General features: G+C 36.9%; 2 protein-coding genes across 3 annotated transcripts; both read right to left on the bottom strand.

Annotated features, from left to right (window-relative positions):
• Positions 1-27,534: 27,534 nt before the first annotated feature.
• LOC121375092 (pancreatic lipase-related protein 2-like) lies at positions 27,535-41,382 on the bottom strand. Its single transcript, XM_041502325.1, has 8 exons — positions 40,774-41,382; positions 38,979-39,210; positions 35,782-36,015; positions 34,582-34,685; positions 33,936-34,065; positions 32,901-33,015; positions 32,046-32,231; positions 27,535-27,698 (listed from the first exon to the last, which is right to left on the bottom strand). The coding sequence occupies exons 1-8, from the start codon at positions 41,272-41,274 to the stop codon at positions 27,614-27,616; spliced, it is 1,587 nt and encodes a 528-aa protein (XP_041358259.1). The 5' UTR covers positions 41,275-41,382; the 3' UTR covers positions 27,535-27,613.
• An 11,146-nt stretch (positions 41,383-52,528) lies between these two features.
• Positions 52,529-69,927, bottom strand: LOC121375091 (HMG domain-containing protein 4-like). Of its 2 annotated transcripts, none has more exons than XM_041502323.1 (9): positions 69,793-69,927; positions 68,196-68,263; positions 64,174-65,389; positions 62,470-62,621; positions 60,647-60,728; positions 57,647-57,711; positions 56,936-57,139; positions 55,649-55,741; positions 52,529-54,950 (listed from the first exon to the last, which is right to left on the bottom strand). In XM_041502323.1, exons 2-9 carry the CDS (start codon positions 68,241-68,243, stop codon positions 54,783-54,785), a joined length of 2,028 nt encoding a protein of 675 aa, XP_041358257.1. In that variant the 5' UTR covers positions 68,244-68,263; positions 69,793-69,927; the 3' UTR covers positions 52,529-54,782. The 2 variants fall into 2 exon arrangements, with proteins under 2 accessions (XP_041358257.1, XP_041358258.1); XM_041502324.1 differs by having other exon boundaries at positions 62,515-62,621.
• Between the last annotated feature and the right edge of the window lie 391 nt (positions 69,928-70,318).

Below are 70,318 nucleotides of genomic sequence, written 5' to 3'. Positions count from 1 at the left end.
AAACAAAACTCAAATTATTTCCAAAAAACATTTTTGTAGGATGGGACAGACTATAGGCTATTTTTATTTCAGAAAGTCGTCACTAAGAGCGGAGCACCTATGGAATTTGGAGTGTGTGTGTGTGTGTGTGTGTGTGTGTTAGAAATATTGCATTTATCCACATAACCATGATAACATGGGTCAACTGGTGCGTAGCCAGAGAGGAAAAAACGACGAGGAAACCCCAGACCTGTAAAATAAATATCAGTGTCATGGGGAAAATAAAATAAAACGGGGGAAATGCATGCTGGCTACGCCATTGGTCAGTTGCGGCCATATAGCCTATATATAAAACGTTTACGAGTATATTAAGAGAATGAAACCAGGTTGCTAAACCGAATAGCAGCAATGGCGATTATTTGACAAAGTAATCGATTACGATTACGATTAGTTTAGAAAGTCACGATTACGATTACAAAATAACTGAAAGTAATCCATTACGATTGTGAATACATCGTTTAGCAATCATGATTACAATCATGATTACATTTCCACAAATCTACACAAATAATGAAATGATGTTACCACCATGAAGTTATGCACTTTATTTTATAGCCATACCGATTTCATTCATTGAAAGACATAATGGATAATTTTGGATTATTTATTAAATTATTTCAAACATTTATAAACGTATGTATACTGCAGGGAGGGAATCAGTTTCCAAAACCAGATTTATTATTCTTAAATTTGGATTATTGACGAAAAGGTACCTATAACCATAACCATAGGTGTAATTATTCTATCAATGCATAATGTATATATTTTGTTATATTATTGAAATAAGCAATAATTAGTAATTGCAATACCATCCACAAATTAAAATAAATTTTTAATTTTTAAAAATCTATAAATGAAGAAATAAAGAACGAAGGAAAAGAACAAACAAGTAAATAAATAAATTGATATCTGCATACATATACATGTGCACAAGTTGCTCATTGCATTTAATTGTTGACATTCTAAAAATGACTATTATTAATGAATCGATTTGCAGTCATGCTTGCTTTGTGCCATATTATAAGGATCCAGTTGTATTGGTGAAAATTATAAGTATCTTGGTCTGGGTGTGGGTTTTTTGGTATCATTAGAAGCGCCGCGTTTCTTAGAACATCTATTAAAATCAGCTTTAGGGAATTTTAAGCTATTTTAAAGGAAAATAAACTAAGGTTTATCGTGATAGACTACTTCCAACTGGGTGTTTGCATAATTAGTTACGTTATTTGTGGTTGTGTCTGCTACAGGGTGAGGATGACTGCCCATGGAATCAAGCCACTAACAAAAGAAAAGAAAGTTTGCCATGGTACCATTGGTGGACTTTCACAATATATTATTCATTTTTTTACGGCAATGAATTAGGACACAAAACTGGGGCATGGTGCAGCGCCCTTTTATATATTGCTAGCTAGAACACTGTATTCATTCAAGTGGTTTTATAGTAAACGTAAACACGATATATACCATTATGTGAATGTGTGTCTTCATCCCCTGGGTAAAATTCATTTGATAATCCAGACGTTATGATCCCGTTTCTCAAGGCAAATAATAGTTATATTATGAGAGTAGTAGACAATGGGAGATCGGTTCTACTGACTGACCAGTACTGCTTCTAACTATATGAACAGAACAGAACATAACTTTATTACACTCAGGGCGTTATGCAACAGCGTAAGAGGAACATACATATTCTGATTTTGACAAGATGGTTAACAGGAGGGTACAAATAATAGGAATACATTGCTTGGTACATATATGAATACAAATACAAATACAGTACATGACATTACATTATAAAGATATGTGTATTAATAATATAAATACATGATATTACATTATAGAGATATGTGTATAAACAATATAGATGAAACTGCACTGTTACTGGAGTTGATGCTAAACACATCTAAGTTTAGTAAATAATTATGAGTAATCATGAAAGTAATCGCTGATTACGATTACATTAGCAATGTAATCGATTACAATTGTGATTACATGACATTCTCAAACAATGTAATCGATTACGAAACTAAAGGTAGTGCCCCCCTCTAACTTCTTGCTTAAATCTGCTCTGAAAACTACTTCCTCTTCAGATACCAAGCAGGGAAAAGGAGGGAAATGCAAACTCAAATCTGCCAGGGGTCTAAATTTTAGGCCCTCTGCTGAAAATATTGCTAGTAGCCCCAGTTCGCTACGTCCTACCCCCCCCCCCCCCCCCCCAGAATCCCAAGAAAAGACCTGCCACAGATTATGAATTCGTAGACCCAGAAGAGCCATTTATTTCTGACACTGGAATTACCCCCGGCAGAATCTACACATTGGTCACTAATAACTATAGTGTGGGTAAAAAACAAAAACTAGACGTAGACGAAGGTAGCCCTGTGGGTTCTGCGATGGATGAGAGGGATATGGATTTCCTTAAAGGAATACGGAGAATATGGTTAGATGGGAAGGACCCAATATGTTTGATTACTGTTATTTCCAACATTACTTTGGGGAAACCAAAAATAGTCGATGTTTGGACTGGTTTGATGAAACCGTGGACTACACTAGGCTTGATAATGGGCAGTGTTTCATTAAGACTAACGAGGACATTTTTCAGGAAATTGGAGACAGGTTTGGTATTTTTTCAAAGAAGGGGGTTGCCATTCCATGTGTTGTCTCATTGACAAAACTAACCAAAGAGCCCACAAACAGTACTCCAGATAAACATATTTTTGTTGGCGATGGGGTCATACTTGATATGTTACCGGGGCTAGGGAATGTGGAACAAAGCACATTTAGTGCTACTAGACACAGACACCTCTCTGCCAGCCAGGTCAAAACCCTTGGAAGTGGGGACTCGTCGGTTCTTCCGGCTGGCCCTCTACAGACTTGGAAGAAGAGTTGGCTGACCTTGATGTTCACCAACATATCTTTAAGGTGGTTAAACCTAAGAGAAAGGTCAGGGATTGTGGGTTAGTCACTCAACCCATAGGGGAGGAACCGGTAAAAAGCCCCCAGGGACCCGATGAAATTCTGGACCATCTCAGAATGATCGTTAAAACTGCACTTACTGGCGCAGACAGTGAGAAAGTCCACAAAAAACTGGTATCGGAAAACCCTGCATTCAGAATTAAAAATGTAAGAATTTGGGGTAACGGGTATCTTGATATCCTAGTAGATGAACAGACAGACAGAAGATGTGTCTACTTAGATGACCACATATATGACATTTTACCCTTTGTCATTAGACCGTCTAAATGCTTTCAGTGTCAAGGCTGGGGACATACAATCAAACATTGCAGACACAAAAAGGGTCTACCAGTTTGCTTTCGATGTGGTCAAAAACATCCCAAACGTCCCAGAAACAACCCCTGCACTGGTGCCCGTTTCTGCGTTAACTGCGGAGGGAACCACTGTACTCATGACACGATGTCCAGACCGTCTTAAAGCGTTCAAAACTTTGGCCCAAAGAACTCGGCAAAAGGTAGCTCCCAAATCGCCTTCCAGTAAGAATACGTATCCCAAACTCCCGTCTAAGGTTTGGGATGTCCAGGGACAGATTTCTTATGCCGATAAGGTTAGAGTTCATGTGACAGCGGGTCACAGTTCTGCGGCACCTCCCAATGATGGGATCACGGGTCTTCAGCTAGTCAAGACATTCACAGGACTGTTTCTAAATGGCGGAATCCACCCCAAACCACTCTCTAACTTTTCTAATCACGATGTCTCCCGAGCCCTTAAAGGAGCATGTGATTTACTTAAATATCACGCTTGAATTGATATTTCTGCCTCGAGTGTTGAAACCAGAACTCACAACTGGTATCAGAACACATTTCCTGTAAATCCAAACCAAGAAGATGAGGTTGGAGTGGATGGGGATAAGCCTAGGTACATTAAAACTGATCAGGAAATATTCCTGATCACCCAAAGAGGTAAACTGGATAAAATAAAATAAAAATTAATTTTTGATTTTTTATTCGTAGTTTGATACATCCTGCCATCATTATGGGGGACACTTCTGCTCATACTATTATCCTGTTCAATTATTTAGACCCAAAGTCTTTTGCAAATGTTACGTTTATTTCCTATTCGATATTTGTTTTCTTTGCATTTACATGAAAACAAACCCAAACCCCGACAGGTTTTATATACAAATCATCATATAAAATGCACGAAGTTGACTTAATTCCACTTTTTAAAAATCTGTGTCGTTTGAATGCACGTTATTTCGCCTATAAATAACTAAGGTCATTGCATATCAAAACATTGGGATCTGAGGCTACGTGAAGGCCATTATAGCTTGTTTCACTAAATCAAGGTTATTATTGTTTTGCAGTGTGTAACAGCATTGTCTAATCTTTCCGTTAAACATAGATGTAAACAAACAGAACATGTAACCCTTTCTTGTAGGTGCATTATATTTAATAAATTTAGCTAATGTATTATGTATTTTTATTTTATTATATCAATTATATATTAGCATACCATACCTAACCTAACACAACTGAGGTGTAGCACAGTAATAAACATAAATCACCTGACACACCGCAGGAATGTGCTTTCCAAATTTATAAATAAATTTAATGCAGGGCCGGACCCAGAAGACCGGGGGGGGGGGGGGGGGGGGGATAAAATGTCAAAGGCCACCAACATCAAATAATAATAAAAATGTTATTTAATTTGCCTCTAAATTGGGAACTCATACGTGTGTGTGTATATATATATATATATATATATATATATATATATATATATATATATATAGTATTTAGGGTGGTGCTAGGGGCTGGAGTTTGGGGGTGGGGTGTTACATTTGTAATGCGAAAAACCAAAGGGCTATTGTTCGGACTCGTATGGGTTCAACCACTTTTTCATCCCGCAGACACAGCCTTGAATGTTCAAAATACGATAGCATTGCTTGGTCAATAACATCATTATTTCGATCTATGACTGCACGTGCTATTGTAGCAATGTGTAAACCACGTAAAATACAAGTTAGGTAGGGTATATAAATTCATTGAAAATGTATTAGTTGACATTCTTGTTATTGTTATTTGAGGAAAAATATGGGTAAATCGAAAAACACTTCAGTTGATGTAAAATCGTGTATTAAGAACGTTTTCGATTATTTTGAAGATGAATATCAGCGCGGTAGACCTAGGTATGCTTCTTATCGAATTGTCGATCGAGTTTCCGCTGCACTTAAAGTTTCGGTTTCAACAGTAAAAAGAACTGTGAAAAATCTAAGCTCTACGAATCCAAGCACAGAAATCACTGTTAAAAAACACGACCGAAAACAGAAAGATGTTATTAGACGACGAGTATACAGATTTTATAGAGAGGGCGAATTACCTACATTACATAAGATTAACGTGGCTTTAAGGGAGGAATGTGGAATCAACATATCCATATCAACTTTACGAAGAACACTCCATGACCTCGATTTTAAATACCAACATACGTCTACAACCGGAAAAGTGATTTTTGAGGACGGCAATATATCAGACAGGAGACTGTCCTATCTCCATGAAATATCCAGTTTACGAGAACAGGGGTATTTAATAGTGTATCAAGATGAGACCTGGGTGAATGTCAACCACACAACATCCCACCACTGGACAGATATCCACCCGGGCACAAGTACCGCCAATCACCTGCCGAAATCAGACGCTGCTGATCGAGTTCCTAAACTATGTTCGGTGACTGGGAAGGGAAAAAGACTTATTATTTGTCATGCTGGCTGTGATAAATATGGATTGATAGATGGCTGTGAATTGATCTTTGAGGCTAAAAAAACAGACGGAGACTATCATGGTGAGATGAATCATGACAATTTTATCAAATGGTTTGAAGAACAACTTATGCCTTCTCTACCAGAACCTTCTGTTATCGTCATGGATAACGCAAGCTACCACAACAAATTAACTGAGATTACACGATGTCCTGCACTAAACGCTAAAGGAAGAAATTCAGTCGTGGCTACGAAACAAAAATATACCTTTTGAGAGTAACATGACAAAGCCAGTTCTTTATGAACTTGTGAAAAGTAACAAATGTGCAAAGCAATTTGTTACTGATGATATTGCTGAACGCCATGGGCACTTGTGTCTAAGACTGCCGCCAAGACATTCTGAACTCAATCCGATAGAACTGATCTGGAGTCAAGTCAAAGGGCACATAGCTCGTCATAATGATGGTAAAATGACCACGGTGCGGAGAGAACTTGCACATGCATTGAACTCTGTCACACCTACACACTTCTCTGACGCAGTTAAACATGTAATAAAGATCGAAGAAGATTTTAGAAAACAAAATAGTTTTATAAGAAATAAAATACCCCTGTGATAGTCCCCCTTAACGAAGATAGTGATGAAGAAATGAGTTCGTCGACTGATTAAGTTATTTCTTCATACCCATCAGGAGTATTACTTTAATGTATGCATGAACTCTTTAACACCAAAAACAATTTATTTCCATATCATTCACTATCAAACAACCTAACAACCTATAAACTAATCGACTAGAAATGCATATAGACTACACATACATACGAGAGAAATGTTTATTTAACGACACACTCAACGCATTTGATGTACGTTTATGTGGCGTCAGACAAAACGGTTAAGGAGCATTATGACAGTGAGAAAGAAACTCGCTACCGCCACATGGGCCACTGTTTTTGATAAGCAATAAGGGACGTTTTATATGCACCATCCCATAGACAGGATAGCACATACCACAGCTTTTATACATCAGTTGTGGTGCACAGGCTGGAACTAGACACAACCCAATGTGTCCACCATGTGGGATCGATCAGTCGACCTACCATGAGCGAACGCTTTACCTCTGAGCTACGTCCCGCTCCATATACAAACGAAGCCTTAAGTGGGGTTGGGGTTGTGCAGAGGGTCACACCTCCACCAATCGCATGCATACCATATTCTTCTCTCTCTCTCCCTATAACCATATAACCATAGATTAAAATATGTTGAGTGCGTCGTTACATAAATGACGTCTCTCTCTCTCTCTCTCTCTCTCTCTCTCTCTCTCTCTCTCTCTCTCTCTCTCTCTCCCTTCAGCGCGCGCGCTTGTGTATTCCACAATATAATTATAATATTTGATACATATTTTTTTTTCAAACTGAGGTTTTGTCACTTGAACTCCCCACCTGAATCCGCGCCTGCTTCATGTTTACAGATATTTTCTTAAATATAGGTCATACTACGATTTGTGCGGAAAGGACGATAGAACCGAACATTAGTTTGAAACGCACTATAGAATGATGCTTTTGATATGCAAATGACCTTAGTTATTTATAGGCGAAATAACGTGCATTCAAACGACACAGAGATTTTTAAAAAGTGGAATTAAGTCAACTTCGTGCATTTTATATGATGATTTGTATATAAAACCTGTCGGGGTTTGGGTTTGTTTTTATGTAAATGCAAAGAAAACAAATATCGAATAGGAAATAAACGTAACATTTGCAAAAAACTTTGGGTCTAAATAATTGAACAGGATAATAGTAATAGTCCACGTCCAAATGGACAAACTAATACTACAAGTGGTGGACTTATCATTCTTCAGTGGAATGCAAAGGGCCTTCATTCGTCAGGTCATGGTCAGGAATTGGTAAGCTTTATCAAACAAAACAGCCCAGCTCCTGACATTATTTGTGTCCAGGAAACATGGATTGACCCATCAAAAAAAGGCAAAAAAACATCCACTAGCAATTTTAAAATTCCTGGTTATACAGGTGAATTTTATAATAATAATTTTACTGCTAGAGGAGGCCTGGCCACCTATGTTAAAAATAACCTGTCATATAAAGTTCTCCCTCACACGAATCACTCTCCATGCATACAAGCTCTGGGGCTTAGAATTCTTGGAAAAGATAATAGTATTGACATTGTTAATATATATGTAAGCCCTGGAACAGCACAGGCATCTCTGGTCGTAAACGACTATATGGAACTTACTAAACAGCTGGGTAATGATATGATTTTAGTTGGTGATTTCAACTCCTACAGCACCCTCTGGGGATCCAGATGTACCTCCACTCAGGGTTCCATAGTGGAGGAATTCCTGGATCTAAAAGATCTAGTATGTCTCAACGATGATTCACCAACATTTCTGTCAGATATTCATGGCACATTTTCTTGTATTGATCTATCATTGGTCAGTTCAAAGATGGCTAGTAAATGTGAATGGTATATTACAAATAATTTAAATAGTGACCATTACCCAATATTTATTAAATATAACACAATTTCAGAGTGGTCAGATATGCCTAGACATATCTCCAAATGGAAATTGGATAAAGCCAATTGGAAGGGATTTTATGATAGCTGTTTCAACTTGAACCACGGCTCCCTTTTCTCAAATAATATTGATCTTTTTAATAAAAATATTACCGAAGCCATAGATACTAAGCCAAACGGTGTATACCCGTGACAAAAGGATTTTCTTCATCCAAAAATGTCCCATGGTGGAACAATGATCTGTCTGAATCCATTAAATTGAGAAATAATTTGAGACGTAAATTTCAAAAAGATAAATCTAATGAAGAATAATTGTTTAGATATTTTTTAAAAGCTAAATGTGCAGTTGCAGCTAAAGTCCTCGAAGCCAAGAAGTCGTCTTGGGAAGCCTTTTGTTCTACTATCACAACTTCCACATCTTCTAGTGAGGTTTGGTCAAAAATAAAAAGAATACAGGGGGAAAAGTCTTCTACTATCAAAGTTTTAAGTAAAAATAAAACAAATATGAGCAGCCAAGGAAAAGCTGATCTCTTGGCAGATACGTTTCGATTCAATAGTAGTAATGATAACTTTTCCCCTCTCTTCAAAACAAATAAGGAGGAATTGGAACAGGTAAATAGCCTTCCACGAAATGCAAACTATTCCGATGACAGTTTAAATTTCAATTCACCCTTCACTATGGACGAATTTATTAGAGCCTTCCAATATAAAAAGGGTACAGCAACAGGACCCGATAAATGTTCTTATGTTGTTTTGTTTTTTTAAATATGCCCATTAAAACATTGGACAGCTTTTTAATGCTATTCAATCAAATTTGGAAACAAGGCTATATCCCGGCCGAATGGAAAAAGGCCGATGTATTTAGTCTTCCCAAATATGGGAAGGACCTTTCCGATCCCACAAATTATCGACCTATTTCTTTGACCTCGAACCTGTGTAAAACTATGGAGGCCATGGTAAATAACAGGTTAACCCATTACCTTGAATCGAATAATTTAATTACTAATCTTCAAAGTGGCTTTCGTAAAAACCACAGCACCGTTGACCACCTTGTTCGTCTCCAAACCCATTTAAATCAGGCTTTTGCCAAAGGGAACAAGGTGGTTGGTGTCTTCGTTGATATAGAAAAGGCGTATGACATGACATGGCAACATGGCATATTGCTTAAACTCTATAAATTAGGAATTCGAGGACAAATGTTTAATTTTATTGAAAATTTTTTTCACAATATGTCGTTTAGAGTTAATGTTAATGGATATTTTCCCCAAGAACTATCCTTGGATAACGGCATTCCACAAGGCTCAGTTATTGCCCTCACCCTTTTCATTAATGATCTGAGTTCTTATATGCTTAATAATGTCGAAACAAACAAAACTAAAAGTCCCCTTAACCTAGGCCTTTTTGCCGATGATACGGCCTTTTGGAGAGCCGGTCGCATGGTTAGCACACTTAAACGTTTTATCCAAAAGGATATTAATAATTTACAGTCTTGGGCAGATCAATGGGGGGTGAAAATCTCTTTCAAAAAAACTGTTTGTATACTCTTTCATAATAAACTAGTTCCTTTCCGGGAAAAATTAAACTTAAATCTAAATGGGACAGTTATTGCCCAAGTCAATAAAATAAAATTCCTCGGTATTACATTTGACTATAATCTTAGATTTAAGTCCCATATTACTGAAATAATTTCTAAATCTAATCATTTTATTAATATTTTAAAAGTGCTTTCTGGGACCGATTGGGGTTCCGACTGCAAAACCTTGCTTAAAATTTATAATGCCCACATCTTATCTAGACTGCAATATGGGGCACAAGCCTTTTGTTGTGCTCCCAGACCCCTATTACAAGGGTTGGATAGGATCCAAAACCAAGCACTGAGAATTATTGCCAAAGTTCCTAAATGCACCCCTATAGACAGTTTATATACCGAATTAGGAGTACCTCCCCTTGAAATTAGAAGACAATGCCCATGTCTTAAATATTGGTTAAACAAAAAAAGTCTTACACCTGACAGTCCTGTCTCACAACTTACTCCAGACAATTTAAACCCTATAGGTCTAAAATCAAAATCAACACAAAATCTGGGTGACTCTTTTGTTACTTTTGTGTCTAAAATAGCCGATGAGGCTGGTATATTGGAGACCCCTATAGTCAATGTTAAATGCCAAAGTACCAATCCCTGGGAACTAATTCAACCAAATATTCCTTTTCTTTTTATCAAAAAATGAAGTAGACAAAACTGATATACCACTTTTTAAAAAAGTAATTTTCCAAGCATCCCGCTATGATAATTATAATAATTACACTCATATATATACAGATGGATCGAAAGATCCCACGTCGGGCAATACCGGAATGGCCTTTGTGGTTAATGGTGATGGTAATTCTCAAATAGACTCGCACATCAGATTACCTGACAATGTATCTGTATTTACAACAGAATTAGCTGCCATCCAGCAAGCCCTAGTTTGGATCAAATCAAATACACCTGGCAATTATGTAATATTTACAGATAGTCTTAGTAGTCTTCAGGCTTTAAAAAGTGGTAAAAACGCAAGACAAGATCTTACTAACGCTATACTTATACTTATTACCGATTTGACCAAACTGGGATTCAGTGTTGTATTAGAATGGGTACCAGCTCATGTTGGAATCCCGGGAAACGAAGCTGCGGACCGTTTGGCCAAACAATCCCTACTAGAAACTAAAATATCCCATTTGGTAAAGTTAGGGGTTACTGAACTCTTTTCCATAGCTAAACCTATTTTTCAGCTATGGCAAAGTGACTGGGATCATAAAACAAGGCCCTGGCATTATGCCCGTAAACCTGAAGTTGATACAATTGGTCCCGTCTTCAATAATGTTAAAACTACTGGTACTTTAACTAGACTTAGAGTGGGACAATCGGTGGGTCTAAAGGACACTATGCATATGTTGGGATTAACTAAATCTGATAAATGTGATAAATGCCATGTTGTTGAAAATGTTGGTCACTATTTATTCAAATGCGACCTTTATCGAGAACACCGTGAGGCTTTAGAGAAAACGTTTTCCGATATAAATATATCTTTTAATCCTATTAATCTTTTAAATCCTGATAAAGTTAACAGTCATATTATTTTTAAAGCATTATTAAAATATGTTTCAGATACAGGGATTAAAATCTAAACTATGTATATTGAAAATTAACTGTTCGCATTGGTCCCCTTACCTCGCCTGTTGAGGCCCCTCTTCTATCACCACCACCACCACCACCCACCACCCCCATGTGTGTGTTGGGGTGGGGGTTTTTGTGGGGGGTTTTCTCACCTCTCTCCTCTTATACAGTGTTAATCACTGGACTGTTTTGAGAGGGGCCCATTACCATTTTTCTTTTGAGGACTTCCGGGGTCCCTATCCATGACACCCCCCCCCCCCCCCCCCCCCGCCGATTTACTCTCAGTGGGCTTGGGCTTGCCTCTTTTTGGGTTATCGCGACTCCCTCCCTCCACTTTTACCAAATCCAGGATCCGCTCCTCCCCTTTTTGCCGCCACTGGCGATTGTACTTTAGTAAGTTGGGCAGTGTGTCTAAATGTCTTTCTCGATGATAGATTTGTTACCCAGAACTAGGAATAACCACTCCTGGAAAGGACCACTGCAGTATTCATAATTCATATAGCCCTACTGGGGTATCGTTAAGCATTCCTTCCTTCATTCATATACCCCTAGACATTTTTTTTTTCTTTCTCCCCCTTCTTTATAATAATTGTATATGTGTATATGCTGTATGTGTGTGTGTGTGTGTGTGTGTGTGTTATGTTCTGTGTTTTATGCTGTGTTTTATACGTTTAATTTATCAAGGGTTACACTGCGTCTAATCTCTCTGGCAGGAGTAATACGCTGTATATTAGCAATCCTTATACGTTTTAACTTTTTGACTTTTGTTCTTAACCATATGTGATTAATAAAAACAAAATTATTTTAGATATTTTAATAATTAGTTGACCCCTATTGGAACTACATCTCGTATGGATTGGTATCCTTATTGGGATTCCAGAGGGGGTTCAACATTAATATTGCCCACAATTTTACTTTACTTTTATACGACTGGACACTAAAATATAATCAACTTTTTCCCTTTCTACTTACATTAACACCTTGTAATTTACTACTATGACATGTTTATATAAAAAAAAAACAATATATATATTTTTTTATTTTTTTATTTTTTTTATTATTATTATTGTTTTATTGTTATTTTATTTTAAATGGATGTTAATAGTTAGGTGATAGCTCTTTTGACTTAAGTTAAGTCACAGCACCAATCACATAGTTTTATGCGGGTTCATGTTATTGATATCATTCATCAATCTCCACTTTCCAATTCTTAACATTTCCATTATGGTGGAGGTGGTGGATGGGACGGCCTAGGGAAATGAATTAAAAATGGGGCAGACCTTCCCGTCTACTCTCCTCCGACATAAATACCAGATTAACCAGACATATTTTATTGTCAATATTCTACTTTTTACGTAATCATTTGTAGAAACCCTTTTTAACCCTTAGTATAAACACTTTTTAACTTCCTTGTAAATAAAGTTTATTTAACCATTAATTAGTATTTTTATCTAATCATTTGTATAAACGTTTTTAATTTTTTTTTATTATTATTATTATTATTTTTTTTTTTTACTAACTCTCCCCCCACCCCTCTCGTTGTGAGCACAGTTTCTGGCCCTGGTCAGAAATCGTGCTCGCAACGAGCGTGCTTGAACATTAAATTGATATAAGCACGTTAATTCCCGACATCTGACCTGACAGTCATTTGTGGGCATACATACATACATACATACAATCGGAAAGAGTAGCCCATGAAGTGGCGACAGCGGGTTTCCTCTCAAAATCTGTGTGGTCCTTAACCATATGTCTGACGCCATATAACAGTAAATAAAATGTGTTGAGTGCATCGTTAAATAAAACATTTCTTTCTTTATTTCCTTCCCTGGTTGGAACTTGGGGGAAATATTGGTTCCATAGAGGTGAATTAATCTTACAACCCATCGCATCTCATGCGAGCGCTGTTTCAGCCATATCCCGCCACAGATAGGGTCGACATCTTGAAGAAACTTTATACACAACTCTACCTTTAAAAGACCACAGAAGACGTGTACAAATTAGTCCTTTGTACCAAATAAGATGTGTGTGTTTTTTCGCACTAACATTGGCAACACACATTTGTTCTTCCTGTTGATCAAATTCTTGAGACTGACTTCAAAGACAGTTTCTATACTAAATTGTCTAGTGTAGGGTGCTGTTCTGGTGGAGTGGATACAGTATTGCCACAGACGTATAACAACAAAGAGGCTGATACGAGAACAATCCTTTTCTGCAAGAAGGAATTGAGAAAAAAAACGGATTTCGAACGCATTTTCTGTTGTGCCGTATTCACAACTTTACGCATGAAATTCACTTGCATTGTTTGAGTTTTTTAAAAATGAAATGGCCGATAACTGTGTTAATATGACAGGTTTTTTGGAAATTGCCATACATGAATAAATTCCCATGCTTGAGCAATTTAAAATACATGATTGAACCAGCGACTGCTTAGATGTAAATAAGTGTTAAAAGTTTATATTCTTGGGGGGAAAAAAACGTACTGTTGAAGCCATACTATCATCCAAAGCTGTTCTCTTTCAGTACTCCATGCGTTCAATATACAAAGGGAAAGGAATGTTTTATTTAACGACGCACTCAACACATTTTATTTTACGGTTATATGGCGTCAGACATATGGTTAAGGACCACACAGAGTTTGAGAGGAAACCCGCTGTCGCCACTACATGGGCTACTCTTCCGATTAGCAGCAAGGGATCTTTTATTTGCGCTTCCCACAGGCAGGATAACACAAACCATGGCCTTTGTTGAACCAGTTATGGATCACTGGTCGGTGCAAGTGGTTTACACCTACCCATTGATCCTTGCGGAGCACTCACTCAGGGTTTGGAGTCGGTATGTGGATTAAAAATCCCATGCCTCGACTGGGATTCGAACCCAGTACCTACCAGCCTGTAGACCGATGGCCTAACCACGACGCCACCGAGGCCGGTATATACAAAGGGAGACATAGTTGGAGGTATTTAAAAAAAACCTCCTGAACAACCACCAACAAGTAACTGGAATTGATGTAGAATAAGCATGGTGACTGAATATCCTTCTAGCCGGTTCTGCTAGAGGCATAAGTATCATGTTGGCAATGTTTTCATTGTGGCTGCATAAAAATTGTTTCCAGTGTAATGCAGAAAGGCGGTATTTTTTTAAACAATATTTATTGACGGATGTGTTAATGCTGGGGATTGACTAAAAGGCGATGCGTATATTAAGGTTTCTCCCTACATTTGTCAATTACAATTTTTACATGGCAAACAATACACAACTGATTTAAAACAACAAGTAGACGGAAGATTGTAGGTAGTGTGTGTGTGTGTGTGAGAGAGAGAGAGAGAGAGAGAGAGAGAGAGAGAGAGAGAGAGAGAGAGAGAGAGAGAGAGAGAGAGAGAGAGAGAGAGAGAGAGCGCGAGCGAGAGAGAGAGAGAGAGATTTGTCGAAACGTTTGCTTGCAACTATAAACTGTTGAATAATTTTGAACATCTCAGCATTTTCTTGATCTTCAAAATTTGAGTTTCCAAGTAAAAATGTTTTGTGGTTTAGATTGGAATAGGCAGAGAAAATATCTAGCCTACGTTGTCTGTCATATATTGGACATTGAATGAATGAATGAATGAATGAATGAATGAATGTTTAACGACACCCCAGCACAAAAAATACATTGGCTATTGGGTGTCAAACTATGGTAATGCAAACAAATAAAGTGATGATCAATATCAATACAAAAATTCAAGATTTAAATAAAAACAGTGTAAAGAACTGTGCAAAAATACAAATATTACAGATAGATACTGACTTTTACTCAAAATTTCAATTGTATCTCGAAGAAAACAAGGGGATTTGTGCTGTATTGGCCATTCTCAAAGAGAATGTTACACCCCTGCACCACGGTGAGGTTACAGCACGCGCAGGGGTGGACATTGGAATAAGAAACGTTAAGAATTCTCAATAGGGTGGCCACAAGCACAGATTGGATTGCCTGAGATAAAACGTGTACATTTATGTTCATTGAGGTCGCTAATACTTAAGCGAAGACGACGGTGTAATATTTCAGATCGCCTCTTACACGTGTAGAAATATGATGGAATTTTAATTTTAAATGTTTTTTAAAGCAACTTATGTATAAATAATTTCTAGTATTCATTGGTAGTTTGTTCCATAATTTAACTCCTAAAGGGAAGAAAGAATCAGAAAATTATTTTGTTCGACTTCTATATCCCTGTAAGTGATCGCCATCACGCAACGGGTATCGAACATGTTCTGCAACTGTTTTAGGCAATTGTTCGGACAAATAAGCTGGAGTCATACCATAACAGAGTCGATACATCATACATAATTTGTGGCATTTTCTTCTCTGATAAAGGTATGAAGCCAATTTCTCTATATAATGATTAATGAGACGTTCCACGAACAGCACCACAAATTGTGCGAAGAGCATCTAGGTGAATAGTTTGAAGCTGCTGAGATCGATGCGAAGGATAAAAGTGCTAGATTTCCTAGATAGCCTATATTTGGGTCATTCTACAAAAAGTGTCATTATTATGTCCCTGCACAATTTCTTTTTTATTTAGATATAGAAAACTAAATTTGTTGTCTTTAAGGATACCTTATTAATAATATCATCCTGTCATTGCAATTTTATCTCTCTGGTAATCAGCTTTGATAAAGATTTTATTCGAGATTAGTGTAAAATGTCATTGGTGTTACTTGTCCCTAGCATAACACTATACACCACATGCACTGTTAAAATATATAACAGGAGACATAACACTGAATACCTTTAATGTAATATGTACTGATGGCCGGCTTACTCATTAAAGAAGGAATATTTTTCGTATTCAAAAGATGGTGGGCGATATAAGCTTGTCCCTGGAGTTTTATGTCATTGGTGTTACTGTATATACTTATGAAAAAACAAAAACTAAATGCTCTCTGGATGAAACATTCCACGGGTAGATATCGGCCATCAAACTTATTTGTCACAAAATTAGGTAGGAATTGATACAGCATTTTTGGAGAAGCAGTAAAAAATGTGGAAGTTTATACATGACATTTTATTATATTGAATTGAATTGTATGGGTGGAATATTCTTTTGGAGTTAATTTTCAAATGTATAATATGGTGAACCGTTGTCTAGTGTTTGGATGTATCAAAGCAGCAATTTTTCAGAACTTTAAACAAACCGACAATAACAGGGTTTGCATGGAAGTGATTCTTAAACAGAACCCGTGCGTAATGGAAAGGACCATCACGATAGGATAGGAGCTGCAGTGACCACTTCATCCCTGGGGATTACGACAATCATTTAAGGTGGTCGATAAATATGACACCTATATATAACAAATATAACCCACAAAAGTGGCTCTTTGAAAAATTTTAAGTCATGCGCCGTTCCTGCAGTGGCCTACAGGAACCCACCCCGCCCCCATCAAACGTTTTTTTTTTATAAACTATTAAATTTTATAAAATCATATATACATAGTGTGGGTTCCTCTCCACCCCCACCCCCCCCCCCCCCCCCCCCCCCCCCCAATCCCAATATAAAATCCTGCCTACGCCAGTGGAGGGTACCAAGCCTAGAATGATAAAAAAAATATGGGGCTTGTATTTCATAATTAAATACAAACATTTTTTGCGTGCGTGCGTGCGTGCGTGTGTGTGTGTATATATATATATATATATATATATATATATATATATACACACACACACACACACACAAAGTACGTATATACACGCACGCAAGCACGCACGCACGCACGCACACACACACACACACACAGAGTGGACTCTGTCTAAACCGGCATTATGTGTAAATCGGCAGAGTTTTAAAATCCCCTTCTAGCTACCGTTAATAGGAAACAAAAAATCTGTCGACACCGGATGCCTTCTATTCCTGACTTCGGATGCAAATTCAAGAACAAAAGAACCTTTCATGTAGTAATTAGCTCTGTCTACACCGGCGCACGATCTTGCCCCGATACTGTCGACACCGGCATGTGATCATACCTACTGTCTGCCAGTGGTCACCTTTTAACAATGACGCCAGTTCCCCGGTAATTAGGACACCACAGAAAGTGTTATGAAATAATCGCGCCTCTTTGAATGCTTAATAAACAATTAACAACACCTGTAGTAACGGATGTAGGTAACAAAATAAATCGTATTATTATTTGTATGTGTTCATACCTGCATTGCATCATACCGATCTGTCTAAGACAATAAATTCAGATCCCTATTTTATGTGATATTAATCAATAAAATAATGTTATTTATTCTGCTTGTTGTTTTAAATGCGTTCTGATCTGAACACATATTTTTTATTACAGTCGAATGTTAAAGGAACATACCCTAGTTTCAGCCCATGAAAAGTAACACTAAGTTGAGTTAATCTACATACCTGTAACACATTTGGATAAAGATACCATTGAGTGAAACATGAGTCTGTGACTTTGAAATGGTGAATTACCCTCTAAAAATTCACTAAAACTCTACTCCATAACTGTCACCTCTCAGACGCACGTGCCCCTGCGCGTGCTGTAACCTCACCGTGGTGCAGGGGTGTAACATTTTCTTTGAGAATGGCCAATACAGCACAAAATTGAAGTTTTGAGTAAAATTCAGTATCCGTAAAATTCTGTGATATTTGTGTTTTTGCACAGTTCTTTACACTGTTTCTGTTTATGTCTTGAATTTTTATATTGATGTTGAATTTTTATATTGATGTTGATCATCACTTTATTTATTTGCATTACCATAGTTTGACACCCAATAGCCGATGTATTTTCGTGCTGGGGTGTCGTTAAACATTCATTCATTCATTCATTCAGACGCACGTGCGTTTTTACAAATATGAGAAATATGAGGATGACCAAAAACACTTCGAATGCACGCAAATGGATAATCTAAACAATAAAATCTAAGGAAAGTATGATTTTAGTTATCAGAAACGGGTCTAATAGTAAAAAAATATGCCTTAGTGTTTCAAAACTAGGGTATGTCCCTTTAATATCCTACTTCTAAAAGTCGGGACTGAACTTGTGTCCTGCTTTTCACAGGTAGGTAGGTAACTAGGTTAACGTGCTTATATACCACTTCCTCACCAATCGAGGTATCATTAGAGTAGATGTACAAATGTGTTAAGATTCAAAATGTCCAAACTAGCGTCTGTTTTTCGAACAATCATTCTCTGCTGTCAGCATGTTGACCTACTAACAGAACGCCAGATGCTACGTCACAGGTCTGATGTGGGTCAAATCGACTGAGCAGTGAGGTTTTCCCCCAAGCGTTTTACAAAAAGTCACTGTATTAATAACTGAGATGGTATTTTTGTTTTTTATTTTTAATACTGTAATGTTTATGTATTTGTTTTATATACTGTGTATTAATAATGTGCCATGATTGTGGACCTTTAACCCTTAAAACCGAAAGTCTGACATCATTACCTTTGCTTTAGATGATGTAGGGTGCAAACAATCTACAATGTTCACATGCTGGGAGTCATATATAGGTGGCCATCTTAGAGTTAAATGGTGACGCAGTGTCATGATTAACAGGATAGCTGAAAATGAATTCCCCGATTCCTAAGATCCAGTAATAGACCTAAAAAAAATTCCTAGGTGGTGCAAAAACCACAATAAGAATAATTGTGAGTACCAAGTTGTGATGATTTGTGCTCTGCCGCTCGACTATTAGATTTTACACCCGGGTTAGACCCCTATTAAAGTTCAAGTCGGTGTAACTAACTAGTAATACCACAATTTTGAAGTACAGTCAAACTTGTCTTAAGCGGCCTGTCACGGAGATCCTATAATACCCGTAACTGAATAAAACACGATTATCCAAATATCTCTCCTGAGTGGCTCGTCTCTAGGTATGATCAGAGATACGATCTTAAATAAAGTATATGTAATATAGCACGTTTAGTTCACTAGAAAACACAACAAAACACAATACACTTTGGAATCTGTATTAACCTTAAGCTGACAAATATATTTGCCGCAGTTAATGGTTTACAACAACAATAATAATAACAACCCAGAACTAATCACTTAATTAGTTAATCACTAGGTATCTAGTTTACACAATATTCTAATCACTTCACCGTGATACAACACCCACACGTGTGATAATTGAGAAACGCTTCTAGGATGACCGGCTAAGCTTTAATTACCAAATACTCGTATAAATAGTATTAGAACAGTAAGTCTACAATTTACTTCGTCATATGACCGAAGACACTGTCTAAAGAATATTGGTATAATACAGTATTAAAATATTTAAAGTCACATCAATCACATCAAGGTTATACAACAGAGCAGAAATATATATTTACCAAGTCCAAACGGACGCGATCCCCGGTAGCCTTCCGATATGTTTCTCCCCAATATCTCATGTCATGTCATGTCATAGGGTTGAACGTGCACATTCAGAGCAAGCTGTTGTAGCGCACGCCTGTCGTGGGCGCAAGTGCTTGCGGAGCAAGCTCTGTCGTCCAAGACAGAAACTTGGGGGGGGGGGGGGGGGGGGAGCACCAGCAGTCCGACCGGGATCGGTAGCAGGCGGGGGTGGGTGGTGGTGCTATGGAATTTGGAATGGAGCAGTTAATATGCCAAAGAGAAAAGGTGCGCAGTTTTGATTTGAAGGAATTTTGGCGCGAATTTTGAATGGTCAGTCTAAACTGTAAAGGGTAGTAGAGCTAGTATAAGTTTTGACTTTAGTATATGGAGAGTAGCTCGTTAATTAGACCTGGGTGTTGCTGTGGTGTCTCCCTAGGTTGCCCATCGGGCCCTGAGAAAGGACCTGACCGCTTCTGGTCGTGGCATGACAACCCAGGGGAGACTCGTGCAATGTGGTAACACCGATAGGTAGGCGGCCGTTTCAGGGGGTCCAGATCGTTGTGTCGGTCTTGCAGCCGTTGTCATTCCTCCATCTCCAAATCACCAAGTACACACCAGCACCACCAGGGGTTTGGGTAGGGTAGGCTGATATTCTTTTGTTCAGCCATTCCCTGGGTGCAGTGCAATTTTTGTACTCGGAGCTGATATTCTTTTGTTCAGCTCCTTATTAGAGTACGTGCTGGGCCATTAACTGGGTGCGGGTGCATTGTTATGATTAGGCAATGCACCCTGTATACTGTTGCACAGCATGTTGTTTTGTATGTGTTCCCTATTATGGTGTTTAGGTTGTTCCTATTGTCCTAGCATCCTAATCGAGTGTAATGCAACTAACGTCTTTTCAGAGCCACCACTCCCCCCCCCCCCCCCCAGCCTTGGATTATAATGAAATACAAGGCCAGAGGGGGGGGGGGGGGGGGGGTGTTATTCTAGCTTATCTATCTAATTTGAAGGGGGTTGTCCCTTATAGTGTAGTATATTGGTTAAAAAAGCAGTGCTTTAACATATATACATAGTTCGTAAAAAAAATAAAGAGGGTTCCATTTATTGGCAAAGAAATATATAAGTGCATTATATACAGGTAAAGTCCTTGTCCGTGACGCACACTGTGGCTAACTGAAAAAAGAAAACAGCAATATTATATTAAATTCTTATCTGGTTAAACCGTGTGGTCATTTTCTAAAGGTATGTTGGTTAGGGGGGATCCAAACTTAGCCAATGGGCTGTCGTTATTATGGTGTCCTAATTGGCGTCTTATCTGGTTTCTGATTGGTTATTAGCTGTTAATCACAGTTGGGTATAAAGATAGCTATGTTCGCATAACTCATTAATGAATTAATCATAGTGGGCCTCCCGCCTGTTTGATCGCCTGATTGCCGGTGGCGCGGTGCTCCCCGCTTTACGAATCCTTTATCCTCCAGGGCCTAATTAATAAAATAAAAATATATATATATATATAAATATTATTAGTAATTAATTAATTATATTATATAATTATTTAGATTTGCCCGATCGAAATTTCAATTAATTGCACCTACTAATTATATATTAAAACAATAGAAGGATATAAGGCTTTTAATTATGGTGCTATTATAAATATGTGAGTAATAATATGTAAATATGATAGATCCCTAACTGTAATTGATATAATTATTTAAGTTTGTAAGTGGTCATACCACAACATTTAAAATTACCCCATGCATTTTTTTAACCACCCCTCCCCCCCCCCCCCCCCTCCCGCCCCGGAATCGACAACTGGCGATGTCAGAGGCTGAGTCCGGGGTGGGCGTGCCTGAACCCTCGTGGATAGGGGCACGTAAATATAGTTACCCATACCCATACCCATGAATTAATCATGGTTCGAGTTGCTATTTTTGGCAGTAGTTATGTAAGGAGATTGGAGCAACAAACCGGTGGCGATTTGAAAGTAGATGCGGAATGCTGTTTTTATGGACGGGGTGGTGTGCGGTCAGACCGCATACCAGAGGATTTGCTAACAGAGGCCCTTGGCTATAAGCCGGATTTAGTGATAATCCACCGATATCTCTAAAATCCTATCTATTTATTACAAAACCGAATATCGCCTGGGGGCACATCGCGGTACCCCACCTATCATGTGAATTTTCCACAGCAACCAAGACGACATTTTTCCTTAGATGGCCAGACTTACTGTCGCCTAGTTCGTCAAAAATCACGGTCGTAAAACCGCATTATCGGAGGTATTACGTAACTACTGGCCACGTGGCCTCCGCAACTGGTCTGGGTGTGTATTAGGAACAGCTCAACCACCGTCGCGCGGAGGTATTACGTAACAAAGTGCCCACCTAGTCTAAGTGCATATTGGGATTGCACACGGCCCTCTAAAACAATTAACATCGCCACAGGCGAAAAGAAATTAAGAGCATGTTCCGTCACACGGCCACACAAGGGGTAAACAAAAATGACCGCTTAAGACAGGTGGTCGCCGATTACAGGTTGCCGCATATACAGTCTTTAAAATGTTTATTGTTGCTGTTACGTCTGTACTGCTAATTAATGGATCTCTGTTCTATAGCTTACTATAAATCAATTTTCAATATATCACCTTCTTCAGAAATAATGAAATGTAACAGGAATGTATTCATTTGTCAGTTTGGAATTCATTCTCTGACGAGTTAATTTAATTTAAATATTTTATTTCTATTTCATACAGTCATAGTAGATGGATCTACAAATGTCAAGTCTAAGGCAATCGGATGCATTCCAGTCATACTTTCTTAACTAGTGCACAGTAGAGATATTAGGTCTAAATGGGTACTAGCATACATGAAGGTGTGAAGATTGCTTATGTACAGCACCTTGTGGCTGTTATTTAAAATAACCCTTTTTACGGAACAGTAAACATGTGGCCGCTCAAGATAAGTATTTTAGCGATTTGGGATCCAATTTAGCTGGCCGCTGGCTGCGTTAGACAAGTGACCACTTAATACGAGTGCATTTACATTAAACATCGTTATGTACGGGAAAACGTGGCCGCTTACGGCAGGTGACCGCTAGAACAGGGTTGACTGTACTACTCGTTCTAAAATAGTTATAGGATCATGCATAAATTAGACCAAGTATCAAACCTCCTGAATATTCGGGGTGCTACGTCAACATTTTTGTCTTGGTGTTAGCTCCTGGACTAACAGCTAAATCCCGCCCCATTGGTTTAATGAATCGTCAGTCAAAATACAGTTGAGTATGACCAACCACACTCAAAAGGATTTCGCTGATGTGGACATATAATTCAAAAACAAACTCTTACATTTTTTTTTATGGAAAAGAATGTTTTTCTTCCTTGTTCAGATATACATTTCATAGCAGGTGTCAATTATTATTATTATTTAGTAAAATACCAAGATAAATAAACTGGTCAACAACATCAACCAATACGCCATTGTACAACCATTTTTTCCTCATCTTTCACTATACCACGATTCCTAAATACCGTAATGTTTGTTTTTAATATATTCACTGTTAGTCCCAGTTTTCATTATTAATTGATTAATCATTGATTAAAAAAAATTCAGATATTAATCACTAATACACACACTACAGAAAGAAACCCGACAGCACCCACATTCAGCTAAGCTTCGGCAAACTCCGGACAGCAGAATTCTAAGTTCGCCGACCTATATCGTGACGTTGCGTCACATGATCGCCCACTCAGCCATTCCGTCTTCCAGGGGCCGTCTCAAAATGACAAGTGCCCGACAATCACAAAAAAAGTTTGTTTTGTGTAACGACACCACTAGAGCACATTAATTCATTAATCATCGGCTATTGGATGTGAAATATTTGGTACGTTTTATCATTAGTAGCAAGTGATGTTTATAGACCTATGCACTATCCCACAGACAGGATAGCATATACCACGGCCGTTGATATGCCAGAGTGGTACACATGCCAAGCAGGCATACGACTCGTAGAAAACGTGAATGTAATAGTGTGTGTGTGTGTGTGTGTGTGTGTGTGTGTGTGTGTGTGTGTGTGTGTACCACTCTCTGTCGCTTTGGTGGTAAAGCCCAGCCCAGTGGTAAAGCGCTCAATGGATGCGTTGTCGGTCTGGGATCGATCCCCGTCGGTGGGTCCATTGCGCTATTTCTCGCTTCACCCAGTGCACCACGACTGGTATATCAAAGGCCGTGGTATGTGCTTGCTAGATCACTTGCTACTAATGATAAAATGTAGCGGATTTCCTCTCTAACACTATGATAAAATTACCAAATATTTCACATCCAATAGCCGATAATTAATGAATCAATGTGCTCTAGTGGTGTCGTTACACAAAAAAAAAAAAATTGTGATTGTCGGGCACTTGTCGTTTTGAGACGGCCCCTGGAAGACGGAATGGCTGAGTGGGCGATCATGTGACGCAACGTCACGATATAGGTCGGCGAACTTAGAATTCTGCTGTCCGGAGTTTGCCGAAGCTTAGCTGAATGTGGGTGCTGTCGGGTTTCTTTTTGTAGTGTGTGTATTAGTGATTAATATCTGAATTTTTTTTAATCAAGTAACTCGAAAATGGTCGATGTAAATGTATTTGACATCAAACATAGGATTGTTGTGGTATTAGAGCGGAAATCTTTGACAACATTTTGGTTGTCGGCAATTGCCAAAAAAATACATAGCTTGGTCTCTGTAATGAGAGCGTGTTTATGTCCAAATGTCCGTCTAGCTCTCTTACAGTCAGAGTACTCGGGCTAGCAGCTTCCATAGCGACAAGTGACACGCCAGTAGTGTGCAATGACAGTTTTCAAGGTATTGTTATGACCCAGGCAATAAAGATTACGTGGGGAAAATACGACATTTATGTAACCGTTTATTGTAGACCATATGAGTAGTAAATATGTTTATTACCCTTATGTCTACAATATACGGTATTTATAAGTATATTTATTATATAAAATTTATTACCGAGGGTTGAACATTAACATGAAAACCATAGTCGCCAGCAGGGTCAGTTGAAGAAAACTTTTACTGGCCCATCTCAAATTCAACTAGCCCTCCAGTTATCACATTGAAATTTAAAGAAAGAAAGAAATGTTTTATTTAACGACGCGCTCAACACATTTTATTTACGGTTATATGGCGTCAGACCACACAGATTTTGAGAGGAAACCCGCTGTCGCCACTCTTCCGATTAGCAACAAGGGATCTTTTATTTGCGTTTCCCACAGGCAGGATAGCACAAACCATGGCCTTTGTTGAACCAGTTATGGATCACTGGTCGGTGCAAGTGGTTTACACATACCCATTGAGCCTTGGGTTTGGAGTCGGTATCTGGATAAAAAAATCCCATGCCTCGACTGGGATCCGAACCCAGTACCTACCAGCCTGTAGACCGATGGCCTGCCACGACGCCACCGAGGCCGGTCACATTGAAATTTAACTGCAAAGCCAATATGAAAACTAGAATGTTCTTTGTAGAATAATAACCATGTGCTCCCCATATATAGTCTGTTTGCTTCAAAAGAAAACCGATGAATTGGCATGTAACTTCATAATGAAAAAAGTTCAAATTCATATAAAAACATTTTCTTAACCCCATACCAACTTAAATGAAATAAAAATTTGAAAAAAAAGAAAAAAGAAATCCAGTATAAATAAAAATGTTTCTTTACAAATTACCGTTAAATTATACATATTAAATGCCATTTTTAATACAGGGGTGAAGACAAAATGCTAGAACAGCCAAGTAATGCAGCTTGTCTTGCATTGTCTCTGAAGTAAAAAAACAAACAAATAAGGCAGTACAACGATAATAAAGGTAGAACTGCGCGTGCTGTAGTATATAAACTAGTATGGGTGACAGTCCTCTTTATGGCTATGTAAGAATGATGAAATAAACTTTGTGGTGATGCAAGAGGGTAAAATCTCCAGTAAAGGATTTCCTCAGGAGTGGCTGTCCTCCTATAGACGAAGCACCCACACGTGTACGTTTAATATGAATATTGTAAATGCTACAGTAGAAGGTTACTAATAAAATAAATATCGAAAGAAAAATAAATCTGTGGAAAAAAAACATTAAAAAATATTTTACCAAAATATACGATGTACTTAGTTATCATATTACAAAGCATAAAAAATGTACTTATTGTTTATTACAGTAATATTTGGACGGTTATGTCATTGTGTAAGTCTTGGTGTCACTTTAGATCAGTTCTTATTTCATGCAAATCGCTTAAACTTAAAAGAATACCGACAACGACAATCAGTTAACTAATCTTTGGAATAAGCCCTGTACTAATGGAAAAAAAATCATTGTTATTTGTATATTGCGCGCATGCGCTCACGTTAGTGTGTTAAAACTACAATAGTGTTTTCCCTAGAAAATTGGCAAGGCATGGTAGACAAAACACTTTGGCATGGAATTTTGACCATTTTCAGGGCACTTTTTTGCATTAAAGACAAAACCAATAATTGAAATAAACATAAATGTAATTAATGTTCTTTCTTTAATAAATGAATGACAAAATATATAACAGAGATATTTTTATTAATTAATAATACATTTTTTTTAGTGTTTTATCAAGGCAATTTTAGAATTAATTATTGAAAAAAGGCTTTTTTAAATCTCAGTGCAGCATGGCACTGTTTAAGGCAAGATGGTGCTAGACTAGTGAGGCATGGTGCTGCACCATGCTAAAACAAGCTAGGGAAAACACTACAAGATTTTGATTTTGTACCATGATAATATAAGCTAATTAAATTTGATTCCTTTTTACTATAACATTGAATACCAATTGTCAAATAATAGCTCTACTAGATAATTATGGTGTATCCAGTCCATTCCAATAAGCTGACAACTTCCAGATTTTAGAAATACATGCAGTGTTTTCAATACGTTTTGAGCTCTATTTTGAGAAAGACTCGGCCCAATGCCACAGAAGCTGAGTCTGGTGCTTTCAAAATACAGAGCATGTGCTATGTATTCTGCTATCAGACGCGGTGTGTTTTGTCACATTCAATTCAGTTTCGGTGTCTTTCTTTTTTCAGCTGGTACCATACTCGCCAGACCCTAAACTCGATGGTCGCCTAACGGACTACCTTTGTAAAATTCTTAGTCGCCCATGGCCAATAAAGGGCGACCGGGCGACTGCTAATTTTCAGCCCTTATATATTCTTTAAAAAAAAGAAGTAGGGGAACTCTAATAAGAATTTACAATTGCCAATATTATAAGGTATATTAGCTGTGGGGAATGGTTATATGATAATAGTGAATTAATTGGGCATACATTGCAATCGGTAGTTCAGTATTACAGTAGGTTTTATGACCACCAAAAATCTTGAAGGACGATTGGGTTCAGAAGTGAAATTTGAAAGTTGACGGGTTTTTTAATCAGTAAATCGCAAATTCAAACAATAAAAATGACTAAAAACAAAACAATAACAACTGTATGATCAACAGAAAGAAAAAGTTTGACAGAAATAATGTTCCACAGTTATTAATGGACCTTCCTGGAAATTGTCAAAATCGAGAATGACACCCCACGCACGTATACGGGGCAACTGTGTGATGCATGTGCAAACTATGGAATGTGTTGATAAACAGACCTGAACGTTCTTTACTAGGATGTCTGTGGTCAAAACGTATGTTTTAATATTTCAGGTTCCCCTACGTTTTTGAAGAGTATATATATACATATACATATATACATAATAATAACAATAATAATAATAATCGGTCTGTTTTGAGATATTTTATTACACTAAGTAATTACACCTATTGCAATATGGATTGCTTTATTGAAAAAACCCAACGTTGATACTAGGTACAAGTACTTCTTTGTGTATGGGCCACCCGAACTGCTTTATTATGAGTCAATGTCTTTCCGTTCAGGCAAAACACGAAACTGAAAGAAAGGAAACAAATATGTTTTAATAATATCAAGGAGTTTTCCACAGACAAGATAGCACCACGTACCGCGATCTTGGGTTTACTAGCACTTGCAGGGACGAAAAACAATACATGTAATTCATTTAGTTTCACCGACATAGAAAGGATTTGCATGCATATTATGGGGCGACAGGTGAAAACGGGTGTGATTGAGGGTAGGGGCATGTCCCCCTCTGGCTACTTTAGTGTTTACTTTAGTCAGGAGACCGATACTGCAGTCTCGGTTTCGATTTTCGTTTAATTTCTTATTTACAGCGCTTGCACGGGTGACTTGTTCGCCATCTGTAGTAAACACGTTTTTGCCCATTACACGCTTCTAAGTGCCCCGATTACCATGGTCTTGCTGTCTATACCTATGGGGCTTTTTTTAGGTCAAGGCATCCAATAGAACACATGTGAAATATCATAACGTGGTGAACATTTTAAAAATGCTCATAACATTAATTTGTATCATCAATGTACATGATCTTGGTATATTTTTGAGGTCAAGGAATCCAATGGTGTGTCATACATTCTGTTAAAACATTATTGAATTATCTCTCTGTCAATATGTCATATGTTCAGATTTAGTTTCCTATTATGGGTTACACTGCCCCAAACAGAAGCACAACTGTTTACACCATAGATTTGCATAGTTTTGTACAAAGCCGTTTTTCATCCATATTTCAACAGTTTCTGACAACCTTTGTCTTCCTTTGGAAGAGTGATCCAGCATGGAGTCCATGAGGAATCAACCCTCACTCTCTCTCCCAGCCCCATAAATATGGCGATGGAACATGGGGGAGGGGGAGGGGATGTCCTCAGATGTGCTCTGCCTGATAAACAGTCCTTTTCACATGCAGCTCTAGGGCATATAATGTTGGAGGAATGTTTTCCATCCTATGGTTTTGAGTGAACAACTGCATCCTGGCTTTATTCACATGGCTGAGTGTTGATGTTCGCTGATACGTATCTCACTTTGATCCATGTCGTTGGGAGATACCCGACTTGGAGCATGTGATAAGCGAACAAAATAGGTTTGAGATGAGCCATACTGCGCCAAACAGTCCAAGCTGTTCTCTTTCCAATTCCATAGAAGGCAGAAACAGTATCACAACCTGATATTGCGTGCATAAACAGAAGACCCCATGATGCATCATTGCCCAATTCAGGCAATGTAACGTAGTTTAGAAACATGACCAAATGCTACTCATATTTCAGTCTAGTAAAACACTTGACACAACAATTGCAAGAACCACCACATCAGTATCTATTACATGTATCACCAGCTTGGAAGAGCCATGATGTAACAAATGGGAAGTATGAAACAGGAGCCGTGTGTCCGCTTCTTTGTGAGTAGGACAAGTCTGAGAGATGCAACATTCTAGCCATGTGTGGACATGACTTGCTTCCATTGAGGTTAAAACTCCTGTATTGCATTGACTAGAAGTTTCACAACAAAGGAAGTTGTTCTAGTTAACTGGGATGTCGGTGTTGTTGGCGACCTTGAGATGATTACCAGATCCACGGTTCTGTCGTGTTTGTGCCTTTATGATGTCTTCTCTGTAGACACCACAGACAGCATCTACATGAACAACATAGGCCTATTGTAGCATGTGTTCTATATAAGGCAAGAACACCAGTTGGGAATAGTCCTGGAATGTTTTGACAGAAACGTAGGACTTTCAGATCAAGTATCAACAATTGTAACATCAACCGTTGGAACAGATTCCAGTTTGGGTACCAATGACTCCAAGCATTCCATCAAGTCAGATTTGTTTGTATGGTGCATGTTGCTATTTGATGTCAACAATGGAGGCCAAGCATGATTTAAATGCTCGAAGAAGGCATCCATATCACGGTCTCTAGCTAGAGATGAACATCATTATGCAGGTTGGAGAATTTTGAAGTGGACTTTGTAGGTTCTTTCCTGAATTAGAATTTAAAAGAGGTAGACTGTTCTTGTGTGTGGCATTCTTGAATGCAGTGATATTGTCATCGACACGCTCCGCAACCTATGTACCACACTGTCGGTCATTATCAGTTTGGTAACAAGTGTGTATAGGTCTGTACTTGTATCAGTAAAGGGGATGCGATGCCAAGTTCCTCCATCACATCAGTGACACTTTTGCCTTGAGATAGGGAAGTCTTCTGCATACTTGATGTGTGTTCTGAGTCCTTTTTCAGGGAATGTTTGTCATCATACTCTTTAATAGTCTAGCTGGTTTTGGGCCTGCCACCACCCACGATGTCAGTGATGCTTCATTTTCAGTGATACCATTACGCCTCCATCCCCCTTCACCATTGCATTAAACTTGATCATGTGCTAGTGCCGAGAGCCTTTGTGTGGTTTTCTGTGTAACAAAGTTGCCTTGAAGGAAATGTGCATGTGTGATAGGGCAGTTAAGCTCGAGAGCAATTAGATCTCTTACATGAACCGTCACCCAGCGAACATATTGACGCTGTGATGTAAGTAACTGTAGGAAGACAAGTTCCAATTGCCAAACTTTATACCAGTGATCGAACTGAAGTTTTTCCAAGGCCATCTACTATTTTCTGCAGACCAGCTGTACACCCTTCATTTGTAACATTGGCTGAAGTCATCACAGGTCTAACCACTTCCATCAAGCCAATCACCAATTACTTTCAACATGGCCATTCTATGTGGAGTACAACGTATTGTTCTTCCCCATACTCATCCATGTCAGCATAAAACCAGAAAGTATAAGTTGTTGAATGTACATCATTGCTATGTGGTGCATGTAAAACTTGAATACTTCAAGATTATCTGGTATCATTTCTGTAGTTCTGTAGTCTGGTTCCTCTCTTGCTTATGACCCTGCTGATGGGAAACATCATTATTACTAATATGTGCCGCTTAAATATATGAACATGGTGAATAACCTAAAATGCATGTTAATATCAGCCATATACTATAATTGGGCTCTGTTGAAATAGAACATTAAGATAACACGAGACACATAAGTTTAGCAAAGTAGCAAGTGCAAATACATACATTGATGTGACAAATTAATGTTATGAGCATTTTTTTTAAATTTTCACCATGAAGTTTTGTTACGGCCATTTTGAATTTTTAAATATTTGGTGGGAACCGTTGGAATGATGTCGTGGTTCCCGCAATTTTTTGACTCTTGGGCACTCTTGAATCTTTGGGCATACTCATACCCGGACCACCAACACATACTGACTCTTGAACAAATGAAAAACGCGTAATTTTAGAGTTAATAAAAAATCACGATTATTCCTTCTAACTGGGGGCAGCCATTTTGTTTCGTTTTTGTGACGTCCGGTGGTATAGCTTGGGGCGAAGTGACGTCAGCTCCGTCCAACTTCTCTTTAGCACAGTGTAAACAAATGCTGTAATTTACGACAAGGCGCTTCGCTTTTACCAACCTGACTTGTAAAACAACATAAATGAGTTGATAGTATAATAAACTATTTAACTAAATATATATCAATTTGCATCAATAGAATGAAATGGAGTTATAGTATTTTTCTCTTTAAAAAAATCCAATGAATTATTAGGCCTATTGGTAGGGTACGTTCGAGCAAAAACGACCACTCGCGATACCCAAACGATAATTTTCTTTTCTTTGGGACTACGTAATTGGTCAGTTTTGTGATTTCAGATGGGAAAGTCTACTTAATCAAGGGTTTTACAGAATTACTTACAGTGATAATGTCCATTACGATTTGAGGGGCGTCCGCGTGGTTATTAGACAATATCTTGTGATCTTAATAAAAGAGGCACGTCTTTTTAGTTTGTCTAGACACAGCGTCTGGGGACCATCTAAATATACACCTGCCAATCGGGAACCACAGGTACAGGCCATGGAAAGAAAAGACCAATTAACCAAGAACACATTTCGATTATTATTTCAGTACGTGGGTTAATTTATGTACAAAACATAATACAGTTATTTCAACACTTTGACAATGGTGGGTTATTTTTTATTCAAAAATAATATATACTTGTTGCCAGCTTACTGGGATGGATATTATTACAGAACATTGCGATGCATCTGCAAAAATCAGGTATGTTTTGTTTCTTCAGTTCGAAGACTAATTCCTGACGTGACACTTTAGGTATTACGTAACCACCAGCTCGCCAGATGGCGTATTCACTGGGATGGTACAAAATGGCTGCGCCCGTTATATATAATAGCCGTCACATTTAACCATTTTATTAATTAACTATACGATTATACTTGTTCATATTAAGCAATAATGTGCATTATATATCGTTGAATATGCATACTAGGCCAAATGCCTTAATTGTCCCTTCCTTTAAGAGGTGCCTCACTTGTCTCCTGATTCTCCAGACTTCACGAACACCTTGTCAAACACAGCCTGGTCCTCGCCACTTCCAAACCAGAATCCCGTTTTCTTAATGTACTTGATAATAATGGCGCGAATGTCGCCAACTTCTACTGGCGACACAACCACGTGCGAGTACGTCATACTCTTCTTTAAGTCTGTGTTTCCTGATCTGAATACATAAATAAATAAATATTAAAGAATAAAACTGATGTTTAACAGCCGGGTTTAATAAACTGATGTAAGTTTAACCCATCAAAAGGAGAATATCGTTACAACGTTTTATCAATAGGCGTACATTGGATTGATCATTTATCGAGTATTGATCAGATGGTGCAAACTGATGCTCAGTCACGAAATTCCATCCGATTCCCAACACTAGGTTATTGACCTGCCTATGACATTACTGTAGCTGAATATATAGAAACTCGCATTGCCTATATTGTTAAAATTTATTATTGCTTTACACTACACTGATTTGTGTTGAAATGGACTAATCCTGTGTATTATGTTATTCCATTTTAGCGTCCATTTTCCTACCAACATGTGGACGCTTCTCGCCCACTTTCATGTTGTGACATAATGTTAACATTGATAGTATTGTATGTTGTCCGTAGGATTTGAGGTGGTATACACCCTTTAGCAAAAGCTTGTATCCGCCCCTGTGGTATAGGACATTTTAAATCAGCTCTTCTGTGGTTTTAACATTAGGGCTCATGAATGTAGCTGGGCATGCCACCCCACTTAACCATAATTCCGCTCTAACGTCTGTCATATTTCCAACAGTGGAAGTTAATAGTAAAACTATTGCTCTACTGAGAAGACTGTGCTAACGGTTTACCCTGTTGCATCTATTTTGCCGCTGGACCCGAATGTTCCTATCAGCTCGATTTGCACCTTTCCCGACGTGTCCTTCAGACTGCTGCCCATGGTGAGCTTCACGTTGTAGTTGTATCCTGCAAAACAAGGCTTTGTTTCTTAATGTCACCAGGATGGGTGGTCGAACCTCCCCTTCGCTTCAATCGAATTTTCTTAACTGTTTTTCTATGTATTTTCCAGGGGAGCATGATCCGACCACCTAAAAATGTCGCTCGTCATAGTCTACACCCTCTTTCTGCACAATTTCCTGAACATGCGTCTGAATTTAAATTAGTATTCTCTTATCCAAAGTATGTGACATACTTAATATAAAATCAATTATATCTAGTGGTATCTTTAAACAAACAAATACTGATAAAAAAAAAATATGACGTCATCACGTTTGCTTTTATATCACAACGTTATGACATGGTTAGATTGTCATATCTTTTCACCCCTCTTGGAGAATATTCCATAAAAAGTCAAAATGGCAACCGGCACAAAATTACATGTTTTTTGCCCTATGCGATGTCAGCCAAGTCGATATAGCTGACATGGTTATCATCTAGTAAGTGGAATCTGTGTAACTGTAATGTGGGTTTTTTTAAGATTTCTGTCTGGACAAAATATGGGTAAAATCTAACAAAAAATAAAAGTAGGAGAGCAATTTATCGTAATTGTTAACATTTTGGTTCGGACTTTAGTTTACACACTTTAGAAAATACTTCTCACTGAAAGCTTGGCCTACAAGTAGTCTACGAGTCATGTATAAAAAAACAATTATACAATAGTTTGCTTGATTGTTGTATAGGTCTTAGGACTTTCATACTATAGAACTGTTACAAAAATAATAGATCAATACCAGATTTTAATGGATTTAACATTTTATTATATTAATGTTCTACACTGTTTCTGATCGGGAGAAACCATGCTATTATCAAGTTGTGCTTTTTACTAGCTTGTCAGTGTTATATAGGGAATTTGTTTTGGATTTTTGAAGAATAAATATTTATCTTACCGCAGTACTTAGATTGTGCTCTGGTGTTTAGATACAATTTGCCCCTGGCTTGATACTGGTCTGAGTAGTATCCCATTTGACTGCATCCTTGTTTTCCACAAGTTAGACAGTTTCCTTTCTCGAACTCATCCTAAAATAAATTGAGCAAGATAGTATATACCCGTATAATTGAAAACCTGGCCTGGTAAAACTGAAAATTAAACTTTAAGGGCCGAATTTACAAAACCTGTTTAAATGTCTTACACGCGGGTAACTACATATAATGTTTAAACACCTCCGTTTATAAAAAACAATCGGCTTCGTAAATTCGGCCCAATGTCTTTAGTCCAACTCAGCAGGATGTAGATCTTATCAGGGATAAAGAATTCGCCTGGTGTGCGACGAGTCTTAGATCAATAATGGACATGGGTGGTTTGCCATCACAACCAGTGCCCCGTGGTAGATCGGTAAGGTCACACACACACACACACACACACACACACACACCTCTTTCTGGGTCTCTCTCTCTCTCTCTCTCTCTCTCTCTCTCTCTCTCTCTCTCTCTCTCTCTCTCTCTCTCTCTCTCTCTCTCTCAGTTTGAAATTAACAGTTTTGCTTAGAATTGAATATCACACAAAGAGAACATAAAAAGATGTACTTAACATACATATGACCTGCACGGATATGATGTAAATGGACACGGCGTATTGATGGATTCCCAGTAGATGTTGTGGGACCGAGAATGACTACAAGCAACAGCCTTGATCAAATCTGAAAGCAAATACCGCCAATCTGGTGATGTATTGAAATATAAGCTAAATATTGGTAGGCAGACGTCGAAAGATGTTAGGAACCGAAGATTCCAGTTATAATATTAATTTCCAGTATAATCTTCAGAATTGGGTGGTCACTACCTTCTCGCTTCCGACGCCTACTATGCTATATCAAAAAGAGCTTTCTTTGATATTAATATAGAATGGACTTTCCAATCTGCTTAAATATGCTAACATCAGGAAGGAAGAAAATGTTTTATTTAATGACGCACTCAACACATTTTATTTACGGTTATATGCGTCAGACATATGGTTAAGGACCACACAGATATTGAGAGAGGAAACCCGCTGTCGCCACGTCATGGGCTACTCTTTCCGATTAACAGCTAGGGATCTTTTATATGCACCATTCCACAGACGGGATAGCACATACCACGGCCTTTGTTACACCAGTTGTGGAGCACTGGCTGGAACGAGAAATAGCCCAGTGGTACCGCCAACGGGGATTGATCCTAGACCGACCGCGCATCAACGCGAACGCTTGACCATTGGGCTACGTCCCGCCCCTGCTAAAATCTGTCATTGAGATCTGTGTTCTAGTCCGTCGTAGATCAAACACCGAAGCACTAGTTTACTTAAAGGTAGAAAACTAAAATAAATTCCACAACTGTACTGCATACAAAATTCCACATATTATCACAATATTATATAGCAGTCCAATGATGAATCCTTATTAGTAGTAATTATTAGGGGTCTTAACACCAGCCACACCGGAGCCTCATTAATATGCACGATAGCTCATTAATATGCAAATGTATGCACGACTTCACAGGTCAACCGTATAGAGGAAGGGTCGTCCACCTACAACCCCATAGTACACGACGTCCGCCGACCCTTCTTCTAAACGATTGACATGTGACGTCGTGCATACATTTGCATGAGCTATCGTGCATATTAATGAGTGGCCGCTGTTAAGACCCCTAATAATCTACTACTACTACTACTACTATTATTACAGTGCATTGATATAATGTTTTGCCAGCTGTGCTTTGATTGGTCCGACGAAAGGTCACCTGAAAAAATATATAACTTACTGCCGCCTGAAAGAAGACTGGTAAGTGCGCCACCGATTCCATTATGACAACCAGGCTGTTTTTCCCCTCCATTGACGTAGAAATCAACGTGTCCCATTTGTTGTTTTGAGCCTGCCCCTCCACTAAAAATGGGTGCGCCGTTTGTATGAGTAATGTCAATAAACTTAGCGTCAGACTTGTCAAGACGGACCACCTCTGCTAGATGTCCGTAGTTGGGCTCTGCTGGGTCCATGCCTTAAAAAAAAATTAAAATTAAAATTAAAACATAGAAAGAAGTACACATGTAAAGACACCCTATCTAATAATATACCATACGTCTTTTTTTTAGTTTAACTATTTTATATTTTAATTTAGTATTATTTTTAAAACAAAAAATTGGGCCCATTTTCCTGCAGTATAATTTTCATCCCAAAGAACCTAGTTCTGCTAGAGACAAGTCATCGCGATCCTGTTCTGCAGAAAGTGTAGTCATTGCGATTCGACATTTATGAGAATGCATGCATGTTTTGTGCAAAATGGTATCGATTATTGATCTAAAGCCAAATGGGACAGAAATTACTAACTATATTTGTGACAGTGATATTAATATCCACCTTAAATTAGGAACAGGAAAATCACTTCATAATCATAAAACACTTAGATGTATGAAATGAGCACGAGGTCCATAAAATTATTTTCTACAATATTTACAAATGGCAAGTATATTTTTTATATATTGAATTAGAATATAATTCAGAAAGCGAGGTCAGGTTAAGCCATATGTTTTAACGCGCACATTCAGAGCAAGCTGTTGTAACACACGCCTGTCATGGGCGCAAGTGTTGACTTTCACCGGCTCCTCCGTCCAGGGCCCTGTAACATAAAGCATTTGTAACACTTAAGTCAGACGTACCCCATATATAATGTGTGGCGTACGTCCGACGTGTTACGAGTGCTTTGTGTTACCGGGCCCTGGACAGGAGAACCGGGAAAGTTCGCATGCACCTATTTATAGAACCAGAAATGCTTTACAAATGAAGAAATCAGTATGTGTTTTTATTGCATTTATAGTTTTTTCTCGTTCCAACAAGTGCACAACCACTGGTCAAAGGCCGTGGTGTGTGCTTTCCTGTCTGGGAAAGTGCATATAAAAGATCCCCATCTGCATTAGGACAAATGTAGCAGGTTTCTTCTGATGATTGCGAGTCAGAATTACCAAATGTTTGACGTCCAATAGCCGATGATTAATTAATCAATGTGCTCAAGTGGTGTCGTTAAACAAAAAAACTTCATTCCAATTTTCGTTTTGTACACATATGACATGTAGATCATGCTGTCTCAGTCCATCGTTAGATTGGAATGATTTTCCACACCTTGTTTTCGTATGTGAAGTCGAAGCCTATCCTCATTAAATGTTGTTGCACAAATATGACATCTGAATTTGAGCGAATCATCGTGCGTTCTCAGATGGCGATTGAGATTACAGGTGTACTTTGATATATAATCACAAAATGTGCATTGTTTCAGCGATCCAGAATTGGCATCTTCTATCTCGACTTCACTGCCAATGCTAATGAAGCTTAATTTGTTCTTATCTACTTCAATCTTCAGAAAATGTCCTTACAATATGTTTGAGCCTTTGAGGTGCAATTAAAATTATCATATGCATGTAAATATTACAGAATCGCGATTACTTCAGCATAGGAATCCATTCACTTCATATAAGTAGTGTGTTCGAAACCCTAGTGGTATAAGGGCACGTTAAACTAGTTATCCATCTATCATGTAAGTACAGTACTGAAATCGCGATGATTGAAGGAAACAAATTATCCAAATTTTCATTTAGTCGTGTAATAGAGAAGTCCGAAAAAAAATATCATGTTAATAGGAACTAATTTTTTCATATGACAGTATTTTTTATACTGAGTTTACTATTCTAACACCATAAACCAGTAAAAAAAACATTATTCTTGTCTGAATGCACAATACAGTTGTATTAAAGGGACACGCCCTAGTTACGGCTAGTTGTTAACCATTACGGCGTTGTTTTTCGCTATTAAACCAATTTTTTCACAAATAAAATTGCACTTTACTTACATTTTATTATTTAGAATACACATTTCCATTCACCTGAAGTGCTTTTTGGTAATCCTGGTAATCCTGATATTTATAAAACCACGAAATGCATTTTTTGTATTTCTTAAAAAGCCGCGCGCACTCGAGAAAAACCCGTTAAGCAAGCGAGGTCCAATCTATTTTTAGAGGGAATCTTCCTGTGTAAACGTCACAGACGTTGGTATACCACGTGACCGTTATCATTTTGGTTCGGTTTGTTTTCTCGTACACGGTTCGCGCAATCAACATCCAATTTGTTGTCGTTTGCTTGTTGTTCATTTGTGAGATTTTTCTTCACAGTTCGTGAACATTTTCAGTAACAATAAAGTTCAGACAAGTAAATGTTTCAATACAAAAAGTTACAAACCCTTAACACCAATAATTTTGCTAAGTCTTACGATATCTGCAGAGGGGACACAACCAGGACAGAACAGTTGGAACATGTCCAGGAGAGATGAAAGGAACGCACCCCAAGTCTGTGCGCACTCTGTGAAATTTGTCGTGACGTAGGTATTGTTGTGCTTCGAGCGATATCTACCGGTGACATCAGAATACTAACTTTCAAAATTATTTCAAGCAATTGGGACATGGGGATTCCCATGGTATTTATCGATATAAAACCTGCTTTTTCACTCCATTTGATAAAAACGTGATCTAAGTGTGTTACAGGTTTGTAGATTAACCAAATTATAATTTATTTTCGCTGGATGGAACTAGGGCGTGCGGCTTTAACTGTCCGCTTGCCATTCTGCTATTTTATTATATGCTGCATAATTCTAATGGTAATACAACGAATGGTTAAATGGTTACCAAACCTGTTGTCAAATTTTACACCGATTCGTATTTGAAACGCAAAATTTAATCGTGGTGACTGCACTTTTTGCAGAACAAAATCGCGGCGACTTCTCTTTTTTTCTCTTTTTTTTTTTTTTTGCCACATCCTAAGTGTGTTTGACATTATTGATGATTTACGTTCAATGGTAGACACAGTTGTTGATGTTTTCACTACCGAGGTACATTCTAGCGCTTACAGATTAGGACTATTTAGGAGGCACTCGAGCTTTCAGATTAACCGTGCGATTTAAGAATCTCATAAACCATACCGCTGATTCTGCCGACTTGACCACTCAGTAGGAAGCCGGTGTATCCCGAAGTATGCGCACCCAGACTGTGACCCAGGAAATGGACGTCGCTAAGCTTGGCGCCATCTTTGAGCATCATCTCCACAATGAGTCTCATCTCAGTGGCTACCACGCGGGTGTTGGCCACTGCCTGGGGGTAGTCGGGGAACTTGGCTCCATTCCCCCAGTCAACCACGACGATATTCATATCCCACTACAAACAGCATCATACGTTATACGAGCACGTTTGAGGAGAAAATATACAAATGTAAAAACATAATATGACTATTGGTATTGCTTGACAACTGCTGTAATTACATTACAAAAACAAGTCTAAAGCGTAGAGAATTTCGTTTTGCTTTCTTGCATAAGCATTAAACAAACAAAAAACACCAAAAAAAACCCACAAAAAATAAAATATATATATATGGGGTGGATAGAGTGGATCAAACTGCTTTTGCCCGAATTAAACGAAAATGCCCGAATCAGGATAACGTTTATTCATATTATCATTAAAACCAAACAGCAAATGTAAATGAATCAATGCGTATTTCTACATTTATTACAACCAATATCGTGAGTAAAATGATGGGAATACGGCTTGCGGTCATTTGCCCCTTTGCTTATTGAGAATCCGGTCATTTGCCCCCCCCCCACCCCTCAATATTTTTCAATCTTAAAAAAAAAAAATGTCATGAATATTTGGCTTCCTTTGCCACATACACACACAAACACATTATTACCATTGATGTTAACTGTTCTAACCAATATTGTCAAGTGAAAATCATTTAATCTACTTAAGAGTGATGGCCTCCAAACCTACAGGAGCGTTTGGTCACGATGTGCAACCAGTATGTTGCTGGTGAGAAGTGTCTACAAACCACCCTAGGCCAATGCATCAGGATCAAGTGAAAATAATGTTTTGTCTCTGTTCTATAATAAAATATTGATTGTTAATGTTGTTTTATGATGCAGTATTTAATAAACTATTGTTTTATAAAATATGGAATATGTATTATTGTTGTTTCGCATTAAAAGGGGCAAATGTCCGGGGGGGGGGGGGGCAAATGACCTATGGGGTAAATGTCCGGGGGGGGGGGGGGGGGCAAATGACATGGACCCGGAAATACATAAAGGAAAGGTTTCAGGCCAGCTCATTTTGCCGGAATATCTTCATGGTTTTTGCCCGAATTCGAAAATACCCCTCCCCTACCCCATGTATAGGTTGATGCTGTACTGTGTTTATCGCTTGCGATATTTACAAATTGAATAGTCATAGTAGATCACTGTCAAGCGACATGAAAAGGAAATTTCGAAACGTTGGGAAGAAAAATAAAACTCGAAAGAGTAGAGGTAGGTTTTTTATCATTAAAAAAAAAAGCAACGGATAGACAACATTGGCGTTCTTTGGTGTCGGCCTTATTGTGATCGCACACGAAGAGGATTAAGTAAGTAAATAAAAAAAAACATTGTGGGCAGTGTGAAAACAAACGGTAAATGTTAAGTAGGTTCTCACTGGTATAGCATGTTTAACAGTACGTTTTGTATCGCGGGTCATTTTAAAAGAAAGCCATATATCAAAACAAAACTTTCACCATCTGTACACAATATAATAAAGCGACTTTTTAAATATAATTTTAATGTTTTGTATTGTATACGTTTTTAGCTATTCAACTTCAAAAAGTGTGATTTTGTTTTTAATCACTCGATATAATATGTATGTCAATGTGTGGGGTTCCAATCAATTTTAACAGATGATATTTGAAATGACACTTACACTTTTTAAGAATTCGTCTTTTATGCCAAGGACCCAGCTAGTTGTACCGTTTTGACTGAAGCCATGTAGGATGAACTTGGTTGGCACCTTGGGGTTGAAGTGGGAGGACGATACGCTGTCTTCGATGGTGTAGTTGAGTAGCTGGAAGTCGCTATTGTTCCTGTTCAGTCGGGTGAACAGCAAAAAGCGCGTCCCGATGTACTCGGGTGATTTCGGAAGATCAAGATTGGCATTGTCAAACGGTGGGAAGTTGTCAAAGCATCCAATGTAATCATAGCATACAGTTTTATTTACTCGAGGGTTTGGAGTCGGTTTGAAAGTTGTTGGTGATGCAGTGGTAACCGTAACGGTTGCCTTGCTTGTGGTTGTTTTCGCGACTGGCGTTGTTTTTGTTGTTACGACGACATTTAAAGGTGTGGTATTCTGATGACCGGGGGTTTTGTGGTCGGGTTTGGTGGCATGGGGTTGTGGTGGTGCATATGCCCCAAGTCCTGCAAACATAACTTTAATCAATTAATGTTAATTATATCAAACAAACAAAATGGCAAATAAAAGTAAATTGAAGTTAGTATTTAATATAATTGTATTTTAGTTTCTGTTACAAAATATCTTTTCTCATTTCCATCCAGCCAAATGAGACTGTTTTTTAAATACCAATAATCCATGACATGTGTCACAGAGGCTATGGTACGTGCTGCGCTACATGTGTTTAAAATGCAGAACTCAGTGCACTAACAGCCTCACTAGTATCTCATGTCCACAGTCAGAAAAAATGAAATATAATTACTAAAGGCATTAAACAAACCTGACTGGACGACAACTAAAATAATCCACAAGAGTAGCATGCCACCGGTCAGTTAGATTACTAGAGTGGACGTATCACCACAAATACAAGAGTAGTAGCAAACTTAACTCGGTTTGTAATGTCTCAAAGTACCAACTATTAATCTTACTTTAAATTCAGCTATACTCGGAAGATGTCAGCAACTGGTGGAGGGGGGGGGGGGGGGGGAGAGCTACCATTTCCTCACCCATTCCGAAGAATTCTCATACAACTTCTTGATAATTCTTCATTTTTGTTTTCATGGTAATGACTGAACTTTATTATTTTGTGCGAGGTTAATATTGTTTCAGGTTATCAGTTGCTAATGCTGAGAATTAGATGCCATTGTGTGATGAACGATCAATCTACACCAGCCGGTAAATGACCGATTAATCGATTAAAATAATTTAATATGGTTTGGGGGACATACAATAATCTGCAAGCTACCTCGTGCAAGGCCCTGTGCTTGTAAAACGTTATAGGATAGACTCCAATCTTTGCTGGATCTAGTTTTATGTCGGTTTTTTTTTTTTTTGCTAGGGAGTGGGGTTGTTTTATATATTACTATTTACATTTCTAAACCGCTCCCCATGTTCAAAATATGCTCTAACGGTCTCAACAGACATCAGACTTGTAAGTATAATTTATACTGCGTATTTTGTTCCTACAAAATTGCGTACATCCATGAGAATAAGTTCCAAGCATTTACAAAAAGTGTCTACAGTATAAAAATGTCTTTTTAATAATGTCAAAGTAGCATTATGAAGGTTAAATTTTATTGTTTTAGAAATCTTCGCCAGTTTTTTCCTTGATCTATGACGTTTGTCGGAGATATATGATGATGTTTCTTAAATAATGCATGGAATTTGATTGGCCTAGCGTTTATATTTTCTTTTAAAAAACTGGAGATGAATAAAAACACAAACAAAAGCAAACAAACAAAACAAACAAAAGACCACCCACAAAATCGCTCACAGTAAAACATACCAAATTATGGTGTGTGATAAGAAATTAGACCATCTAAAAAACAACCCCTGGTATGAGTATAGTGAACGACCACCTGTCCAGTATACACGTGTAGATAAGGAAATGAATAGTGTGAAAAGGTTGTGTACGAATATATTAACAATAATACTGCTGTGGTTTTAAATCTGTGAGCATCTACTACCTGCAGATACATATACAGTTCCTTTATAATAAAACACTACAAACTGGTATCCAGCATATTGAAGAAAATCAAAGGAATGGTCGTCTAACTATATCATAAAAACTGTTACGCACAAATTTCATATACGTATGTACGTAATCCCAATTTAATTAAAATTAGCTCCACTATATTACATGTGGATCTAACAGCAGCCCGTTGGAGCTCATGTCCAGTTGACCTTTCATTCGACCAATCAAAAGCTTACTTGCAAAATCATGCCAGTGATTTGAAAAGAATTTAAAAACATTCGGGATTATGCCGAGGGTATACGAAATGATTTGGGTGAATTACGAAGTATGCCGGAAACTAATTGCAATATAAAATTGTATATAAAATTCGTTTCAAGACGAAAAACCCCAAACCGTGATGGTATAGCCATAAAATCTGTTTATACTAGTATACAGTACAGAATTTATTACTACACTTTTCCCCCTGTTTTTTCAATGTTGAAATAGACCAACAAGTTCGCCTATTGCATAAATAGTCTCGCCTGATATTTTTAGAATTTGTATGCTCCCGAATAACGCTATAAAAGACGAAGTGTAATTGGTCGATATTTAAATTGTTATTTATAGATGAAATGTCACCTGGACATGGGAGTCCACGCAATACTGTTAGATCTACTGGTGGTAGACAATGTAGAGCTAATTTTAATCAGATTGCACGTAATCCGTAATCCGCATCAATAATTTTCTATTTAAACGAGATAAATATATTCCATTTATGCGTTCTCCGTACGCATGTGCGTATTCAATCACTCTATGCATTGTGGATTACCAATACGTATACATATAGGCATACGATTTATGAACAAATCGAATTTGCACCTCAGTCATAATCATAGTGTTTACAACACATTGTCTGTTTTAGACTGCAGAATATTAATATAGACAGATCGGAGTGGATTTAGAATGGAGTTCGGGGGTATTGAGAAAAATGTTACGAGGGCTGAAGAAAATTTGTTTTGTTTAGAACACAATGAATTAATTAATCATTCAGTAGCGTAAGAAGGTGCCAAAATGTGGGGGTCACACACACACACACACACACACTGGATCAAGAAAAGTACGCCAGTGTGGACATCGGTTATTGGATGTCGAACATTTGGTCATTTCTGACACGTAGTCTTAGAGGAAACCCGCTACATTGTTCCATTAGCAGCAAGGGATCTTTTATATATGCACTTTCCCACGGACAGGACAGCATATATCACGGCTTTTTATATATCCGTCGTGGGGTACTGGTTGGAACAAGGGGGGAAACAAGAACAGAGAGTGGTTTCACCGAGGTGATTCGATCCTATGGCGTAAGCACCTCAGACGAATCTTCTCCTAGTTGTAATGAACAATGAACACAAGGTGCATTATGAAGAACTAAAAACTATTATACACTGGATGCAGTGCGTGCGTGTGGTCCAACTAAAAACTATTATACACTGGATGCAGTGCGTGCGTGTGGTCCAACTAAAAACCCATCTAAATACATTAGTTTCAATGAGAGCGTCTAGACTGGATGGGTGCGTCTGCAAAACGCATGCGACCAGCTGCAATGAAACAATCGTATACAGTGTATAGGTGTCTGTGCCCAACACACAAGCCTCAGACACATCCAGTCTATATGGAATTTAAATGATCGAGTGCCAGGACAAATGCACTGATGATGTGTTCTAAAGTAGAAACAAAGGGTGTGCCGGGATATTAAACATATGATCTATACACACCACAGAATTAGAAGATAACAGACACAAAACAAAATTGACAACAATCTGCATTCATATTTTTGCACAATGTAATATATTAACTATTCTTAGTGAGTATGTATTAGTATACTAGTAAAACAAAAGGTTTTATTTCACCACTGACGATCATTAAAAGAGAAAAATAATCCACCAATTATAATATTATAAAATGCTTGGTAATGCATGATTGTAACATAAGGGAAATAGAAGTACTATGGCCTATTATTGAGGCAATATGTGCCATACAGAGAAAAAAGAAGTAAATATAGCGTGTGTTATATATTTGATATCGTTTTTCGTCAAATATGGAACAAGGTCACTGAATATTCTGGAGAAGCTATGTTTGATAAGCATATGTGGTTACTGTTGAGAAATATTCCAGAAAATATCATATTGCAGAGAGGCACGATTTTATGGCAAAACTTAACGGGTCGAATTTACGAAGCCTGCTTTCTTAAATATGTGTTTAAGCATTGTTAGAATTTAATCCATATCTGTGACGTAACACAATTTGTGTTCTAACTAGATTCATTTTCAATAATATACAGGCTCTCAACAATGTAGTTTGAACTTTTTATGCGTTCAGGTCTGGGACTCAAACCCAGTACAGACTGAATTTGTACACTGTATACAGTTAAAACGTTTTAGCCTAAGGCTACACATAAACACGATACTATAGTACTGTCGGTAAATAGAATAAAAATGATTTTTGTCGATTACATATTAAACAGATAAGTAAATATTTTGTAAATATCTATTTAATGTTAGTCTACCTAATTTAGCATTTACTTGTTTTTGCTCTCATTGATGTACAAGGTGGTGTTTACTCTTGAAATTAAAAGAAAGATGTCAGTAAACAGGAGAGTTGACCTTTATTGTAACAGACTATAACACATTTTGATGATATGACATTGTGTCAATTTCATTTACCCTCAAACTAAATTTTAATTTAAAACTGCAAGTTTTGTGCACTTTATTGGAACAGACTATAACAAATGTTGGTCAACATGTCAATTTCATTGCTGTGAGGGACTGATTCTGATGACGGTTTAACCCTATCCCTCTCTAAAACAAAATATTTGTAGACATTTATAAGTAACTTCTGAGCAAGACTGTCAAGAACCATTCTGAGATTGTGATATATTATACCGGTATTAAAGGTGCTATGCATTAAAGGTGCTATCTCAAAGTTGCATAAAGACAGCTAGTATAAATCATGTTTTTATTAAATTTTGCTTTTAACATTTAAAGACTACACCTTTAACTATATGCCCGTAAATGATTATAAGAAATAATTTTACTAGTAGAAATACATTTTTATTGGACAATCTTTAACATAAACAGATACTCACATAGAACTTGTGATATAGTACCTTTAAGTGGTTGCAAGATTGTGTAAATTTCTAATGCACTTATATTGAATTTATATTCACTAAATATGCAGGTCATAATTAATAATGTATGCTGCAATTCAAAATAATCAGTTAACTTGCAGTTTTAAATTAAAATTTAGTTTGAGGGTAAATGAAATTGACACAATGTCATATCATCAAAATGTGTTATAGTCTGTTACAATAAAGGTCAACTCTCCTGTTTACTGACATCTGTATTTTAATTTCAAGAGTAAACACCACCTTGTACATCAATGAGAGCCCAAACAAGTAAATGCTAAATTAGGTAGAGTATCATTAAATAGGTATTTACTAAATATTTACTTGTCAGTTTAATATGAAAGAAATAATTGACGAAAATCGTTTTTATTCTATTTACGACACTACTTTAGTGGTAGTAATGCATTCAGACAGAATATAATAAAGATGGGCAATACTAAATCGGATAATGACAGCACTTGATTCACACTTAATGCCATCGACTGATAATAATTTACTGGCTGAATTGTTCAGGTTAGGTCCGAAAGGATCTTGTTGTTAGTTTTTAAAATATTCCTTGCTATTTTAATTTTCCTTTTTTTCCCCATTAAAAATATAAACATTTAATTTGACAGACATGTTGGAATAAGTTGAAGAATACAGTAGAAAGTGTATTCATGAAAAATAATCAACTAGCTTCTACGGGGCCTGTGAATAATTTTTCACGAATCCATATTTTCTCGTACATTCTCCACTACATAATAATTATTACATTCTTTATGGACCCCCCCACCTCCAAAACTCCCAAAACAAACAACAAAAATAAAGCAAAAAACCTCAGGCTTTGTACATTTTGCCCATTATGTGTTAAAAGTATGGATGATTGGCATTAGAGAATATTTTGTTCCATTCTGTGTGATTATTTCTAGCACCACCCTAGATTAAAGGCATACTGTCACAGATTTAATGACCTTATTTCTCTAAAAATGGATACCAAATAAAAATTACATTAATTGTTGGAAACCAAATCTAGCTATTGCATCACCTTAACTGAACCATGATGGAGTGAAATCCATGTCAACCCTCTCGGCAATTTTAGTTTTTGAATTATGGACCATTGCCATAATTCAATTATTTTTACAAAATGTCATTAATAAATGGAATATGGTGGTTATGAAGATGTTTGAATAAAGTACATTTAGGGACAAATCAAATTATATTTGTTCAGGTAATACTTTATTAGACCATTAAATAGGTCAGTCATCTGTGACAATATGCCTTTAATATATATGAACCATTTTCACTAGTAATGTTTCAATGATGGATTATAATAAATAAAAAAACCCTGAATTATTGAGCTCTACCGATGTGATACTGATTATAAAACTCCATAATCAATTGTCGTGGAAAATGATAACTATAACTGTTCCTGTAGTTTATTGTTTGTTTTATTTTGTTTCATGACATCACAAGAGCACATTGATTTATTAATTAATTATTTGGTAATGCTGACAGTCTTAGAGAAGACATCTGCTTAATTTTTCCATTAGCTGCAAGGGATCTTTTATATATGCACTTTCCTACAGACAGGACAGCATATACCACAGCCTTTGATATACCAGTCATGGTGCACTGGCTGGAACGAGAAATAGCCAAAGGAGTCCATCAACTGATGAAAATAAGCTGGGATTCGGGTTTGTTTTCATATGTATATAAAGAAATCGGATATTGATTAGGTATTAAATGTAAAATTAGCAATTTGTAGTCTTTCCCGATGAGCAGGGCGGGACGTAGCCCAGTGGTAAAGCGAACGCCTGATGCGTGGTCGGTCTAGGATCGAACACCATCGGTGGGCCCATTGGACTATTTCTCATTCCAGCCAGTGCACCATGACTGGTATATCAAAGGCTGTGGTATGTGTTATCCTGTCTGTGGGGTGGTGCATATAAAAGATACCAAGCTACCGGTACTAATGAAAAAATGTAGTGGGTTTCCTCTCTAAGACTTAAAAATGACCATATTTTTTACATTCAATAGCCGATGATTAATAAATCAATGTGCTATAGTGGTGTTGTTAAACAAAACAAACTTTTCTTTCCCGATGAACATGACACTAGGTGCATGCATACTCCTAATAATTCACATCCTTCTTGTTCACTGAAGGTGGTAATTATCCATAATACCCATAGGGTGCGAAATATAAAAGTTAGTCCCAATTCTTTTTAAATTATTCCATATTCAGTAGGGTTATAGTTTTTCTGGGCCACCCAACATACCGTATTTCCTCTAATAAGCACCCAGATGCAATTCATTTCAAAATGGTTTCAGACCCAGCGCTTATGGGAGACCCGGCCTTTATTTTTTCAAACAAATTTTAGAAATTAAAGCTAAAAACTATAAATTTATAATTTTATTTATTTATAAACTTTAATTTTGAATTGTAACACAACTTTAAACTTTAACAAAATAATGAACATGATTTATCCACGTAAAGTGCCTAGCGTCAACGTCATTGCTGGAAATTATGCTAGGAAGTAATCAGTTTTCCGCTGTTTTACCCAGTGTTTATTGGAGGCCCGGTGTTTATTTTCTTGCAAAGTGTTACAGACCCAGCCAATCTAATTAAGATTAGCTCCACTATTACATCTGGATCTAACAGCAGCCCGATGAAGCTCATGTCCAGTTGACTATTCGACCAATCAAAACCTTACTTGCAAAATCATGCTAGTGATTTGAAAAGAATTTGAAAACATTCGGGATTATGCCGAGGGTATGCAAAATGATTCGGGTGAATTACAAAGTACCCGGAAACTAATTGCAATATAAAATTTTACATAAAATTCGTTCCAAGACGAACAAAAAATCGTGATGGTATAGCCATAAAATCGGTTTATACTAGTATACAATCCAGAGTTTATTACTGCACTTTCCCCCCTGTTTTTTCAATGTTGAAATAGACCAACAAGTTTGCCTATTGCATAAATAGTCTCGCCCGATATTTTTAGAATTTGTATGCTCCCGAATAACGCTATAAAAGGTGAAGTGGAATCGGTCGATGTTTAAATTATTTATAGATGAAATGTCACCTGGACATGGCAGTCCACGTAATGCTGTTAGATCTACAGGTAGACCCAGTTGAGCTAATTTTAATCCGATTGAGACCCGGCATATTTGGAGGCTGGTGCTTATTAGAGGAAATATGGTAATTGGCAAAGACATTATATTAAGAAACATTGTTTTACCTTTATTTTTAACAATCTTATTTCAATATACTGCAACCTTTGCCAAATGTTATTTTCAAAATTTTCACCCTAGTCACAAAAATATTTTGGAATATTAAAAATATATACCTACATATACTGACACACAATGAAAACGCAAAACAGATATTTTTCAATATTTTGTTGTGATTAATGAAAAATATATTTATTGGACTTAAAATAACAATTTATGACAGGAAGTCACTGATTGGTACTTTTGTCTGTGTTTTAATCCTGGTTTTGTTCTCGTTACACATACAATAGCAGAAACACACAACATGGTGTGAAATGCGTTCACTACATGCTCAATCATGCTGCATGCAATGCACGTGAAATGCCAGTATGTGGACACATAAAAGTCATGTAACGGTGTCATATTCCTCGTCACATTAAGAATGCCACGACTCGGGGAAGAACAAAGGGAGGGGAAGAACAAAGGGAGTGAGCGTTGGGCATGGTTTAAGGGGGGACTTCGCAAAGCAAAGTTGCTAGGACCTTCAGAGTTCATCCATCAACTATTGGACGACTTGTTGAACGTCATCAACAGACCGGGAGTGTCCGTGATCGACCTCGACCTGGTCAATGTCCCATTACGACCCCACGACACCACCTCCGTGACGGGTTCAGAACTGCGACGATGACGGCAAGCAACACGATAGGACGTCATGGAAAACCTATCCATCCGATGACGGTCATCCGTCGACTCAGAACGGCTGGATGCAGATGCCCGTACAACGGTAACATCATGAAACCGCGACATCGTGCTGTGAGACTACAGTTTGCTCTCCAGAATGGTAATCATCAACCAGCCTTTTACCGGAGCATTGTTTTCTCAGATGAGTCCCATTTCTCTGTCTCCTTTGCCGATGGAAGAGCACGTGTGTACAGGAGACTCCATGAATGGTACGCTGACGGATGTGTGAGGGAACGTGATCGGTTTGGCGGCAGTTGTCTGATGGTATGCAGGGCAATCAACTGTGATTTCAGGAGTGATCTCATCATTGTCCACGATGCCCTTACAGCCCAGCGTTATGTCGACGTTATTCTAAGACCAGTTCTCCAGCCACTTTTGCGCTGTCACTGAAGACCAGGAGGTCCCCTTCTGTTTCAACAAGACAATGCCCATCCACATACTGCAAGAATTGCCCAGGCATTCTTGCAACAAGGCCTTGGAGATTTAAATGTTTGGTGACATTTTTTCCTGACAGCTTAAAGGTCACAGGTCAAGGTCAAAGGTCATTAATGGTTAAATATAGCTTCAGAGGTTTATTAATGGAATCAGTCTAAGAAAAAGATACAACAGAATGAAATAAATAATACATAATGTATTTATGTCTACTCTGACACTTGTCCATGGATGAGCATTGGGTTTTAATAACAGTCAGTACTGATGAAAGACATTTTTGGCCTACATCTCATTAAATTGATATAATTAAATTTTCATTCAATCTATACCCTTTGCGGCAATCTGTTTAGTTAAAAGGTGCTTACTATTATGTTTATATCGATAAAAATAATGCCTTTTCCATCCCCAAGCGGAGTTGTACAAAAAAATAATTGTGGTCAAATCTTAAATGAATATTATCATTATGCATAGCAAATAGCTTGTTATAGATAAAATATCTTCAATAATTATGATGCAAAATGTTGACAACCTGAACTCGGAACTCTATTATCATGCCCCTATACCACAGAGGTTTCAGGCACATCTGTCCCAGGTCCGATCTCTGTGATTGCGATGAAGATTCTCTTAACCGTAGCACAACCCTCATACTGTAAAATGCATCTACATGTATGCATTAAATGCCAGCCAGTGCTTTACAACTGGTGTAACAAAGGCCATGGTAGGTGTTATCTTGTCTGTGGGACGGTGCATAGATATAAAAGATCTCTTGCTGTTAATCAAAATGGCATTGTCCACTGTGTGGCGGTAGAATATTTCCTTTGTTATTATTTATGTGGTCCTTAATTTATGTGTGAAGTGCATTGTTAAATAAAACATTTCTTCCTTCCTTCATTTAAGCTTGATGCACCATAATAACTTAAAAGAATATGAACATTATCAAGTTTATAATTTTGACTAAAGACACCCCCAAAGTTTCTTCAAATACTGTACACTTAATATCTATAGGTACGTGTAATGTCTAATGTTTGCTCCCCAACAAACTTGCATTCTGGCCCAGAAGTGCATTACTTTATATATTTTCTCCCCATTTGATACATTTTGATTGCATACAGCTTTGTATTACCACCTACTCTTCCTCATAATAAATAGCTCTTTTGGTAACATAACTTAGTGGAATAGCATCTTCTGTCTTTCTCTGTCAAATTAAATAAAACTGAAAATGATAGTACTGTATTTTGATACCATTATCAGTACTACATAAAGTGGGGTCAGTCCATAGGACCCTCATCACAAATTAGTATTATTACCTGCACACATCGATATTACTTCAGGGGTAGGGGTAAGATTATTAATATTATATTTGCTTCAAGAATTTAAAACATAGATGAACATAGATGCACTGTCCTTAAAGTTTCTGTCAGCTTTGTCATCTGCGTTTACATTATGGTGTTTGTCAAAGAATAGTAGTAGAGATGAGGTGATATTTTATTATTATCAAACTTTTAAAATTTTATAAATTAAAGAAGGTTATGTCGTGTGTCTGCTCAAAAGACATTTATCGTGTTTAGACATGTACAATTGAATTCATATAAGTATTGTTGTGATGTGATATTCCTAAAATCAAAGTTACACTGTTTGAATTCAGGATTCTAGTCATCACAAATATAAGGCTACAGGCAATATTTCTGTAATGAAATTACTAATATTTGGATATGTTGCTCTTGTGATCATTAACTATCAAACCTAGATGTGTGCATATAACCAAACATGCAAAATATAGCATATTGTAGGACATGAATTTAACTGGACCTCGAAACTGAATAAATTAAATGCCACCTTTGTAATTTGTAATACATGTATTATGGTTAAACTCTTACTATTTAAAAGACAATATATACACCAGTCACAACCACAATTCCTCAAAATACAGTAAAATAGTGTAAATATATGAAATTATATGCAAAATACAGTAAAATAGTGTAAATATATGAAATTATATGCAAAATGCAGCATTTTTGGTGCTATGACTTTGACCGTGAGATATGACCTTAAAAATATATGGAAAAAATTACACCAAAACTTTTCAGAATGCTACTGTAATAAGCTTTACAATTATATATGTTGCCAACTTTCTTCATTAAATTCCCAAAGAATTACAACTGGTCCTGGACTAACTGCGTGTCAAGTAAAAAGGATATGAAAACCCAACAACATTTAACAATATATTCACACATATGTATTCACTTTTAATAGCCTGTGACTGGTTTGTTTAAACAAACAGTCTCTAACAAGTATAAGATGACAACAAAACAAAACAACAACAATGATTATGATGAGAATGCAGGGATTTTAATTTTTTTTAAATTATTCCTATTTATTACTTTTAAACATTCTTGTCAAGGAACATTTTGTTCAGTATCACCTCATGATTTCATTGATTGATACACAATGTTAAAATGTGAAATAGTAGTTGCTAATCAATTTTCAAATTGATAGCAACTGTCACTAATCACAATTTCAAAAACAGAATGTTCCCTGCTTTGTTGTATTGAAAACAATCTATTAATAGTATTATTCCTTTCTACCAGTACAAATATCTTAACTGGTCAAGTATACAGTTTTTATACTGAGAGGCATAAATAATGCAATGAGTATTTCACTGAATATTTTCTTATAGAATTGTCAAATCATATATATTGGGTATGCGGACAAATGACATATTGGTAACAACTGTAAGTGAAAGAGGATTTTGTTCAAATCAGAAAACAATTGAATAAAATGAGTTTTCAGCAAAAAGCTTAACTTGGCTGTTTATTGTAACAACACAGAATTGCATATGAAAATCTTATTGCATGTGCATTGCCTGCTCTCATCTCCCTATAAAAGCAACAATGTTTTGTGTTTTCTGTATCTTTTTAATATTGCACGGCAAGTAATGTTAAAAAATTGCTTTGTTTTTTGCCAAAAAAACAAGCTGTGTTTTTTTGTTTAAAACCACATTTTATTATTTAAAATTCCCAATTTGAACAATATCTTCTTTCAGTTACAGTTGTAACCAATATGTCATTTGTTTGCAACCTTTTTGAAATAAAGTTTCTATAAGAAAATATCAGCGAAATACCTATTGTGTTATTTATGCCTTTCAGTATATGTGCTGTTGCAACATTTTGTGTATGATAAAGGAATGTTATTAGCTATCTATCTGTGAAAATTGGATGGCGATGCCTCCAGAAAACTTTACAAAAGCACAAACAGGAGGATCCAAACAAAAGCATCATGCATTATAGGATAAATACCATTAGCATCCAAACATGAACCTGGTGCATATTTTTGTGAGAATAGAATATTCTGCAAATAAGTACACAAACGAAAGGTTGTTTTCTCTCAGAAAGGCATTAAAAGACATTACAATCATTCTCTGTTGGAATATGCTTTTGTATGACTTACATATATTTTACTACTAACACTATACTCTATTCTAGAGATTACACCTCCTATAAAACACACTTGCAGATATGACCAGCAACCAGTCCATATTCGGTTTTACCAAACGTTTCTCTTCATGGCAATAATCACAACCAGGTACTGTGACAGATTTTACTTAGCATTAATATTCATTGTAGCAGTGCTGTTTAACACATGAAGGATTTTTACATCACAAAAAACCTTAAGGACTGATATAAGCAATATCACTGATAATACACTAGTAATAAAATGAAGTTGTACCACAGAGACATCACAGAAATGGAATCATTCAGTCCTAAGTGTCTTCCAGCCACTCCTACTTCATTCTGTAGCAATATATACCGCAGTGCAAATCAATACAGAGATCATCCCTTTACTGCTGTTAATTTTTTCAGAAGCTGAGTATACCGTGTCATCTCTCATGTGGTTCCTGACAGAAGCTGAGTATACCGTGTCATCTCTCATGTGGTTCCTGACAGAAGCTGAGTATACTGTGTCATCTCTCATGTGGTTCCTGACTGAAGCTGAGTATACCGTGTCATCTCTCATGTGGTTCCTGACTGAAGCTGAGTATACCGTGTCATCTCTCAGGTGGTTTCTGACAGAAGCTGAGTATACTGTGTCATCTCTCATGTGGTTCCTGACAGAAGCTGAGTATACCGTGTCATCTCTCATGTGGTTCCTGACTGAAGCTGAGTATACCGTGTCATCTCTCAGGTGGTTTCTGACAGAAGCTGAGTATACTGTGTCATCGCTCAGGTGGGTTCTGACAGAAGCTGAGTATACTGTGTCATCTCTCAGGTGGGTTCTGACAGAAGCCGAGTATACTGTGTCATCGCTCAGGTGGGTTCTGACAGAAGTTGGCTATGATATATCATCATGGACTGTCATATGCCATTATAGCAGCCATATGAATCGATGCAGTAGGTTCGAATTCCATCAGTACAGACTATTGTTTTTAACATCATCTCTCTGATAGGTTTTTTTTAAACACTGTCCTCACAGAAGCTGAGTATCTTCTCACAAGCCTGGCATCACATAGGCGATGTTGTCCAGTGTGTTTGCATGGATCTCAGTTGAACATCCATTGGTCTCTGGAAGCTGAGCTGTCAGACACAGCAGTGGGGCAAAGGAACACAATAAGGAGTCAAGTAAAACTGACATACTTCCCTGAACAGCGATCAAGCCCTGAAATAAACATATCCATGTACATATAAAATACTTCAAGTTAAATCAAGTTTTTCTTTTAAGGAAGATCTTGTGTTTTTATAAAAAGAAAAGGGAAACAGCACTGCTATGTACTTTTAAGTAAAAAAAAAAGATAAAAATTAACATTCCAAGACTAACACTGTAATTTTAACATACCATTCAAAGTTTCACAAAATACTCTGTCAAGAATGCTTTAGATGATAAAAATTGAAATCTGACAATATAATTTTTACCCATGGCAATTTTGAAATGTTTCAGCCATAGATAAAATGTCATATGAATCAATGCAGTAGGTAATCTACAAAATTGAAGTTTGCCAAATTAGAAACTGACATTCATCCCTTCTACCGACAGCCAGCAGTAACTCTATCCAGAAGCAAAAAAAAATCAAACCATCAATTACTATCACAGCTATGGCAACTGTCTTCAGTGCTATTGTTAAGTTTGAGCCCTGCAATAGCAGGCTGCAAATTTAGCACAATTCTGTGCTTCCACGATTCCCAGATTTTGGGTCGAAAGTATAAGATTATGTAAAAGAATCCAAGAATATCTATACCAAATCATGTTTATGATTATCTTGGAATCCTAAAACAAAATCCCCAAGTTCAATCCCTGAATATGCTTTTAATTATCTTTAACCGCTTAGTCTTATTTAATACCAATGCCTTCTCACTGACCTTGTGTTCTCGCAGTCTGGTACCAATAAGGCTGAGTGAATCACCAAGAAGTTTAAGATGAGCAGCCACATCAATCGGGTCGATACCAAGACCCTAAGAAAAACAGAAAAAGGCAGAATTGTACTGCATATCACATTATGTCCAGTTTATACATTTTCAATTGTTTCTTATACTGCAGTTATAGTCTTTTAGCTATAGACCTGGTGGGGAACAAGATTTAGCATTCATAGTTGAAATTTTGGCTATTGTAGAAATGATTGGCTCTTTTCAGTAGGCCTTTTTCTTCTTTCAACTACTTTTCCTGTTATATCAAAGACTATGAAAGATCTTTAAAAAGTAATGATGTGGCAGCACTAGGGTTTTAAATTCTACTCTTGAAGACTGTGTATATAAATAGCAAATTACCACAATATCAGGCATGTGATTGAAACATTACTAAAAAAGCTGAAAATGATACATGTGTGCCGAAGGCATGTAATGGAGTGCAGAATGCAAGGGAAATGAATGAAAGTAAAAAAATTTAAAAAGCAGAATTCCGCCAATTAGAGGAAGAATCACATGCCTGCAATATACCTGTAGATGAATAAATACTAGACATAATACTGTAAAATACTTTAGGCTTCGGCTACCCTGTGGTCTTTTTTCGTAATCCTCAAACTTCTTATAAAAATCGAACCCGAAAACAAAACAGAATTTGAAGGGCAATGCAAGCGCAAGTTTGATTTAAACAAAATATGTTAATGTAAACATATTTGTTCAGTACTTTTAGTGTGAAGGCCCAACATGAACTAAGAGTATAGTATTGCTGTACAAGCCCAACCTGGATGGTTTTCACTTCCACATTTTAACATACTTTGATGTTTACTTCCGTTTTTTAAACACATATTGCTTTCATTGCCAGCACTTTGAAAAAACCCTTATACAAAACTTAGTATTGTTTATTATCATGTAACATATTGTATCGTTTCTTGATATAAAGTTTTAAGTGTCTCATTGTTACTACTGTAGTCCCATGCAGCAGAAACTAATGAGGTCTTGGGTCCAATTTTCGTCAGTTTTTAATTTCGCATGGAATTTATTTTCACCAATTTTATTCAAACACGAAAATAAATTCCATTTGAAAATAAAGTATTTTACACTAACTTTTTGCAGTGTTACAAAATCAAATAATAAATATGTATTGCCACCATGCTAGTATTTTCAACATTATTACCTTAGTTAAAATAAATTATTGGTTTATTATATGATTTACACTATTTATGATGATAAAACATTGGCATGTCTTACCTTGACAGGGCTAAATGGTGGCTCCGGGCTAACTTTGATTCCAGGCTTGTGAATGATTTGAGGTGCAGGTTTAGCAACAGCAACTGTCGAACTAGATGGGATAGCCTTAATAGATATCTTTTGTGAAGTCAGTTTGTTAGTCTTGCCTGTACTGATCAGTGTGGAACCTTTCCCTGCCAACTTCTTAGCTTTCCTCTTCCAGGACTGGCAAAACAAGATCATAAAGGTAGTGACATTTTCAACAAAAAAAACCCAGTGGATATTTACTCACAACTGCTGCCAGTAAGCCAGTAAGAAGAATATAGTAATATTAATGAAAAATGTTGTCTGTCACTGTGCTCGGCAATGTTGAACTGTTGTGTTTGGTGAAATAAATGGAAAATATATCAAATCAGATTTAAATCAGTTAGTTTGTGTACAATAAATTCGCCAGTCAGTTATGCCGAATTGAGTCTTCAGACATTTAGCCAATATTTTTCAAACCAGAAAAACAAGGATCTACTCAGCCTTTCACTTTGAGCTGGCAACCAGATAAACTGTCACCTATTAATGACAACTCAATCACCTACTTTTTCCATGTTCTTAGCAAATGTTAGGAAATGAAAGTTTAAGTAAGCAGATGATGCCACTTTAACTACTGTGCTGTTTAAATCATTTTAAAATAGAAAGCCAACATTCTAAAAACTTGTAGGTATGGGGTTCATTGCTCACCATTTTTTCCTTTTTGGATAGAAGCTGCCACATCTCACCTAGACGTCTGCTAATTTGAGCAAAATCTAAAAGTAAACAAAGTAAAACTTGTTTAAACTGAGAAAAAACTTGTTTAAAAGAGAAAAAACTTATTTCAAAAATTTAAAACTTTAAATAACCAACAAAAAAAAACCCAACAAAAAACCCCTAACACAACAAAGGTAATTTTTGCAAAAACAGTGAATAATACATTTGAAATGGGAATCATTTGGGTGGGTTCTAACATGGATTACCACCAACATGATTTCATTTAATTAAACATAAAATAACTGGTTACTGTCATAAGATATTGGCTTTATCCTGCTCATGTTGAATGGTGTGTGCATTCGCTATTCTAACCTTTGTAGGCTAAAGCCAATATCTCAAGACAGTAATCAGTTATTCTCTATTTCTTGTTCAAAGCACTGTTTAAAACAATTACTGTTTTTAAAATTTATTAAGTGTGAATGTTGAACCACAGACTTTTGTTTTTATAAAGAATAAAAAAAAAAAAAAAAATTTGTATATAAATGAGATGTGTTTTCCATTGTGGATTGAAAACATATCTTGGAGAAAATACTTATATTACTTTAGACAGCTAAAGGAAACCATATCGGTGGGAAATAATTCTTAAAATATAAAAGATAAAGTTTTTTTATTCTGCAATCCTACATAACATGTAAAAAATAATGAAAAGAACTGTCTCATTTCACAATTTTACCATTTCACAGAGTACTATGTTGAATGCCTTGCTGCCTACAATATCTATAGACCAAAACAAAATACAGTCAAACTTCGATCACTCCACCTTCGATCTCTCGAAAACTTCAATCTCTTGATTTGAAGCGATGGTCCCAGCCGAGTTGCTATACAAACTAGTAATAACGACCTTCGAAAACTTGATAACTTCGATCTCTCGAAAACTTCAATCTGTTGATCTGAAGCGATGGTCCCAGCCGAGTTGCTATACAAACTAGTAATAACGACCTTCGAAAACTTGATAACTTCGATCTCTCGAAAACTTCAATCTGTTGATCTGAAGCGATGGTCCCAGCCGAGTTGCTATACAAACTAGTAATAACGACCTTCGAAAACTTGATAACTTCGATCTCTCGACCTAATTCTTTGGTCTCACCATAAAGATTTAATAGAGTATGCACCTCTAAAACTTGACGCGTGTGGATTCATCAAACTGTCGTTGCTGATAGTATTTTAAAGACGAATGTATTGTCAATCATGTCAAACAAGCGAAGCGCGCCTGTCTTGGGTGGTCTTGGCTGTCGAGGATTAGGGTGATAATTACAGAATAATAGATCGCCGACTAAGCGGAACGAAATGATCCTATCTTTTGTATTCGGTGTTCGTCCGCGGTGGAGAGCCTTGCTATGTAATACTTAATTACACACAGTCTGGTTAACTTCAAAGGACAATTGTAATAATTGTTAGCAGTTTGTTTTTGCTCTCAAAGGCATGAATCGTGTCAAACTTTAGCTTTTCTATTTATGTACCAGTTAATGTTTATCAATTACCAGTCATTTAGTTATGTTAAATATTGATACATCACAGATCGAGCAATCTAGGGGAGGACCCGGTAATGTGGGGTTTGCTAGATCAGTTTTAAAAAGTTCTGCTTTCTTGTCATCCAAGCAATATTGCGTAGGTGGCCAGATTGGAGAAAGAAAGTAGAGGTACAAAGCGTAAATAATTTTGTGTAAAACAAATGTAGGTATAGTGTTATTCGGCATTCAGTGTTTTATTTGTTAGTTACATTCCGCCATGTTTTGACATCTGTAAAATACATCAACGTTACTTTTTGTTATTTATATATATATGTAAATGCCTTCTTTTTTCGTGTTTTTTTCTGTCAATAAATACATGTAACCTATATGCCCAAGCATATATTTCAAATTCATCTGGGTGATCCTTTTTGTTTATTTACTTACTTTTACAATATACGCAAAATGAATATATGACAGGTGTTGAAAATGCCAACAGCTGGGGTGGGGTGGTATGAGATGGGGTGGCGTGGGGTGAATTGACTGATATATTACTTAGCCTTTCAAATGGGGATGCATAGTTCAGAGGTAGGCAGCGAAGCACACACTTCTTACAATATTAAGCGAAATAAACCAGCTGCAATGCTGCACCCAGCTGCAATGCTGTTTCAAATTTGAACTCTTATATATTAATTTCGAAAACTCGAACTCCCTGAAAATGGAACTATTTCCTCGTCCCCTTCAAGATTGAGTTATCAAAGTTTGACTGTAGTTCTTAAATAATAACAATTTATTTGTGATTTTTAAATTAAAAATTGTCTGCAAAATGTTTTTTTTTAAAATAAAAATCATCAACTGAAAATAAAAGAATATTTAACTTTGAACAATACAACATTGCTTTGCTGATCATAATTAGGGTAAAGTAGTTACGTCCCAAAAAGCTATATTTTTAGTTTTTTTTAACCACTGGAGCACATCGATTAATTAATCATCGACTATTGGATGTCAAACATTTGGTAATTCTGACAAGTAGTCATCAGAGGAAACCCACTACATTTTTCCTAATGCAGCAAGGGATCTTTTATATGCACTTTCCCACAGACAGAAAAGGATATCAGCGGTGTAGGCTAGGGGGGGTTCAGGACCCCCCCCCCCCCCCCCCCCCGAAGACAATGGTCCGCTTTCAGAACTAAAACATACAGGTTTATACATATGGAGTTTTTGGTGGTGCAAAAACAAAATAGAAAAAGGTCCACTTGGTTCATATTCGAACCCCACAAGGTCCAGATCACGCTACACCCCTGGATATACCATGGCCTTTGACCAGTTGTGCTGTACTGGTTGAAATGAGAAAAATACCAATCAGTTAAATAGATCCATATATTTTTGGTCAATGACCAAAAATATAGATATTTATCTAGTCATATCTTGACAAAACATATATAATAGAGATTGCAGGATAAATTTGTTTAACATAACAGCCCACCTATTCCTGGATTGTCTGCTACAAGCTTATTTCGATTAGCATTACAGTACAGAGTGTAAGCTGTTGGGGGTCTTTTACGTTTCTGAAAAGAAAAAAAACTTTTCAAGTTATTTAATAATAAACAAGAATTCAACTGAAATAAAGAGCCGATAGCTGTACAGTGAAATGAATGCAGAACCACATTATACACATATCTAAAAAGATGCTTCCATATATATATATATATATATATATATATATATATATATATATATATATATATATATATATATATATATTTATCATATATATATATATATATATATATATATATATATATATTTATCAATTATTCACCGTCATTGAGGGCAATATCATATTTTATGGACCGAAGAAATTGATATTGACCGAGGCATTATAACCAGCAAGAGTGTCAAAAATCATATTAAAAGCAAAATAAAACACAAAATGTGATAATTCTTAACATACATTTATACTGAACAGTTACTGTTTACCTCCAAATGCATTTTTTTTATTTGCAACATAAAATCCTGAGAGTGCCGATTCCAACTGCATTTTGATGTATCATGTACGTTTCTAAATCTGCGAGACATCCCATACACAATTTCACGATTACTGACCTTGTTTTTGTCGTGTTTGCGGAATTAAACTCAGTATGACTAAAGATGTTATCTTTTTGTTGAAGGACAGCAAAGCGATTTGTCACAAGTTTGTGCTTGTTTATATTAGCATTATTAGCAGTTGACGTTGCATTACGTTACCTACGGTACTCATTAATTGGATAGAATTTTGTCTCATCTTCATTTTCATTGGTTAAATCTCCCAGGGCAATATCACTTTTGATGGACCAGTGAGACCATCTCAGGGCAATACCACTATTTATGGACGGTCATGTGACTGGTTTTCAACCAATTAGAATACTGATATATTCTCATTATGTAATAAATATATATATATACCTGGAAAGTAATTAAACACCACCTGAAAGGCACCTTGAAATAACTGACCTGATATTGAGACTTTTACATATTCTGAATGTACTGAGTATTTACTGAATAAATAAATTACTTATAAAAAGAACACTGGGTATGATTCCAGCTCCATGGTTACCGGTAATCAGCATACATTTTCATGTATATTTAGAGTTTCTGTATTCTTCTGTAGTATACATTAATTTCATTGTTATGTATCCACAAAAAGTTCACAATTCCTTGAGAAGTATAAGCCACATGGTCAAAACTAGGTGGTGCTTGATTAATTTGCAGGTGTATATACTTAGAAAAGGTATTTAAAACATTATTCAGCACAAGTTTTCTTGTATAGAAACAGTGCACTTAGATGGAACAGGCTGAAACGTTATTACAAATTCTTCAAACACTGGCATAGCCATGCCCCTACCCAAGTCACACCTCCTTTTTTTCCCACCACCTTTTATATTTGCCTGTCGCCCCATAATACAACTCATGATAGGTATAACAACCCTGGCTATGCCAAACAATATAGACATCTGGATTATAAGAATGAATGAATGAATTAATTAATGACACCCCCACCTAAAAATACACATCAACTATTGGGTCTAAATGTGTATTTTTGTGCTTGGGTGTCTGAGAAGAAAAGAGTATTTGTACAAAACTTGTAAAATCCACAAGATGTTTTGTTTCAAATAATTATAACTTTATGTATACACCACTGTTTCATATCCACCATATTAGGGCATTAAATCCATTTTGGAATAACCACTCTGCATGTAACCTTGTTTTGTGAAAACACTTGCACTTGCAGGATATAACTGTGCGAGTAAGTGTCACAAATACACTTACCCTGGACTTAGCTTTATTGGGATCACCATTGGGATCGAAATTTACCGATTCTCCTTGCTCATCAGTCATTTTCTTCTTTTTTAGTTTTTTGGCAATAGTGTGCTTAACATTTGCTGCAAGAGCAGCAATGTCACCATCTGGCCTGGGAACATCTAAAATGAAAATTGCATTTTATTAGATACAGTTAAGAGTATTTTTATATTAAAGGACCATTCACTTTCAACAACAACAACAATAAAAACAAAACCCCAAAGAAACCCAACAATGTCACATTATTCTAATTCAACACATTTGCACAAATAAATCTAGGTGGATCTCTACTAAGATCTGACCTGGATACTCAAACATTACTTCAAATCTCCAAAGACAAACGGTTGTATAAAATAGTTGGGACTTAAATATTAGTGAACATTGTAAATAACTGTTATTATAACATTGAAATTATCCAAATGCATTCTCTGTATAAATTACTGGCTTAATGGTGAAAGGATTTAAAATTCCTGAACTATAACAAAAGGTTAAAAATGTTTTGAAAAAGATATCAATCCAACTATTTGTTAACAAAGGAAGATACTAATAGAAGAAAGCCACTGCTGCATGGCAAAACTACATGTAGATACATCAAAAAGGTATGTTTGATCGTAGTCACATTAACACATCACAACCTTCTGGTTACATTTACCTTAAGTTATTTCCATAAAGCTGACTTTTCTACCTTAAAATTATTACAAGTGTGTTACAGTTTACCTCTTTGTAATTTTAGGAATACATGACACTTATTTAATTTATGGTGTATTAATTGACATTATTATTATAGATAGGCATCTTTCCAATAAAGGTAGCTTATTTTTCACAGTTTTGCACCTTTATGGAACAAGATTTTCCTTCCAATAATGTTGGCTGACAAGTCATGACTCATAAGAACTCTACACTTAATCTTCTTTTTCATTGCTTAAGCAACAAGCTTTTCAGCACATGTACACATGATATATAAACACACAAGAGAAGTACTTTCATTTTAGTCTTTCTTGATCAACAAAGACAAAAAAATATATTAAGATACAGACATACCCAAATTTATAATTTACATATCATTATGTAAGAAAATGAAAATGACTTCCAAATATCATTTAAATTAGAGTTTATACTATATTTTTTGTAAATAAAACATACAGTAATACATATACAGAACTTCACATACATTGTTTTCGCTTACTATTTATTGCACGAGTTTATTTTGCAAAATAAACAATTGCGATAAACAGGAAGCAAAAACAATGTATGTGAAGTTCTGTATTTATTACATACCTTCTTTTATGTGGTACAAAAACGTTTTTTAATTTAACGTCACAACACTTTGTTAAATCTATGATCAAAACTCCTTTCATAGATTTACTTAACGTTAAGAATCATACTCTGCGGCAGCCTTGTATAATGTTTCAAATACGATGTGACGTCATTTGTAAATCATATATGATGTCAGTAAATAAATGGCGCTAACTGCATTAAAAAGAAAAAGGGAATTCCCCATTTAAAAGTTCCAGTCCATATCGCACATATGTGAGATACAAAATAAATTTATCACACAGTTTCAAAATGTCTTTATCACTATAGTAAGATTGAATAGGTATGTAATAAATCTGCATACTTTCGACATCAAAAAACATTTTGTAAGTATATGATATGTAGAGCACATATTTTTACCTGGCAAGTCCATTTTAGGAATTAATTTCTGTTTTTTCTTTGGTCGACTAATAGAAGTAAGCAGACCACGTTTCTTAGGTATTTTTGGTTCATCGGCTATAACGAGGTTAGGCTCTTCCTCAGCCTCTATAGAAATGTCCATAGCAACACTGGAGCTGGCAGCATTCTCACTTGCATTCAACATGGTGTTTGCCTGTTTAGCAGATTTCATCTTTTTCTTTGGAGAAGCCTCCTTCTCTGGAACACCTGAAGTAACTAGAGCAGCCAGGTTTGGCATTGCTTCAATCACAGACTGTTCACTTTTTGCTGGTTTCTTCTTCTTAACTTTCTTCACTGGATGCACACCTGCCATTTCATCGACCGACTCGAGAGCAGCACCAAATGACTTGACAGTCTTTGGAGTGAACAGTGATGGGGGAGATGTCATCTTGCCCTTCCCTGACAAAATTAACTTCATTTTTAAACCCTCCTTCTTGTCAGCTGCAACAGAAATAACTTTAGCTTGTGGCGGAGAACTGGCACCCGGAGGCAGGGATGTCTTCCTCTGATCAGAATCCGCATCTTGGGCTGACTTTAGGTGATCTTCTGCAGGATCATGTCCTGCTTTTACAATAATTTTAGATTTTTTCTTGCTAGGAGTATCAGATGATGCTGATAGCTCCATCTGTGGGGAGGTTTTGGTAACAGCTTTGGTGCTGACAGAAGGGGCAGTTGGAACAGCTGGGGAACTGAGCAGCAGCTTGATAACACTTCCCTGGGGAGAGGTTGTACCCTGTGGAGAGGATCCTGCTTGTGGAGATGTCTGTACTATGATGGGAGATGTTGGCATGTTCTTGGGTGGCGACAACACAGGAGCTGCTGATGCTGCTGTCTTGGACTGTGAGATCTTTTTGGGCATGCTTATAGCTGTTCCCACAGGTATGCCTTGAGGTGGTGTTCCAGTGGGTGAGATGGGCAGTGTAGCACTTGGAGCTAGATGCACTTTCTTTACCACTGGTTGTGCTGGTGCCTCAGGTGGTAAAGGGGTAGTATCAGTTGAATCTTCAATCTCTCGGATTTTAATTTTTTTAGGGTTCATAGGACTTGACTCTGGAGGTGGGGTAGTCCCAGCCTTGGCCACTTTTGGACTCTCAGTCACCCCTTTCTTTGTGAAATGCTTTTTCTCAGCTTCTTCAAACTCCTCCATTTCTAAAACCTTTGCAGACTTCTTTCGAACCTAAAATATTATATTCAAAGGAATAGTAAAGTAAGGCTTGTAGACCATAATGCAACTTTAAGTCAGAGGTGCAGAAAGTACTCGCCCGCTAGCCAAATACGAGTAAACATTCTGATGGACGAGTTAAAAAATGCAACTACCAGTCCAGCGGGCGATATATGTTTTTTTTTTTTGGGGGGTGGCCAATGAATCTGCAACTCTGCGTCTGCCATGCCAGAATTCCAAACCATTCAAACAAACAGTTGAGAATGCTGACGAAATACACAATGATACATGCAAAGGAATAGTTAAGTAAGGCAACAACTAACGTTTGCTTTTTAAAAAAAAAAACGGCCTCGGTGGCATTGTGGCAGGCCATCAGTCTACAGGCTGGTAGGTACTGGGTTCGGATCCCAGTTGAGGCATGGGATTTTTAATCCAGATACCGACTCCAAACCCTGAGTGAGTGCTCCGCAAGGCTCAATGGGTAGGTGTAAACCACTTGCACCGACCAGTGATCCATAACTGGTTCAACAAATTCCATGGTTTGTGCTATCCTGCCTGTGGAAAGCGCAAATAAAAGATCCCTTGCTGCCTGTTGTAAAAGAGTAGCCTATGTGGCGACAGCGGGTTTCCTCTAAACAAACAGTGTCAGAATGACCATATGTTTGACGTCCAATAGCCGATGATAAGATAAAAAAATCAATGTGCTCTAGTGGCGTCGTTAAATAAAACATACTTTACTTTACTTACTTTTAAAAAAAATATGAAATAATGATCAAAACACAGTTTATGCAATTATGTGAGTAGACATTTTTCGGTGAATAGACACAGTCACCACAGGGGTGAGGGAGGTATAACTTTAACACTGACAGGAGCTCTGTCACTTGACAAATAGACAGTCACCACAGGGGTGAGGGAGGTATAACTTTAACACTGACAGGAGCTCTGCCACTTGCCAAATAGACACAGTCACCACAGGGGAGAGGGAGGTATAACTTTAACACTGACAGGAGCTCTATCACTTGCCAAATAGACACAGTCACCACAGGGGAGAGGGAGGTATAACTTTAACACGGTCAGGAGCTCTGTCACTTGCCAAATAGACAGTCACCACAGGGGTGAGGGAGGTATAACTTTAACACTGACAGGAGTTCTGTCACTTGACAAATAGACAAATTTGAATTAAAGTCGAATTTCGTTCATATATTTCATTACTATTTTGCCTGCTTCAAAAACATTTACAATAATGACAATAACATGCATTATACAATGTATATATTCCACAAACAACCAGCTGACATAGATATTACATGCATACTTGGGCCAAAATAACCTAATTGTTTATATACAGTCAGACCTCGTTACAACGACCGTCGTTACTACGACATTTACACCATCCGACCACAAACTGTCGGGAACAAACGTACATCAGTGTTATTCTGTTCATTACACCGGAATTCACACCTTCCGACACCGAGTGAGAAAATTAGGAACAAACATACATCCGACGTCTGATAACACCACTTTACAACGACATTACTTAATCACAGATACTGTAGCATGTTGGCAGTACACACACAGCCACTTAGAATCCTTGATCTCGTAGTGAGCCAACTGTGTCACATGCTGTCCAAGCTACCGATGTTTGCAAAATCTGTAGACATGTATTGCTTTTGCAAATAAGCCTTTAGTTAACCAATTAAAGGATTAACTTTGAACAATAATATCTTCTATTTTTATGATATTTTGTAAACGAAACAGGTACCAATCGGATATGTCTATAACCAAGCAATGATTAGACTGACAGTGAATGCATCTTGTTTAATATATTTAATGATGTTTTTTCAAAACATATTTAATGTATGTACGTGTATTTGTTGTTTTTAATAATACTTGCAATGCATTAATTATTTAAATGCTGTTCAGTCATCAGTTAATATTAATTAGTATTTTTTGTTACGTTATTTTGGCAATGGAGATAACTCATGACAATTCGATACACCGGAAATTTCGATATAACGACAAAGTGACCCAGGGACGAACATGGTCGTTTTAACGAGGTCTGACTATATATTCATTAAACACTGGATTTTTGGGGCACTCTAGTGTTCAGGAGAGATGTGCGGTAATTTTTGCCTGCACCCACCATAATAGTATGTTGTACCAAATACATTCATATAAAATGACACAAAACTTTGTGAATTAATATGTCAGTCTGAGTTCTGAATCAACAAACCAGGACAGACCTATATAATTAGAGTGAGACTGAAAGAGATGAATGTAATCAGTGTAAAGGCATTGTATAGTGGCCACTGGATGCAAATCACTTAGACACAGATTCTGATTAGTGGGGACAGTGAGTAGACATCAATGTGGGCACCTGGCAAGTTATAAAAGCAGCTGGATGGACATAAAGTACCTACAAGTCATCGGCTTTAGCAGCTTACACTATTTCACTGTCATTCTGGTTGTGTGTCGGTTAAGCAAGTTTAAATTCACGAAAACTGATAATCAGTTATGTAGTGAACCATTCTATTCTAAAATATAGTCACAAACTTGAGGATCATCCGACCTTTATTCAGAATGCTTTACAATTCATGTAAACAAACAGTCAGTTACCTAGAGGCAAAATCTACTAGCCAATAACACCTGTTCTGGACAAATTCTAGATAACAGAGCTGTCTGTTAGTTGTAGCAATTTTAATTCTGATTGGATGTAAGCATGAACATCAAGTTAATTTAGCACAGAATAGAACTACAGGCATGTGGAGGACCCTGTCATTGTACGTACATCATCAATGTCTATGAATACTAAAATACTGACCCGACCCATTCTTCCACTTGGCTCATCTCCACCATCATCAGTAGACATGACTCACTTGTACGGTACACCTGCAAACAGATTACAAAAAAACATGATGTGCATTTAGTAAATTATAAAGGCATGAGTGCAGTAAATTATACAGCTCGGTTCTAGAGTTTCAAAAAACAGTCTAGGGAGTTTCAAGTCATGCTCCCCAACAAAAAATATTTCTCTATAAAATTTGCTTTGAGCAGGGGGGGGGGGGGGGGGGGGATAACACCCCCACCTCCATCCACACATATCCTTGTTATAATTATGGTACCAGGAATGGGGAAAATGTAAGTAAATGTAACATGGCTAATTCAAAACATACAACCAAAACATTAAGTTAAATTTAGGTTCTAGTGTGATTAAAGCACAAAATATGTATGTAAAATGAGTTTGCTTATTTTTAGAAATAATTTGAAGAGTCCACAGGAAAACGATCAAAGTCGTCACATTTCAGTTTTGAGAAATACTGATTTTAAAGTCCGACTGCCTAAATGTGTTCAACATAAAGGACACTGCATAGTTTACTAAAACCTAAATAAACAACAGTTTTACAAAAAGTCATTGTCAAAGTCTTGTCTGCTTCACAGATTCATTACATAATCGTTTTAGTGATATCACGTGACGGATGTCATTCTTGAAAACAATAACCAGGATTAACATTTGTTGGTTGATTTTGACAATAAAGTGTGCAGAAACCATTTTCAGGGATGTGAACAAAAAAGCTTAAGTACTGCGGCCGGGGTCCAGGGGCCGCTCAAGGGCCCCTGAAGGAAAATTGTAGTTTGCAACCCCTGGAACTACCAAAAATTGCATTCAATGCTAACAAATCTAAACTGGTTATAACTTATAATATAAGGCACACATCATAAACTTAAAACCATCAAAACATGCAAATGAACCTTATGTGGTCAACAGTATTGAACATCATGTTTTTGTTTTTTTAGATGAAATGTAAAAGCGCATTTATTGCGTTTGTTAACGCATAGCTCTCACATCACTGCATTTCCTGTCAATACTAATAGGCCGGTTCACGGTTACTTGAGGATACTGATAAATATTGATATTGTGGTTTATGTAAGAACAAGAATAATTTATTTGCATAACACACGCATATGGGCAAAGCAAAAATAACAATATAATATACATTTATTTGCAGTAACAATAACATAAATATACATTAATTACATGAACAAACATCTGCATCAACAAATACACATGTAATTTAAGCCTTATAAACCTGATACTAGTGATAATATATTTTGGTAAAGCAAAGATTGTCAGAAGTGTAGAGTACTGTGGAGCCACGAAAAACCATCAATTCACCCCTGCCCTATGTATCATTCATTGTATGTAATATAGACAGGTTGGTGATAGCATGGGGCGAGGTGCTGAAGACTTGCTGTTACACATTTCTGTAATCTGGGTAGTAAATACGTCAATCCTCTAAAACTCATTTCTATAATTAATATTATTAAATTATTGTTCATCTCACCTCAGGCAGGCCTCTACCCTCACCTTTTTTCTACCGAGACACTTGATTGTTTTACAATGAACAAAGTGGGCTCACCTATGAAAATGTGTGTTCTAATTAAATATGTCGTGTTTCATTCGTTTTCGACTTGCTGAAGTACAAAAAAATAAAAATATGAAATTATTTCTAGTTTTCCTTGGTCTTGAAGTTGAAAAGTCGTTTAGCGAATAACATAACTTCCGGTTATAATGAAGGTCTAAATGCTACAACCCCATTTTTTGTGTAGAATTACCCTTTATTTCCGTGATAACATATGGTGTATACATATTTAATAATTATACATATAAACACAGTGTGGTGACCCAGCAATAATAAAACTAATGATAAGAATAATGAACTGCGAAATATATACATCAAACAAAATAAAACAATATATAGTTATAAGTGCTACAGTGACTTGCCACATATATTATGATTTCACAGGCCCGTATTTAGGTGTGTGTGTGTGGGGGGGGGGGGGGGGGGGGTCGGGAGTAAAAGTAAAAAGAAAGAAATGTTTTATTTAACGACGCACTCAACACATTTTATTTACGATTATATGGCGTCAGACATATGGTTAAGG

Source organism: Gigantopelta aegis, chromosome 6, assembly GCF_016097555.1.
Source record: "Gigantopelta aegis isolate Gae_Host chromosome 6, Gae_host_genome, whole genome shotgun sequence".
Taxonomy (NCBI): domain Eukaryota; kingdom Metazoa; phylum Mollusca; class Gastropoda; order Neomphalida; family Peltospiridae; genus Gigantopelta; species Gigantopelta aegis.
The sequence above is the reverse complement of the archived record's forward strand: the minus strand, read 5'-3'. Positions and strand labels throughout refer to the sequence as shown.

What these genes read in the sequence shown, in the direction of transcription:
- LOC121375091 (XM_041502323.1), bottom strand. Translation starts at nt 68,243, where the DNA reads ATGTCTACTGATGATGGTGGAGATGAGCCAAGTGGAAGAATGGGTCGG. An exon ending in AGCAGACAATCCAGGAATAG is followed by an intron (nt 57,712 to 60,646) that starts GTGGGCTGTTAT and finishes GTTTACTTTTAG; the next exon opens with ATTTTGCTCAAATTAGCAGA. An exon ending in CCAGACTGCGAGAACACAAG is followed by an intron (nt 54,951 to 55,648) that starts GTCAGTGAGAAG and finishes TGTTTATTTCAG; the next exon opens with GGCTTGATCGCTGTTCAGGG.
- LOC121375092 (XM_041502325.1), bottom strand. Translation starts at nt 41,274, where the DNA reads ATGTTTGCAGGACTTGGGGCATATGCACCACCACAACCCCATGCCACC. An exon ending in AGCACAATCTAAGTACTGCG is followed by an intron (nt 33,016 to 33,935) that starts GTAAGATAAATA and finishes CTTGTTTTGCAG; the next exon opens with GATACAACTACAACGTGAAG. An exon ending in TCTGGAGAATCAGGAGACAA is followed by an intron (nt 27,699 to 32,045) that starts GTGAGGCACCTC and finishes CCTTTCTTTCAG; the next exon opens with TTTCGTGTTTTGCCTGAACG.